This window comes from Oncorhynchus tshawytscha, linkage group LG21, assembly GCF_018296145.1.
Source record: "Oncorhynchus tshawytscha isolate Ot180627B linkage group LG21, Otsh_v2.0, whole genome shotgun sequence".
NCBI lineage: Eukaryota > Metazoa > Chordata > Actinopteri > Salmoniformes > Salmonidae > Oncorhynchus > Oncorhynchus tshawytscha.
The window spans coordinates 32,510,353-32,574,320 of NC_056449.1; the positions used below are offsets into that span (position 1 = coordinate 32,510,353).

Here is a 63,968-nt window from a genome sequence, read left to right on the forward strand (position 1 = left end):
ACCGTAAGGGATGGTGCCAGGTTTCCTCCAGACGTTATGCTTTGCATTCAGGACAAAGAGTTAAATCGTGGTTTCATCAGACCAGAGAATCTTGTTTCTCATGGTCTGAGAGTCTTTAGATGCCTTTTGGCAAACTCCAAATGGGCTGTCATGTGCCTTTTAGTGAGGTGAGGCTTCCGTCTGGACACTCGAAATGTTTAACAAATCCAGGCATTTATATATAAATTCCAGTCACACTTTATCAAATGCCTTTTCTAAATCCACTATGGTAGTGTTGTAGTTTGTACAGGGTTTGCCTCACCCCTAGAGAGAACTCTCACCCTCCCTCAAACCAAAAGGCCATTCTCTAGCTAGGGGTCATAAAAAGAAAATCAATTCATTACAATACAATTTATCTGAATGGAGTATGCCCCAATATGTTGGTATGTTCACCACATGATTTCTGTGACAATGGCTGACGTCATTGAATTCATTCATCATTGAATGTTTAACATCAAATTTAAGTAGCTGATTTGATTCTTCTGGGTGCTGAGATGATGTTGAGTTTAAAGCCAGATGTCTAAACGTATCATTATTCCTATTACGTCTGATGACTTGGTGATGAAAGTAGTTGGAATCTGAAAGGTGCCAGAAGTTCCAGTCAACAAACAGTTACCTATGTCTCCACACCATCAGTGTGAGGGCAGAGATGAGTGGGGAGGAACAGAACGTGGGGGAGGTGGAGGAGGGGGTATTTCTGATGGCAGATCGTGTGATGATTGGAAGCCATCCTTAGTTTTCTCATGACTCAGACAAGAGAGTTGTGAGTATGTCTCATCCTGTCCATCTCGTCTCTACTACAGAACTTTTCCACCAAACATCTTTGCTTGCATGCTAGTGTGTGTGTGTGTGTGTGTGTGTACCTACGTGTGTGTATCTGTAAGAAACGTGAAAGATGTCAGATTGTGTGATGATATGAGTCCTGCAACAGATTTCCACTTACAACCCATATTTCTTGAACCCATCACGTAATTATGTCTATCACACAGAGCTCACCATGAGATATATCCACTGATAGAGAAGATAGAGCCATGAGACGTGGATGGATAATACCACATCCCAGTGGGTGAAATTCCCAACCAATAGAAGGAGTTCACTTTGTTCACTTAGATCAATCCATCATTAGATATATCATTATTCCAAATACTTGGGAGATCAAAATGTTACCTGGAAACGCTGTCCCCTCCCCCATATACCCACCTGTTTTCCCCCTTCCCATGATGAGCATGCCGAGACAGAGGATACCTCCCAAATGACACCTATTTCATATACAGTGCACTAGTTTAGACCAGAGTGCTATGACTCCTGGTCAGAAGTAGTGTACTATATAGGAATAGGGTGCCATTAGAGATGTTTCAGACTTTACTGGTGACCTCTCACCTACATGTGCGTGCATGTGCATAGGAGGAATGAGTGATGCTAAATGTTTAGCAACTCCAGTGGTGTGGTCACACCTGAGCTAAATAAAGCCTATGAAGTGTGAAGGACATCTTAGGGGATTTTCAAACCAAAATGGTCACAGACCGAGTTTTAACCACAATGTAGTGCAATCCATTGATTGCGTACACTTCCTATGATGCACAACCTCCAACAGTTGAAAAGCTCATTTCCTCTGTGGCCAGTATAGGGCAGGACAGAATGTTGATCCCTCCACCACTGTATCAAATGTTGATCATTATTATTATGTGCAATTTATTTGTGTCTGTGTGGATGTTTGTCCTCATTGAGATGTGCAAAGGGAAGGGGGATCACTGTTTTTGCCTCGATTTCCAACCAAGGTGCATGAATTGAGGAGGAAACTGAAGAATCAGCAACACTTGGAAGTCAATGGAATTACATTTTTACAACGTCTTTATTACTAAAGGTAGAACCAGCGCGTTTTGGCTTAAAAAAAACATGATAAAGGCCAAAAGCCAAAACGTGCTGGTTCTACTTTTAGCAATAAATACACTTTTTATGTAATTCCATTGTCCTCCACGTGTTGCTGAATGTCCTCTTCTCATTATCTTGGATATCCAAAAGTCCCCCCACCTTTAACCATGCCTCTCTTAGCTAGAAGCACATTGGAGGTCTTAATGTTCTGGTGGACGTTTCTAGCTGGGTGCCGTGGTAACCTGTACAACTCACTCCATTATCATCCACTCTGGGAAATAGTCCCGTCTTTCTATCCTTGACCGTCATCCAGTGCCCCTCCATTGCAGTAGCCCATGACTATGTAGATTTTTTTTTTAATTTTTTAATTTTATTTTAATTTTACCAGGCAAGTCAGTTAAGAACAAATCTACATAGTAGACGGCCTAGGAACAGTGGGTTAACTGCCTGTTCAGGGGCAGAACGACAGATTTGTACCTTGTCAGCTCGGGGATTCAAACTTGCAACCTTTCGGTTACTAGTCCAACGCTCTAACCACTAGGCTACCCTGCCGATGCAGTGGTGTAAAGTACTTAAGTAGTACTTTGAAGTATTTTCACTTAAGTCGTTTTTGGGGGGTATCTGTACTTTACTTTTTATGTTTTTGTCAACTTAATTTTTACTTCACCACATTCCTAAAGAAACAAATGAATGATGGCATCTGGTTTGCTTAATATAATCTGATTTGCTTAATATAATCTGGTTTGCTTAATAAGGAATTTGAAACTATTTATACTTTTACTTGTGATACTTAAGTATATTTAAAACCAAATACTTTTAGAATTTCACTCAAGTAGTATTTGACTGGGTGACTTTCACTTTCACTTGAGTCATTTTCTATTAAGGTATGTATACTTTTACTCAAGTAGGACATTTGGGTACTTTTTCCAACACTGTGGAACCAGCTCTGTACCGGTACCTTTCTGCGTTGTGTTCTGGTAAGTTGTAGGTGGAAGACAAGGTTCTGGACACAATTATGCTGGTTGTCTGTCTTTGAATGACTGCATGGAATGGATACAAATACAAGGCAAAAGTTAATCCTGCCTTCTAGACTCCCATACAAGTATATTTGCCTGATAAAAGACAGCGCAGAATGCCCATGAGAAAATCATCATCAAACTCACGATGTCTGTACCTGAAAGATACCCTCTCCAGCAACAAGGCAAACGGTAGCCTTGCAAATTTGCACTCGAACATTATCCCCATTCACATGAATATATATTTCTATAAACAGTAATGCAACACTAATCAGTGACGATATAACCTTTGCTTGTCTTTTCTTGTGCATTTGTGAACATGGCAATTCAAAAGACCAGAGCACACATAACACATAGCTCCCCTCAGCACGCTCTGAGCAAACTGAGGAGGAAAAGCATGGCTCCCGTTGATGACGTCACAGCATTAACACCATTTAGAAAATAAATACAATAAAATAGTTCACTCTTGATAGTAATGTAAAACATCTAAAAAATAACCTTAACATATGAGGGATTTGTTTCTGCTTGTATTATTTTCACTGCATGCAAAACGGCTGTGCCCGTGCGCCATCGTGCATACATTTATTTTGTCCCCCTACAGCAAACGCAATCACGAAACGCAGGTTAAAATATCAAAACAAATTCAGAACCAATGATATTCATTTGGGGACAGGTCGAAAAGCATTAAACATGTATGGCAATTTAGCTAGTTAGCTTGCACTTGCTAGCTAATTTGTCCTATTTAGCTAGCTTGCTGTTGCTAGCTAATTTGTCCTATTTAGCTAGCTTGCTGTTGCTAGCTAATTTGTCCTGGGATAAACAGTGAGTTATAATTTTACCTGAACTGCACAAGGTCCTCTACTCCGACGATTAATCCATACATAAAACGGAATCGTTTCTGGTCATCTCTCCTCCTTCCAGGCCTTTTCATTGTTGAATTTATATGATGATCGCATCTAAACTTTAATACTATTACCACGACAACCGGCACAAACAGTTTGTCTTTCAATCACACACGTGGGTAGAACCAACGAGGAGATGGAACGTGGGCACTGTTGGAGCAAAAGCATGACATATAAATAGGTCTAGTTGCCAGGCTGAAGTAGCAAGGACATGCACATTAAGAGAATATGACACCCAGGTTATACTCTATTTTTGAAATAGTACATTAACCAAGACCATACTTACATTTATGACAGCTGGATGTACTATGGTCAGAAGGATACAGGAAGAAAGATGGAAACAAGATAACTGATGACAAACACACGAAACATAAGCATGCAATGCATACATTATTTTTAGGATGTGAAAAGGGTTCTATCATCATTATAACCTAACCAAAAGCAGACATAAGTGTTAGTGGACGTGAATAAGCGAGCTCTGAGATGAGAAGAAAATAATGGAGAAAGGTCAAGGGAAGTTATTTTCATATAGAGAGAGGGGACTCTATACGTTACGCAAAGACAGAATCCTATAAAAGACAGGACTCTTTAATATGAGAATTTAGTCTCTTTCCATGGAGAGGCTCAGCTCTGTTGTGTTTGTGATAGGGTCCTTCCATGGAAGCGCTCAGTTCTGTTACATTAGTGATAGGGTCCTTCCATGAATACATTTGAAAGAGGTCTGCTTGGGTGACATTCATGGTTACCGACCCAATAAAGAGGGGGTCTGCTCGGATGAATAGATAGAATGCAGAACATTTTCGGCCCGATTTGGCGAGGTTCAACCAATCAAATCCTGCGGATAAAACGCTCCGTCTAGCTAAACGGGGGTCTGTAAATCTGTAGGTCACGCCGAATTGGGTGGGTAAATAGGGTATGAGGAAAGACTGACCCGATTAGGCAGAATATCCCATCATACCATGAAAACCCTGTAGAATAAAGCCTGTTTATGTTGAGAAAGTGAATTAAGTCAGGACTAGAAAAATTATAGGTCGTCTTAGGTAAGACAAAGGGTGAGTTGAATGAGTGCAAATAAACGAGTGCAAATAAACGCTAATGTTAGATCGGGTTCAAGTCTGGGCTCTGGCTGGGGCACTCAAGGACATTCAGAGACTTGTCCCGAAGCCACTCCTGTATTGTCTTGGCTGTGTGCTTAGGGTTGTTGTCCTGCTGGAAGGTGAACCTTCACCCCAGTCTGAGGTCCTGAGCGCTCTGGAGCAGGTTTTCATCAAGGATCTCTGTACTTTGCTCCGTTCATCTTTCCCTCGATCCTGACCAGTCTCCCAGACCCTGCCGTTGAAAAACTTCTCCACAACATGATGCTGCATCATGCTTCACCGTAAGGGATGGTGCCAGGTTTCCTCCAGACGTTATGCTTTGCATTCAGGACAAAGAGTTAAATCGTGGTTTCATCAGACCAGAGAATCTTGTTTCTCATGGTCTGAGAGTCTTTAGATGCCTTTTGGCAAACTCCAAATGGGCTGTCATGTGCCTTTTAGTGAGGTGAGGCTTCCGTCTGGACACTCGAAATGTTTAACAAATCCAGGCATTTATATATAAATTCCAGTCACACTTTATCAAATGCCTTTTCTAAATCCACTATGGTAGTGTTGTAGTTTGTACAGGGTTTGCCTCACCCCTAGAGAGAACTCTCACCCTCCCTCAAACCAAAAGGCCATTCTCTAGCTAGGGGTCATAAAAAGAAAATCGATTCATTACAATACAATTTATCTGAATGGAGTATGCCCCAATATGTTGGTATGTTCACCACATGATTTCTGTGACAATGGCTGACGTTATTGAATTCATTCATCATTGAATGTTTAACATCAAATTTAAGTAGCTGATTTGATTCTTCTGGGTGCTGAGATGATGTTGAGTTTAAAGCCAGGTGTCTAAACATATCATTATTCCTATTACGTCTGATGACTTGGTGATGAAAGTCGTTGGAATCTGAAAGGTGCCATAAGTTCCAGTCAACAAACAGTTGCCTATGTCTCCACACCATCAGTGTGAGGGCAGAGATGAGTGGGGAGGAACAGAACGTGGGGGAGGTGGAGGAGGGGTTATTTCTGATGGCAGATCGTGTGATGATTGGAAGCCATCCTTAGTTTTCTCATGACTCAGACAAGAGAGTTGTGAGTATGTCTCATCCTGTCCATCTCGTCTCTACTACAGAACTTTTCCACCAAACTTCTTTGCTTGCATGCTAGTATGTGTGTGTGTGTGTGTGTGTGTGTGTGTGTGTGTGTACCTACGTGTGTATCTGTAAGAAACGTGAAAGATGTCAGATTGTGTGATGATATGAGTCCTGCAACAGATTTCCACTTACAACCCATATTTCTTGAACCCATCACGTAATTATGTCTATCACACAGAGCTCACCATGAGATATATCCACTGATAGAGAAGATAGAGCCATGAGACGTGGATGGATAATACCACATCCCAGTGGGTGAAATTCCCAACCAATAGAAGGAGTTCACTTTGTTCACTTAGATCAATCCATCATTAGATATATCATTATTCCAAATACTTGGGAGATCAAAATGTTACCTGGAAACGCCGTCCCCTCCCCCATATACCCACCTGTTTTCCCCCTTCCCATGATGAGCATGCCGAGACAGAGGATACCTCCCAAATGACACCCTATTTCATATACAGTGCACTAGTTTAGACCAGAGTGCTATGACTCCTGGTCAGAAGTAGTGTACTATATAGGGAATAGGGTGCCATTAGAGATGTTTCAGACTTTACTGGTGACCTCTCACCTACATGTGCGTGCATGTGCATAGGAGGAATGAGTGATGCTAAATGTTTAGCAACTCCAGTGGTGTGGTCACACCTGAGCTAAATAAAGCCTATGAAGTGTGAAGGACATCTTAGGGGATTTTCAAACCAAAATGGTCACAGACCGAGTTTTAACCACAATGTAGTGCAATCCATTGATTGCGTACACTTCCTATGATGCACAACCTCCAACAGTTGAAAAGCTCATTTCCTCTGTGGCCAGTATAGGGCAGGACAGAATGTTGATCCCTCCACCACTGTATCAAATGTTGATCATTATTATTATGTGCAATTTATTTGTGTCTGTGTGGATGTTTGTCCTCATTGAGATGTGCAAAGGGAAGGGGGATCACTGTTTTTGCCTCGATTTCCAACCAAGGTGCATGAATTGAGGAGGAAACTGAAGAATCAGCAACACTTGGAAGTCAATGGAATTACATTTTTTACAACGTCTTTATTACTAAAGGTAGAACCAGCGCGTTTTGGCTTAAAAAAAACATGATAAAGGCCAAAAGCCAAAACGTGCTGGTTCTACTTTTAGCAATAAATACACTTTTTATGTAATTCCATTGTCCTCCACGTGTTGCTGAATGTCCTCTTCTCATTATCTTGGATATCCAAAAGTCCCCCCACCTTTAACCATGCCTCTCTTAGCTAGAAGCACATTGGAGGTCTTAATGTTCTGGTGGACGTTTCTAGCTGGGTGCCGTGGTAACCTGTACAACTCACTCCATTATCATCCACTCTGGGAAATAGTCCCGTCTTTCTATCCTTGACCGTCATCCAGTGCCCCTCCATTGCAGTAGCCCATGACTATGTAGATTTTTTTAATTTTTTAATTTTATTTTAATTTTACCAGGCAAGTCAGTTAAGAACAAATCTACATAGTAGACGGCCTAGGAACAGTGGGTTAACTGCCTGTTCAGGGGCAGAACGACAGATTTGTACCTTGTCAGCTCGGGGATTCAAACTTGCAACCTTTCGGTTACTAGTCCAACGCTCTAACCACTAGGCTACCCTGCCGATGCAGTGGTGTAAAGTACTTAAGTAGTACTTTGAAGTATTTTCACTTAAGTCGTTTTTGGGGGTATCTGTACTTTACTTTTTATTTTTGTCAACTTAATTTTTACTTCACCACATTCCTAAAGAAACAAATGAATGATGGCATCTGGTTTGCTTAATATAATCTGATTTGCTTAATATAATCTGGTTTGCTTAATAAGGAATTTGAAACTATTTATACTTTTACTTGTGATACTTAAGTATATTTAAAACCAAATACTTTTAGAATTTCACTCAAGTAGTATTTGACTGGGTGACTTTCACTTTCACTTGAGTCATTTTCTATTAAGGTATGTATACTTTTACTCAAGTAGGACATTTGGGTACTTTTTCCAACACTGTGGAACCAGCTCTGTACCGGTACCTTTCTGCGTTGTGTTCTGGTAAGTTGTAGGTGGAAGACAAGGTTCTGGACACAATTATGCTGGTTGTCTGTCTTTGAATGACTGCATGGAATGGATACAAATACAAGGCAAAAGTTAATCCTGCCTTCTAGACTCCCATACAAGTATATTTGCCTGATAAAAGACAGCGCAGAATGCCCATGAGAAAATCATCATCAAACTCACGATGTCTGTACCTGAAAGATACCCTCTCCAGCAACAAGGCAAACGGTAGCCTTGCAAATTTGCACTCGAACATTATCCCCATTCACATGAATATATATTTCTATAAACAGTAATGCAACACTAATCAGTGACGATATAACCTTTGCTTGTCTTTTCTTGTGCATTTGTGAACATGGCAATTCAAAAGACCAGAGCACACATAACACATAGCTCCCCTCAGCACGCTCTGAGCAAACTGAGGAGGAAAAGCATGGCTCCCGTTGATGACGTCACAGCATTAACACCATTTAGAAAATAAATACAATAAAATAGTTCACTCTTGATAGTAATGTAAAACATCTAAAAAATAACCTTAACATATGAGGGATTTGTTTCTGCTTGTATTATTTTCACTGCATGCAAAACGGCTGTGCCCGTGCGCCATCGTGCATACATTTATTTTGTCCCCCTACAGCAAACGCAATCACGAAACGCAGGTTAAAATATCAAAACAAATTCAGAACCAATGATATTCATTTGGGGACAGGTCGAAAAGCATTAAACATGTATGGCAATTTAGCTAGTTAGCTTGCACTTGCTAGCTAATTTGTCCTATTTAGCTAGCTTGCTGTTGCTAGCTAATTTGTCCTATTTAGCTAGCTTGCTGTTGCTAGCTAATTTGTCCTGGGATAAACAGTGAGTTATAATTTTACCTGAACTGCACAAGGTCCTCTACTCCGACGATTAATCCATACATAAAACGGAATCGTTTCTGGTCATCTCTCCTCCTTCCAGGCCTTTTCATTGTTGAATTTATATGATGATCGCATCTAAACTTTAATACTATTACCACGACAACCGGCACAAACAGTTTGTCTTTCAATCACACACGTGGGTAGAACCAACGAGGAGATGGAACGTGGGCACTGTTGGAGCAAAAGCATGACATATAAATAGGTCTAGTTGCCAGGCTGAAGTAGCAAGGACATGCACATTAAGAGAATATGACACCCAGGTTATACTCTATTTTTGAAATAGTACATTAACCAAGACCATACTTACATTTATGACAGCTGGATGTACTATGGTCAGAAGGATACAGGAAGAAAGATGGAAACAAGATAACTGATGACAAACACACGAAACATAAGCATGCAATGCATACATTATTTTTAGGATGTGAAAAGGGTTCTATCATCATTATAACCTAACCAAAAGCAGACATAAGTGTTAGTGGACGTGAATAAGCGAGCTCTGAGATGAGAAGAAAATAATGGAGAAAGGTCAAGGGAAGTTATTTTCATATAGAGAGAGGGGACTCTATACGTTACGCAAAGACAGAATCCTATAAAAGACAGGACTCTTTAATATGAGAATTTAGTCTCTTTCCATGGAGAGGCTCAGCTCTGTTGTGTTTGTGATAGGGTCCTTCCATGGAAGCGCTCAGTTCTGTTACATTAGTGATAGGGTCCTTCCATGAATACATTTGAAAGAGGTCTGCTTGGGTGACATTCATGGTTACCGACCCAATAAAGAGGGGGTCTGCTCGGATGAATAGATAGAATGCAGAACATTTTCGGCCCGATTTGGCGAGGTTCAACCAATCAAATCCTGCGGATAAAACGCTCCGTCTAGCTAAACGGGGGTCTGTAAATCTGTAGGTCACGCCGGGTGGGTGGGTAAATAGGGTATGAGGAAAGACTGACCCGATTAGGCAGAATATCCCATCATACCATGAAAACCCTGTAGAATAAAGCCTGTTTATGTTGAGAAAGTGAATTAAGTCAGGACTAGAAAAATTATAGGTCGTCTTAGGTAAGACAAAGGGTGAGTTGAATGAGTGCAAATAAACGAGTGCAAATAAACGCTAATGTTAGATCGGGTTCAAGTCTGGGCTCTGGCTGGGGCACTCAAGGACATTCAGAGACTTGTCCCGAAGCCACTCCTGTATTGTCTTGGCTGTGTGCTTAGGGTTGTTGTCCTGCTGGAAGGTGAACCTTCACCCCAGTCTGAGGTCCTGAGCGCTCTGGAGCAGGTTTTCATCAAGGATCTCTGTACTTTGCTCCGTTCATCTTTCCCTCGATCCTGACCAGTCTCCCAGACCCTGCCGTTGAAAAACTTCTCCACAACATGATGCTGCATCATGCTTCACCGTAAGGGATGGTGCCAGATTTCCTCCAGACGTTATGCTTTGCATTCAGGACAAAGAGTTAAATCGTGGTTTCATCAGACCAGAGCATCTTGTTTCTCATGGTCTGAGAGTCTTTAGATGCCTTTTGGCAAACTCCAAATGGGCTGTCATGTGTCTTTTACTGAGGAGTGGCTTCCGTCTGGACACTCGAAATGTTTAACAAATCCAGGCATTTATATATAAATTCCAGTCACACTTTATCAAATGCCTTTTCTAAATCCACTATGGTAGTGTTGTAGTTTGTACAGGGTTTGCCTCACCCCTAGAGAGAACTCTCACCCTCCCTCAAACCAAAAGGCCATTCTCTAGCTAGGGGTCATAAAAAGAAAATCAATTCATTACAATACAATTTATCTGAATGGAGTATGCCCCAATATGTTGGTATGTTCACCACATGATTTCTGTGACAATGGCTGACGTCATTGAATTCATTCATCATTGAATCTTTAACATCAAATTTAAGTAGCTGATTTGATTCTTCTGGGTGCTGAGATGATGTTGAGTTTAAAGCCAGATGTCTAAACGTATCATTATTCCTATTACGTCTGATGACTTGGTGATGAAAGTCGTTGGAATCTGAAAGGTGCCAGAAGTTCCAGTCAACAAACAGTTACCTATGTCTCCACACCATCAGTGTGAGGGCAGAGATGAGTGGGGAGGAACAGAACGTGGGGGAGGTGGAGGAGGGGGTATTTCTGATGGCAGATCGTGTGATGATTGGAAGCCATCCTTAGTTTTCTCATGACTCAGACAAGAGAGTTGTGAGTATGTCTCATCCTGTCCATCTCGTCTCTACTACAGAACTTTTCCACCAAACATCTTTGCTTGCATGCTAGTGTACCTACGTGTGTGTATCTGTAAGAAACGTGAAAGATGTCAGATTGTGTGATGATATGAGTCCTGCAACAGATTTCCACTTACAACCCATATTTCTTGAACCCATCACGTAATTATGTCTATCACACAGAGCTCACCATGAGATATATCCACTGATAGAGAAGATAGAGCCATGAGACGTGGATGGATAATACCACATCCCAGTGGGTGAAATTCCCAACCAATAGAAGGAGTTCACTTTGTTCACTTCTTAGATCAATCCATCATTAGATATATCATTATTCCAAATACTTGGGAGATCAAAATGTTACCTGGAAACGCCGTCCCCTCCCCCATATACCCACCTGTTTTCCCCCTTCCCATGATGAGCATGCCGAGACAGAGGATACCTCCCAAATCAAATCAAATCAAATCAAATCAAATGTATTTATATAGCCCTTCGTACATCAGCTGATATCTCAAAGTGCTGTACAGAAACCCAGCCTAAAACCCCAAACAGCAAGCAATGCAGGTGTAGAAGCACGGTGGCTAGGAAAAACTCCCTAGAAAGGCCAAAACCTAGAAAGAAACCTAGAGAGGAACCAGGCTATGTGGGGTGGCCAGTCCTCTTCTGGCTGTGCCGGGTGGAGATTATAACAGAACATGGCCAAGATGTTCAAATGTTCATAAATGACCAGCATGGTCGAATAATAATAAGGCAGAACAGTTGAAACTGGAGCAGCATCACAGTCAGGTGGAAGTTGAAACTGGAGCAGCAGCATGGCCAGGTGGACTGGGGACAGCAAGGAGTCATCATGTCAGGTAGTCCTGGAGCTCAGGTCCTAGGGCTCAGGTCCTCCGAGAGAGAGAAAGAAAGAGAGAAGGAGAGAATTAGAGAACGCACACTTAGATTCACACAGGACACCGAATAGGACAGGAGAAGTACTCCAGATATAACAAACTGACCCTAGCCCCCCGACACATAAACTACTGCAGCATAAATACTGGAGGCTGAGACAGGAGGGGTCAGGAGCTGTACATAGTCTATCGGTAAATAGCCCACCCAATTTTACCTACCTCATCCCCATACTGTTTTTATTTATTTACTTTTCTGCTCTTTTGCACACCAATATCTCTACCTGTACATGATCATCTGATCATTTATCACTCCAGTGTTAATCTGCAAAATTGTAATTATTCGCCTACCTCCTCATGCCTTTTGCACACAATGTATATAGACTCTCTTTTTTTTCTACTGTGTTATTGACTTGTTAATTGTTTATTCCATGTGTAACTCTGTGTTGTCTGTTCACACTGCTATGCTTTATCTTGGCCAGGTCGCAGTTGCAAATGAGAACTTGTTCTCAACTAGCCTACCTGGTTAAATAAAGTTGAAATAAAAAAATTAAAAAAATAGTGATAGTCGGCCGCTTTAAAAGTAAAAGTATCTGGATAAGGCTATAATTGAGTTCCGGATAAGTGTGGCCAGTTCCTATGTGTTCTTGACCTATGGTTCACTAGTAGGTACACACCATATGAATATGCGTTAGTGGATTTATTTTGGAAGGGGTCTTTTCAATTCAGTTTCAAATTGGGTATGCAGAAAGATGGAACTGTTTTTGAAAATGTATTTAAGTTGTTTCTAAAGAAAAGGGAGTGGAAACATTTTAATGGTGTCAAATTCCCTGAATCCTAAGAATTGCCAGTTGGGAGTTATCGTGGAAGGTGACGTCAGAATGCTTAAATGCGTGGGAGAGATATTTTTACCACAACAGTGAAGCTCAAACCCACCCTAACCGGCTGAAGAGTGAAGGACAACTGTGTCTGATGACCTGTGAACGAAATCTGAAATAGACATGCTGGAATGATGTGTGTTGAATTGAGAAGGTCAAATTTGAGTTAAAGTAAGCACTAAGGACTGTTATCCTGAATTTGGGTTGGACAATTTATAAAACATTGTAGTTATGATTTGGATATAGAACTGTTTAAATTTACTAGGCCTAGGGAAGCTCTGGAAACTAATCCTGAGACAGGGAGGTTGACAGAATTGACAGAATATTAGATTAAAGGTTTTGTTTCTTTTGCTTTATGTCATTAGAATTTGAATGTTAAATTGTATTGATATAATTAATTGAATAAAAGGTTTATAGTCTGTTTTGCGATAACACCCAAGGATGGAGAAGAAAGAGACCAACATAATATGGGCATAGATGTAACGAATCTCCTCTTCGTCTGAGGAAGAGTAAGAAGGATCGAACCAATATGCAGCGTGGTAAGTGTCCGTCATAATTTATTGACTGAACGCACAAAATAAAATAAGTGAAATGGAAGAAATGAAACAGTTCTCTAAGGTGACATACACTAAACAGAAAACAACCACCCACAAACAAGAGTGGGAAAACAGGCTACCTAAGTATGGTTCTCAATCAGAGACAACGATTGACAGCTGCCTCTGATTGGGAACCATACCAGGCCAAACACATAGAAATACCAAACATAGAACAAAAAAGCATTGATTGCCAACCCCAAATCACGCCCTGACCAAACTAAAATAGAAACATACAAAAGGAACTAAGGTCAGGACGTGACAATAGAACTAAACGGATGGAAGTTTTCCCCAGGTTTAGTTACATTACAAGTAGTGGTAATTTATTGCAAATATGCAGTTATTATAATTAAATTTTCTCTTTTCTTGTTTGGTCAATTTAGTTTTTGTTTTGAGGAACATAAGTGTGTATACTTTTCCTGAGGAGTGACTGTTATAAATTGACTAAAATTGATTTGAGAATGTTTTAGTATGAATCAAACTATGGAACGAAATTAGGAGTAGTGACTTATGTATTATGGGAACTGCATTGGGGATCTGAGGGGGCTCATAAATGAAGGTTATGGTAGTGGAGGGGTGTTATTTCTAGAGACTATGTATATTATTAGAGGAGATAACTCACAGAAAAGGAAGGACAGCTGGCTGTGTAAATTATAGAAATATAAAATATAGGGACAATTTCAAAGTAAATTGAACATTACACATACCTAGATTATGGTAAAAGTGATAGGTGGTGGCATTTTGAACACGATAGTAAAAGTTTAAGAAACTTAGGACCTAGAGTTTTGTTAAGATTGGATATTCTTCCAACTGGAAGACTCTTGACTGATTACATGTTATTCTTACGGCAGTTGCTGTAGGGACCATCATTTGGCTATCAGTGTGTATAAATATATCTGTGGCAGGAGGCGAGGTATTTGAGACAGAATGTTTACATAGGCCTGTTATTTAAATATTACAAATTAGTGATCTTGCTATAAGAAGAAAGTCTGTTGTCAGGAAATAAGCCATGTGTTAGTTTGTATGTCCTCAGGAAAAAAGCAGCACATAAGAAGCCAGAAATAACCAAGGGTATGGGCTGACTTCTGGGGATTGAGTGTACATCAAGATACACCAGGCTGGGGGTATACTTCTTACAGCACCTGCAGTGGTAAAGATCGTCATGTCTCTCTTCGGTGGGTGAATAATTCTCACAAGAACTAAGGTCCAGCTGAATAATGGGTGAGCTTGAAAACACCATGACAGAGGATGCGGAACCAGAGAGAGAGAGAGAGAGAGACTAGATTCCACTGTAGACATACTGGGTTGGGTTTGGGAGCTACTTGTTCTATTTGTTAATGCAACATGTGAAAAAGGATAGATTTTAGGATAATTGTACTCTAAACAACACGTTGAAGGCATTGATGTGAAAGCATATACAGTGTTGAATTACTTCAAGAAGAGATTATGTTGAAATGGAGCAGATGGGAAACAAAGTGAAAATGACATGATTTGGGAACACCTCTCAGAACCTGGGGCCAAAAGGGGAAGACTGGGTGGAAGCGTGAGGAAGCTTATTAGGGTTTTTATTTTTGTGGAGTCCAGCAGAAAAGTATCCTGGAGGCATAGAGTTAGGTGAAGAGAGAGTAGGAATTGTCATGATCTCAGATTTCGGTATTCATGAAAATATTTATGCATAACATATCACATTGTCAATACTGTTATGTTTTGTTTTTGCTTTCCAAGTCTGATGCTAATGTAACGGATGTGAAACGGCTAGCTTAGTTAGCAGTGGTGCGCGCTAAATAGCGTTTCAATCGGTGACGTCAATTGCTCTGAGACCTTGAAGTAGTAGTTCCCCTTGCTCTGCAAGGGCTGCGGCTTTTGTGGAGCGATGGGAAACGATGCTTCATGGGTGACTGTTGTTGATGTGTGCAGAGGGTCCCTGGTTCGCGCCCGGGTATGGGTGAGGGGACGGTCTAAAGTTATACTGTTACACTAACATATCTCTCTTCGGGACCAGAAGGAGAGGGGGTCACCAGCTTCAGCTGGAATGTCAGTTTGTTGTGTGATGAGTGATGGAAGTAAGAGGGTGTATGGTGTAATCATAGAACAGAGGCCATAAGTCTCTAAGTTTGAATGCCTCACAGAAAGAAGGCAGAAACCTGAACCAGGACCAGAGGTTCCGCGTCTGGTGATCCAAGGTGACCAGGTCCTAGTGTTCCGGAAGAATGGAATGAGCCAAGGAGGGAGGGTCCCTACAAGGTGGCTCGAACAACGTCAACTGCTGTCCAGGTGAAAGGAAGCAACACATGGTACTATCTAAACCACTGTACCAAAGTCCAGTCGGAAAGGAAGAGACATCCACTAGGTCATGAAAACGCAGAGAAGGCTGATACATCAGGTGGGCGTCCAAAGGGAACGGGAACAGAGGAGAACGATGCGCCAGGCAGGGGCCAGGCAGGGGCCAGGCAGGAGCCAGGCAGGGGCCAGGCAGGGGCCAGGAAGAAACCAAAGGAGAAGTGGATCTTGGAGCATCTTCCAACAGCTAACAGACACTCTCTCCTGAATATCCAGAGAGTCCGGGGTTGGGGGAGAGTGACATGCCTGCTACCCCTAATGACATACCTGGTGTGGCAGACCTCCCTGATGGAAGCCCTCTGCAGTGGGACCCCGAAGTACCACCTACAGAATGGGAACGACTCTTCCCTGAAACCAATGCCTTTCCAGATGGAAGCCCAGTCCGGTCAGAGGAGGGAACCTCTGGGGAAGGAACAGAAGAGGAGACCCCACAAGGAGGAGGAGAAGGAGAAGTCTCGCAGGCTAAAGAAGAGGGGGATTTCCCCACAATTGACTTTTCACAAGTACACCAACTAAGACAATAACAAGACCACAAGAAAGTGGGTTGATGCAGAAAATCTGGACATCTGTTAACTGGGGTAGCCATAATGAAGAAACTCCCCCAGAATCAAACATTGACCAAAAATGTAGAAAAGCAGTAAAGAATGACTTGTATAAGTGGGCTAAGTACACAACAGCTAAACATAGGATGGACAATTGCATTTTGTGTAGTAAATCACCTTTGTCTGATCTTTTAATAGTACCTGAACTTGCATAATTTGAAGAATGTGTTAAATGTTCAATGTATTCAGAGAAAATACTACATTCCTTTGTGTAACAGAATGCAGGTTGGCATTAGGTAACATTAAAGGCAGAAGTGAATTAAATACAAATGTGTTGGGAGAACATGAATGTGCAATATATGACATAAGAACTGAATTGAATTGTCCTCCTCATAATGATAAGTTTACTATTGTAAAAAGTAAATATGAATGTTTCTACAGCTATGGAGATAGTGGGATAGATGTGGGAAACACTACAGTTAATTGTTAAACTATTTGGGTGTTAGAAACTGCAGGAGTTAGTAAATTTGATGAAGGAATGATTGTGAATCACAAAGCTAAATGTGGTAATATAACTCAAGTAACATTATCTGTTGAAATGTTAAAGAATCAGGACTAAGGTTTAGCTGATAGTTTCTGGATGTGTGGGCATACTACATGCTCATTGCTTCTTCACAGTAAGAATTTTCTTTTTGTTTCTGACTGGATCTTTTACTCCTATCTGTGTTATTGATTGGTGATGTTTGGTTCAGTTGGGTTGTGTGCCTTATTCACATTCCTTTCATCTTCTATTTGTATGTATATAGTTGATGTTCATTTTGCCTCCATCTTCTTGGTGTTTTTTTGAGTGTTTTTGTGTGAGACTGTTTAGTCTCAGAGTCACCATACCTTCAGGCAACAGTAGCTGACATACAGTCAAAATGTGAAATATGTGCGCAAAATATCATATGCAAAGAATTATTGGGTCAACCTACAGGGACATTGGGTCTCATCCTGCGAAAGGAATTTTGCCGGCATGCTGGGAACATGAGTGAAGACAAAACGCAAGCTTTGGGTGGGTGGGTAATACCCAGGCGAAGGAGATGGCACTAAACTCCCACTATGGAAGGGAGTTTAGTCCAACGGTAGATATTCCTGTAAATCCACCATGGCTACTCCCGCCTCCTGTAGTTGATCTAGAAGTATTGGAGAGACTACAGAAAGATAGGGAGGGTGTTGATCCATCTGATTTGTTAATAGACGTCTGGATACTGTGTATCAGGATTTTGTGGCCATTTACACAGATGGTTCAAAAGATCCAAGGATGTACTGGGTCAGCATCTGTAGTGCAGGAATGTGGGGTGGCAGTCAGGAAACATATTACAGATCATCTGGCTGTATATACAGGGGAGCTGATGGCCATACTGTTGGCCTTGCAGTGGGTGGAGGAAGTCAAGCCAGACAGAGTAGTTATTTGATCTGATTCATGTGCAGTGTTGATGAGTCTCCAGTCCTTTAGGTCATGTAGCAGAGACCTGCATTATGAGGTGTTACAAACCCATGGCAGTATTAGACAGATGGGTTACAGATACGATTTACTTGGGTCCCAGCCCATGTTGGGGTGGAGGGGAATGAGGCAGTTGATGTACTGGCTAAACAAGCACTTAGTAGTGGGGATGTTGATGTGGTAGTTTCAATGAGCAAGGCAGAGGCAAAAAGCCTGATATAGACACTGATGGTGCAGAGATGGCAGGAGCAGTGGAATAGAGATACTAAGGGCAGGCATTTATTTCAAGTACAGAGGAAAGTCGGGGAGGACGGCAGGAAGGGACAGAAGAGAGGAGGCTATTTTTTACTATATTAAGGATGGAACACATCAGGTTGAATAAGACCTTAAATGTGATAGGAATGCATCCAACAGGAAAGTGTGATTGTTGCCAGGAAAGAGAGACCGTGGAGCATGTATTTCTACAGTGTGGGCAGTATCAGAGATCTGGTATGAGGGAGAAGGGGATACAGGAAATTAGTTTACAGAGTATATTGAGTAGAACACGCTTGTTTTCCTTATTTGTAAAAAAAATATATATATATATATATATTGATTATTAAAACTTGCAGTGAAGCTGCTCAACATCTACATCACATTAATCATCGAACAGTCTCCCACCCAGAGAGACCCACTGAAGCACACATTCCTATTTATGCTATTTGTATTCCTCCACAAGTTTTGATCCTATATATCAGGCAGACAGACCAGATCCCTACCTCCTCCCACTGCCACCTACCTCCTCTATGTTTGTGTTAATGCTGTTGTCATTTGGTTGTAATCTTGGATTGAGCAGACTTTCCGTCATTAGATATAGTCTAAAATATTGTATATTTTTTAAGAGCAACCGGGCTGGCAGGTAGAAGTTAGCATATCCGTGTCTCTGGCCCACACTCCAGTACAGTAGGTGGCGGTAATGCTCCATATCGTTGGATATCAACCGCCGATAATCCCCACCGAAGAAAAAGACAAGCTTGCCTTGTGGTAGCTGGCTAGCTGGAAGATCTCTTTCCTGTTGTCCAATTCATTTTCAGTTAAGGGTATTTTCAAGAATGCCACCTAAGGGGAAAGGTGGCAAGGAGGCAGGGAAAGGTGGCAAGGGAGGGAAAGGTCTGTTTATTCTTCATTAAATCGACAAAGCATGTTGGATTGAGAACATGCTAACTAGCTAGCCAACTGAAATACACATCCTGTGTGCAGTTCAGTGGCAGTTAGTTAGCAGCTAGGAAACGTTAGTTATCTCCATGTAAGTCATGTTATTATGTTGAATGTTATCATTCAGGTGGAGCTGCTGCGGGGGGTGGTGACAAAGAAAAAAAGGAAGAGAAGACGATTAAAGGAGGCACTTCTGTTAAGGTGGATAGCTATGTTAGTTACTCTATGCAATGCTACATTCTAGCTACACTGTATGTGTTCTTATGTAAGTATAGACAGCTAGCTAAATTGACTGACTACTGTTTTAACTTATTCCCCAGGTCAGACATATCCTGTGTGAAAAACATGGTAAATGTATGGAGGCGATGGAGAAACTGAAGGCTGGGGTTCGCTTCAGTGAAGTGGCCTCACAGTACAGTGAAGACAAAGCCAGACAAGGGGTAAGAGAGCAGTTCCCATGCACCAACTAACATACATGAACCTATTGGTTTATCATGTATAGGTATAGGGCGCTGTCTGCTAGTACCTAAAAGGTCCACTGGATGGCATCCTCTGTCTTGCTGTCTAGTTTTTCAATATTGTTGTTAGGGTGAGAGAACTGGGGGGAATATTCGTTTGTCACAGACTGTTGGAACATTTTGGTCTGTTGCAAAACTTTTTGCAACGGAAACCATTTACTCTGGGAACAAGACAGACGTAAAAGCAATGAAATGGGAGAGACCTACCCGAATCTGTCCAATAGAACCGAATTTCCCATTTTGGAGTGAATCGTTTCCATTGCAAAACATTTTGCAACAGTGTCTGACTTATGAATACACCCGTTTTAGCCTTGTGTGACTGTGGCAATATTGACTGTAGTGTTATCCTGGTGGTGACAGGGTGATCTGGGCTGGATGATAAGAGGGTCTATGACCGGACCCTTCCAGGACGCTGCCTTCGCCCTACCCAACAGCACCATGGACAAACCCATTTACACAGACCCCCCCGTCAAGACCAAGTTTGGTTACCACATCATCATGGTGGAAGGGAAGAAATGACCCGAAGGCTGGTGGCGGTAATGACCCATTAACAACCGCCATTAAACCCCATCGAAGAAGAAGAATGACCCGAAGGAAATATCCACTACTCTTCATGTTGACATTGGGACACTCTGCTTTCTCTCAGAGGAGATGGCACAATCAAAAACATTTTTGATTATTTTTTTCTTCCATAATGTTTTTCATGTCCTGGTAATGGCACAACAAAAGCTAAAAATTAAATGCTCTGTAAAGAGACACAGGCTATTAAGATGTATGTACTCCTGTCTGTAGCTAATAAAAAGTGGTGTAATTTTTTTACACTGGTGGTCAATTAAACAAACATTGTCAAATGTATGTGAATGAATGCCCATTGAGTTTGTTGCAGAAACATACTTCGGATACAAAGTTGTCCACTGCTTTCAGAACAAGCATGATACAATTAATGTTTGATATTACCTTGCTTTTCAATCATGCAATCAACGGTATACCACTTACATCCCAAGTAATTGAATGACCTAAAGTTAGATACATTCTATAATGAACCTAAAAGTAGGAATCCCGCTTCGACAGCTCATTGGCCCAGAAATATGGAATCAGATGACGTATTGTTTCCGGGTTCCCTTTCTGGCGGAGTTCACAAAAGGTAACTTTCGGTCAATTCGTTCCGGCAAGAGGGATCGACTGATCGGGTTTGGCTGCTGAAGGTAAGAATGTTGTAAGCGTGCCAGGTAAATGGGTGTCAATTGCTAGCTGGTTGCTGTAATCTTATCAACAATGTAATCCGTATGTAGATAATTGAGGCTAATTTAAATGGCTAATATAAATATCTGCATTCATCTCTAACAGTCGACTGCTAAAATGAAAGCACGTAGAATGTCTATTTTGAAGATCAAAATATGTTTACGTGTAACGTCAGTGAACTGAAACTTGTTATTGTAATGCGCGTGGCCCTCTGGGCTGTCTGTCAAATTGGGACATTTGAGGAACACTAAGCAGTGTCACTTTCAGTCGTTTTAAAGTGTTATCGGTTTACCAACAGCCTGGCCTACTCGCAGTAAGCAGCGTTGAATTGCACCTGGGTGTAGAGCAAAGTTGTGTTCTCTGTTGATGTGCAAATTTGACTGCAATCAGGTGGAAACAAAATTATGTTTGTGGGTGGGTATAATTTGTGGAACGTTCCAACAGGAAACTGTTCCATAAACATAAGGTTGCCATCAAACAACGCACACAAAGTTGTAGAGTAGCAGAATAAGATACCGGGTAGGGAGTGGGCTTATTTTAATTACATTTTTCACTCGCCACGTTTATTCCTGAAAAATGTCTGTCCTCACTCTGGTAGACTATGGACAAACATTAAGAATAAGCTACGCGGTGATTTGATGCCTATTCGGCAGCTAGTTAGGTCAATTGATCATGCTACTGTGTATGCGTTGTTTGTTGGCAAAATTGTTCTTAAGTTTTTGGAACAGATTCCTGTTCGAACGTTACACAAATTATACCCCCGTTGCCTGCTGTATGATGGATGCGTCACATGATATAATCACGAGCCATATAAATAGATCGCCTAGTCTCATGCCTAGTCTGGATTCATAAAATGAAAGAAAATAATCTTGTCCACATTTAGATCATGCCTTCTGTGTATGGCAACAACACGGTGACTTCCGCTCTGTGTCTCTCCGGTCCACTTGTCAGTGTGTAGTCCAATCAAAGGATGCTATCCAGGTTTGATGTTTAAGCCAGTTATGATGGCTTAAAGAGCAGTCAGCGTGACCAGGAGTACCCTAGTACTCTGACCCTGATCAGCTCATCATGGGGTGAGCTGGGAAGATATCATTGGTTGTGGCTGTCTCCATCTTCAGTTGGCTGAACTGTGGACATTGGTCAGTGAGTCAACTGGCTACTGGGGCTGGGTCTCAACACTGTCGTGGCTTCTTCTCCTCATGTCCTTCAGGAGAGTATACTGGGTGTGTTCCCACAACTTTGCTACCACCTTTCCTGCCCTACTCTGCCAGATCCGTGATCGTGGAGAGGACCCAAGGAAAGGAAGCTAGTTATTAAGACACAGCCTGAGTAGCCTATATGAGGACCCAGAGCACAGTAGACGGGGTTGGTAGTTGTTCACAGGGAGAGGTAATTCAGGCATCGGAGGAGTGAAGGCAAAGTTCATTTCCACACTCTGGCTGCACCCTGTCCTCACATAGGAAGGCTAACCTAGGGAGCAAGAGGCCAGCACTGGGAGAGAGGTGCCGTGTGTCTATACACATTTGACCGTACTTGTGAGTACCAAAAGTCAGCGCAAAACCGTAAGTCAACCAAAATTGAGACATTTAGCTAGTGCTCACTTGTAAAAAGGCTATTTTAGGCTTAAGAGTTAGGGTTAGAGTAAGGGGTTCAGGGAAAATATGAGGTTGACTGGGAATCCATTCCCTTGTTAATGATGCCTCAGGCATGTGACATACTGTACTCTAAACTACCATTCGGTATAGAAACCCTCTTGTCAAATTAACAAGTGGTCTAGAACAGGTAGACGAGAGAATCCTAACCTAATGATGTTATTGATAGATCCAACCTGACCATCACTCTGTCTGTTTTCACTTACCATTTTCTCATAGATATTAATACCTTTTTATTTTGTGTTCCAACAATAGGCTTACTCTGTTTGGATTGAGTGGACTTAAAACCAGACGGCATCAGCCTAAAATAAGCCCCTACTTGTCTCTGGATCCTTGGCATCGATAAGGCTCATCTCCTCTCGGGTTTTACCTGACATTTAAACCCCCCCCCCAATCCAATATGGGTCTCCACCAATCAGAGCTCCACTCCTTGCTCCTCCTCCCCCTCCACCTCGTGGTGTGGCTGTACTCCCTCCTTTCCTTCTTGCCCTGGTACTACTTCACCGGGGCTGGGGAGAAGAGAACCCGGGCCACGCGGGTCAAGGCTCGCTCCACCTCCGGGCGCACCGAGGGGCCGTACCGCTGTGTAGACCGCTTCCAGAGCTTGGCCACGGAAGACTTCCCTGGGAAAGACACGCTGGACAAACTGTTCCAGCAAGCCGTACAGCGCTTTGGGGACTCTGACTGTCTAGGGACAAGAGAGGTACTGAGTGAGGAGAATGAGCCCCAGCCCAGCGGAAAGGTCTTTAAGAAGGTAACCTACATGAATACGCCTGTTATAGGGCTCCTGTAAGTTGCTCTGGATAAGAGCATCTGCTAAATGACTAAAATGTAAAGGTCGTAATGCTACATACGCCTGTCGTAATGCTACATACGCCTGTCGTAATGCCGCGTTTACGTGCTCATCTGAACTCTGAAACGTTTCGATGTGCTAACTGGTTGAACCTGGCACGTGTATAACTACAACCAGTTAGAAATGTCAGTTTCTTAGTTCCGACTAGCATTTGAACTTTTTTATTTTTATTTTACCTTTATTTAACTAGGCAAGTCAGTTAAGAACAAATTCTTATTTTCAATGACGGCCTAGGAACAGTGGGTTAACTGCCTGTTCAGGGGCAGAACGACAGATTTGTACCTTGTCAGCTCGGGGGTTTGAACTTGCAACCTTCCGGTTACTAGTCCAATGCTCTAACCACCAGGCTACGCTGTCGCCCCGAACGAGGCGTTAATGCTACGCACGTTTTAATGCCACGCGCCCGGCAGTGCTGCACAGTGCCACAAATGCCTATTGTTGTGCTCAGTTCAAATGAAGCTGCATATGTCTCCGTAAAGCTGTCTCTCTTCGCCACATTATCTTCACCCAGCTCTAGCTGACCCAAAATTAACAAGGAAGCACACTCTTCCTCTATTCAAATAGGAGAAGAGCGCCAAATTACAAAAATTCAAATCGACTAACAGGTGACAGTCTCCTCTCTTGCAGCTGATTCTGGGGGAGTACTGCTGGCTGTCCTACCAGCAGGTAGACTCTGTAGTGAGTTACATGGGCAGCGGGTTGGCAGCACTGGGCCAGCAGTCTAAGAGTATGGTTGCCATCTTCTGTGAGACGAGAGCTGAGTGGATGATCTCTGCTCAGGCCTGCTTCAGATACAACTTCCCATGTGAGTACTGTACCCTGGGGCTTCTTCCCAAATGGCACTCTATTCCCTACCTACGTAGTGCACTACTTTATTTATACCTAAAGTAGTGCACTACATAAGGAATAGGGTGTGTTCTGGGAGGAGATGGAAAGCTCAACATGATTAGATGTAGCCAACTAAACAACAACAGGGCTTTTCTTTCCAGAAAGTTTGATTAATCATAGTCATGTTGGCCTGGTGTTGGGATATCGATAACATATAAAGATATCTTTAAATAGAGGTAAATTGTATTAGATTAGAATGCCTTTTGTACACTAACATTGGAATACATTTTGTTCAGGTCAGCACATAACAAATGCGTTCGTACCCCGTCATGTACCCCGTCATGTACCCCGTCATGTACCCCGTCATGTACCCCGTCATGTACCCTGTACCCCGTCATGTACCCCGTCCAGTTCAGTACCCCGGCCAGTTCAGTACCCCGGCCAGTTCAGTACCCCGGCCAGTTCAGTACCCCGGCCCGTTCAGTACCCTGTCATGTACCCAATTAACAGAATTAGGATGTACATAATTCAAGAATGTGCCTTATTCCCAATCAGTCTGGGAAGTATTGTGCAAGAATAAGAGGTAGAAAATGACCCTAACACAAAGTGCATTGACATTGCTCTGTGTTTACACAGTGGTGACGTTCTATGCGACACTGGGAGAGGAGGCGGTGGCGTTTGGACTGAACGAGACAGGAGTCACACACCTCATCACCAGCACAGAACTACTGGAGACCAAACTGAAGGTGAGCTGGAATCACCTGACCTAGAACATAGAACCCTAGAATGGCTCAGTTGAGTTGAAACATGGTAGTGCAGCAGAGTTGAGGGTTTGACCGAATGGACAGAATATACACTGAGTTTACAAAACATGTTTTTTCCATGACATAGACTGAACAGGTGAATCCAGGTGAAAGCTATGATCCCTTATTGATGTCGCTTGTTAAATCCACTTCAATCAGTGTAGATGAAGGGGAGGAGACCGGTTAAAAAATGATTTTTAAGCCTTGAGACAATTGAGACATGGATTGTGTATGTGCCATTCAAAGGGTGAATGGGCAAGACAAAAGATGTAAGTGCCTTTGAAACCGGTATGGTAGTAGGTGCCAGGCGCACCAGTTTGTGTAAAGAACTGCAACGCTGCTGGGTTTTTCCACACAACAGTTTCTCGTGTGTGTCAAGAATGGTCCACCACCCAAAGGACATCCAGCCAACTTGACACAACTGTGGGAAGCATTGGAGTCAACATGGGGCAGCATCCCTGCGGAACGCTTTCGACACGTTGTAGAGTCCATGCCCTGACGAATTGAGGCTGTTCTGAGGGCAAAGGGGAGGATGCAACTCAACATTAGGAAAGTGTTCCAAATGTTTGTACACTCCGTAGTAAACGCATGTGCCAACTAGCTTCAATTTTCAGTCTTTCACGTGTTGCAATTGTCTGAGACTATTTGCCAACCGTAGCTAAGTCTCGTGTCTGAATTGGAAATAGTTGTTTTTTTTTTTTTGCATATCCAAACTTTCCCAGAGACGCCCTTGGAGAGTGGGGTCACGGACAGGGATGCATTTCTACTAGCTAATTGAACTTTTCTCCCCCCTCTATTCTTCATAGGGTGTTCTCTCTCAGATCCCCAAGCTGAAACACATCATCTCTGTAGACCAGAGGAGGGTCAGTACAGAGGGATACCCGCCTGGTCTCGCCATCCACAGCATGGCATCAGTACAGGAGCTGGGGTCACAGCCTGACAACTGTGAGTAACACCAGAGTACTGCATGAGAAACGCTATGAAAATTACACAAGTAATGTTAGAGCATGGTTTTGGTCCATACCAGCACTAAAACACTTGATTCAACTAATTATCAAATTTATTTGTCACATACACATGGTTAGCAGATGTTAATGCGAGTGTAGCGAAATGCTTGTGCTTCTAGTTCTGACAATGCAGTAATACCCAACGAGTAATCTAACCTAACAATTTCACAATAGCTACCTTATACACACAGGTGTAAAGGAATGAAGAATATGTACATAAAGATATATGAATGAGTGATGGTACAGAACGGCATAGGCAAGATGCCTTAGATGGTATCGAGTACAGTATATACATATGAGATGAGTAATGTATGGTATGTAAACATTATATTAAGTGTCATTGTTTAAAGTGGCTAGTGATACATTACATAAAGATGGCAATATGCAGTAGATGGTATAGAGTACAGAATATACATATGAGATGAGTAATGTAGGGTATGTAAACATTATATTAAGTGTCATTGTTTAAAGTGACTAGTGATACATTTTTAACATGTATGGCAGCAGCCCCTCAATGTTAGTGGTGGCTGTTTAACAGTCTGATGGCCTTGAGATAGAAGCTGTTTTTCAGTCTCTCGGTCCCTGCTTTGATGCACCTGTACTGACCTCGCCTTCTGGATGATAGCAGGGTGAACAGGCAGTGGCTCGGGTGGTTGTTGTCCTTGATGATCTTTATGGCCTTCCTGTGACATCGGGTGGTGTAGGTGTCCTGGGGGGCAGGTAGTTTTCCCCCGGTGATGCGGTGTGCAGACCTTACTACCCTCTGGAGAGCCTTACGGTTGTGGGCGGAGCAGTTGCCGTACCAGGCGGTGATACAGCCCGACAGGATGCTCTCGATTGTGCATCTGTAAAAGTTTGTGTGCTTTTGGTGATGAGCCAAATTTCTTCAGCCTCCTGAGGTTGAAGAGGCGCTGTTGCACCTTCTTCACCACTCTGTCTGTGTGGGTGGACCAATTCAGTTTGTCTGTGATGTGTACGCAGAGGAACTTTATACCCTCTCCACTACTGTCCCGTGGATGTGGATAGGCGGGTGCTCCCTCTGCTGTTTCCTGAAGTCCACAATCATCTACTTTGTTTTGTTGACGTTGCGTGTGAGGTTATTTTCCTGACACCACACTCCGAGAGCACTCACCTCCTCCCTGTAGGCCGTCTCGTCGTTGTTGGTAATCAAGCTTGATGATTGAGTTGGGGGTGTGCATGGCCAACGCAGTCATGGGTGAACAGGGAGTACAGGAGAGGGCTCAGAACACACCCTTGTGGGGCCCCAGTGTTGAGGATCAGTGGGGTGGGGATGTTGTTACCTACCCATACAACCTGGGGGCGGCCTGTCAGGACGTCCAATTATCAATATCTTAATTGGCCAAATCGGGTGTGTAAGAACTGTTGAACCAATGGCAGTCTGTTACAGTGAAGTGAGACCTGTTAAACCAACCAATGTCTCTGTTACAGTGGCTAGGCCGGTGGTGAGTCCTCAGCCATCAGACCTGGCTGTAGTGATGTACACCAGTGGTTCTACAGGCAGACCCAAAGGAGTCATGGTCATCCACAGCAACCTCACCGCTGGAATGACCGGACAGTGTGAACGCATCCCTGGCCTGGGGTGAGTGACAGTTGGGTTTAGTAGTTTTACATGGGGGAGAATAGGCTCTCTCCCTCCCTGCCTCCCGAGGCACCCCCTTAACCCATACCCATAACTCGGGGGTTCTCAAACTTTTTTGATAGCATATTTATCAGGGACCCCCTCATAATCACAACACAACTCAAGTGAGATGAAACAATAGCATACAAGGAGTTTTACCACGATATCGGCAGTGCATGGCCGAAGGAACATATTTAAGGTGCGCCTCTTGGAATTGGAGAGAACATTTTGCCGTTTTCAAGCGTATTTCCTCTCATTCTATAGATTTTGTCATGGGACAGAGATATTGTGTTGCAGCTTTAAAGCTAATATCCTGCAATTCTACACATTTTTTTCATGAGGCAGAGAACTTTGCAGTTTTTAAAATTACACTGCACTTATGGGGGGAATACAAGAAGTATTGATTTGAAAATATTTAATTGGTGGAGTACTGTGGATACCAATATCCCTGTGAGCCTCCCAGGCCCTGTTGTCCGGACCTCTGGCGGTGTCTATGGGGGTGCCACAGGGTTAAATTCTCAGGCCGACTCTCTTCTCTGTATACATCAATGATGTCGCTTTTGCTGCTTGTGATTCTCTGATCCACCTCTACGCAGACGACAACATTTTTTTCAATATTAAAAAAAATATATATATGTGGACAACTACAAATACCTAGGTGCCCTTTTTTCTCCCCAATTTCGTGGTATCCAATTGTTTAGTAGCTACTATCTTGTCTCATCACTAAAAATCCCGTATGGGCTCAGGAGAGACGAAGGTTGAAAGTCATGCATCCTCCGATACACAACCCAACCAAGCCGTACTGCTTCTTAACACAGCGCCATCCAACCCGGAAGCCAGCCGCACCAATGTGTCGGAGGAAACACCGTGCACCTGGCAACCTTGGTTAGCGCGCCCTGCGCCCGGCCCGCCACAGGAGTCGCTGGTGCGCGATGAGACAAGGATTTCACTACCGGCCAAACCCTCCCTAACCCGGACGACGCTAGGCCAATTGTGCGTAGCCCCACGGACCTCCCGGTCACGGCCAGTTACGACAGAGCCTTGGCGCGAACCCAGAGTCTCTGGTGGCACAGCTGGCGCTGCAGTACATTCTGTATACTTCTGGCCCTTCTTTGGACACTGTGCTAACTAACCTCCAGATGAGCTTCAATGCCATACAACTCTCCTTCTGTGGCCTCCAACTGCTCTTAAATGCAAGTAAAACTAAATGCATGCTCTTCAACCGATCGCTGCCCACGCCTTCCCGTCCAGCATCATCACTACAGTTCTGACCTAGAATATGTGGACAACTACAAATACCTAGGTGTCTGGTTAGACTGTAAACTCTCCTTTCAGACCCACATTAAGCATCTCCAATCCAAAATTAAATCTAGAATCGGCTTCCTATTTTGCAACAAAGCGTCCTTCACTCAAGCTACCAAAAGAAAACCCTTGTGAAACTGACAATCCTATTGATCCTCGATTCCGGCGATGTCATTTACAAAATAGCCTCCAATACCCTACTCAATAAATTGGATGCAGTCTATCACAGTGCCATCCGTTTTGTCACCAAAGCCCCATAAACTACCCACCACTGCGACCTGTACGCTCTCGTTGGCTGGCCATTGCTTCATACTCGTCGCCAAACCGACTGGCTCCAGGTCATCTACAAGACCCTGCTGGGTAAAGTCCCCCCTTATCTCAGCTCGCTGGTCACCATAGCAGCACCCACCTGTAGCACGCGCTACAGCAGGTATATTTCACTAGTCACCCCCAAAGCCAATTCCTCCTTTGGCCACCTTTCCTTCCAGTTCTCTGCTGCCAATGACTGGAACGAACTGCAAAAATCGCTGAAGCTGGAGATTCCCATTTCCCTCACTAGCTTCAAGCACCAGCTTGCTTGAGAATCACACACATATTAATGTTCAAAGTCTGCTGCCACAGTTTGTATGATGGCAATTTGCATATACTCCAGAATGTTCTGAAGTCCCTCTTTGCCATGCAAATTAACTGAATCCCCCAAAAAACATTTCCACTGCATTTCAGCCCTGCCACAAAAGGACCAGTTGACATCATGTCAGTGACTCTCTCGTTAACACAGGTGTGAGTGTTGATGAGGACCAAGCTGGAGATCACTCTGTCATGCTGATTGAGTTCAAAAAACAGACTGGAAGCTTTAAAAGGAGGGTGGTGCTTGAAATCATTGTTCTTCCTCTGTCAATCACTGTTACCTGCAAGAAAACATGTGCTCTCATCATTGCTTTGCACAGAAAGGGCTTCACAGGCAAGGATATTGCTGCCAGTAAGATTGCACCTAAATCAACCATTTATCGGATCATCAAGAACTTCAAGGAGAGCTGTTCAATTGTTGTGAAGAAGGCTTCAGGGCCCCCAAGAAAGTCCAGCAAGCGCCAGGACCGTCTCCTAAAGTTGATTCAGCTGCGGGATCGGGGCACCACCAGTACAGAGCTTGCTCAGGAATGGCAGCAGGCAGGTGTGAGTCCATCTGCACGCACAGTGAGGCGAAGACTTTTGGAGGATGGCCTGGTGTCAAGAAGGGCAGCAAAGAAGCCACTTCTCTCCAGGAAAAACATCAGGGACAGACTGATATTCTGCAAAAGGTACAGGGATTGGACTGCTGAGGACTGGGGTAAAGTCATTTTCTCTGATGAATCCCTTTTCTGATTGTTTGGGGCATCTGGAAAAAAGCTTGTCCGGAGAAGACAAGGTGAGAGCTACCATCAGTCCTGTGTCATGCCAACAGTAAAGCATCCTGAGACCATTCATGTGTGGGGTTGCTTCTCAGCCAAGGGAGTGGGCTCACTCACAATTTTGTCAAGAACACAGCCATGAATAAAGAATGGTATCAACACATCCTCCGAGAGCAACTTCTCCCGACCATCCAGGAACAGTTTGGTGACAAACAATGCCTTTTCCAGCATGAGGGAGCACCTTGACATAAGGCAAAAGTGATAACTAAGTGGCTCGGGGAACAAAACATTGATATTTTGGGTCCATGGCCAGGAAACTCCCCAGACCTTAATCCCATTGAGAACTTGTGGTCAATTCTCAAGAGGCGGGTGGAGAAACAAAACCCCACAAATTCTGACCAACTCCAAGCATTGATTATGCAAGAATTGGCTGCCATCAGTCAGGATGTGGCCCAGAAGTTAATTGACAGCATGCCAGGGCAGATTGCAGAGGTCTTGAAAAAGAAGGGTCATCACTGCAAATATTGACTCTTTGCATCAACTTCATGTAATTGTCAATAAAAGCCTTTGACACTTATGAAATGCTTGTAATTATACTTCAGTATTCTATTCTGACAAAAATATCTAAAGACACTGAAACGGCTAACTTTGGAAGTTAATATTTGTCATTCTCAACTTTTGGCCACGACTGTACATAGTCCATCCAACTACCTCATCCCCATACTGTATATATTTATTTTGCTCCTTTGCACCCCAGTATCTCTACTTGCACATCTCTCACACCAGTGTTTAATTGCTATATCGTAATTACCTGGCCTATTTTATTGCCCTACCTCCCTTAACTTACCTCATTTGCACACACTGTATGTGTGTGTGTGTGTATATATATATATATATATATATACACACACACAGTGTGTGCAAATGAGGTAAGTTAAGGGAGGTAGGGCAATATATATTATATCCATATATATTATATCCATATATATTATACACTTTTTTTCTACTGTATTATTGACTGTTTGTTTATTCCATGTGTAACTCTGTGTTGCACTGCTTTGCATTTTCTAGGCCAGGTCGCAGTTGTAAATGAGAACTTGTTCTCAACTAGCCTACCTGGTTAAATAAAGGTGAAATAAATAAGTAAAATATGCTGCATTGACCATGCAGAGTGAATGCAAGTGTCGCTTGGTTGAGGAACCTCAAATGCGCTCCTTGAGTTAGGGGGCGTGACTAGGGGCATAGAGCGAGTGGAGAGAGATGACTCAAGTAGCAAAGTAAACTATAAAATGGACTTGACACATTGCGCATCACATTTTAACATGCCAAACATTCAAATACCGATTTATAAAGGTAAAGTAAATCCCCAAACCGGTCCGTGCATCAATACCGGTATATCGCAAAAAAAACGGTATACGCCCAGCCCTAGTCCCACTAAGGGCTAACCTGATGGTATGGTATATTGCTGCAGAATGTTGTGGTAGCCATGATGGTTAAGTGTGTGTTGAATTCTAAATAAATCACCAACTATCTCACCAGCAAAGCACCATCGCACCTCCTCCTCCATGCTTCACGGTGGGAACTACACATGCGGAGATCATCCGTTCACCTACTCTGCGTCTCACAAAGAAACAGGATTTGGTACCAAAAATCTAAAATTTGGACTCAACAGAACAAAGGACAGATTTCCACCGTTCTAATGTTCATTGTTCGTGATTCTTGGCCCAAGCAAATCTCTTCTTATTGGTGTCCTTTAGTAGTGGTTTCTTTGCAGCAATTCAACCATGAAGGCCTGATTTCACGCAGTCTCCTCTGAACAGTTGATGTTGATGTGCCTGTTACTTGAACTCTGGAGCATTTATTTGGGATTGCAGTTAACTCTAATGAAGTTATCCTCTGCAGCAGAGGTGACTCTGGGTCTTCCTTTCCTGTGGTGTTCCTCATGAGAGCCAGTTTCATCATAGCTCTTGATGGTTTTTGCAACTCCACTTTAAGAAACTTTCAAAGTTCTTGAAATGTTCCAGATTGACTGACCTTCGTCTTTAAAGTAATGATGGAATGTTGTTTCTCTTTGCTTATCTGAGCTGTTCTTGCTATAATATGGACTTAGCCCTATTTGGTAAAATACCATCTTCTGTATACCACGCCGACCTTGTCACAACACAACTGATTGGCTCAAACGCATTAAGAAGGAAAGAAATTACACAAAGGAACTTTTAATAAGGCACATCTGTTAATTGAAATGGATTCCAGGTGACTTACCTCGTGAAGCTGGTTGAGAGAATGCCAAGTGTGCAAAGCTGTCAAGGCAAATGGTGGCTACTTTCAAGAATCTCAAATATAAAATATTTTGCTTTGTTTCAAAAAAAAAAATGTTGGTTACTACATGATTCCATATGCAATTTCATAGTTTTGATGTCTTCACTATTATTCTAAAAACCTTACTCTAACCCCTGACCCCATGCAGTATTATAATGTATCTGTTCTCTGTCCAAAATACTCTGTCTAAATAGCATACCTGCCCTTAAACCTCTGACCCTAATGCTAACCATGTTCTCTCTCTCAGGCCTAAAGACACCTACATAGCCTACCTGCCTCTGGCCCATGTTTTGGAAATGACAGCAGAAATCTCTTGCATGGCATATGGCTGTCCCATCGGTTACTCCTCCCCTCAGACACTCTCTGACCAGGTAATGAACACTTGTTCATTCTGTCTGCATACTGACACTGAAGATAACTAAGGCCTCTTCATCCAGTCCTACGTTGATGCCCTCTCTTCTCCTCTCCCTCTCCAGTCCACTAAGATAAAGAGAGGAAGTAGAGGAGACAGTTCTGTGCTGAAACCAACTCTAATGGCTGCTGTACCGGTAAGACAACTGTCGTGGAAATTCAGTACTGAGAGACTTGGTCGTTTCTTTTGAACAATCATCTTTATTTAATATCGATTTAATTATTGCAATAATGAAACCGTCAGCCTAAAAGTCTTCTCTTTGCTTATCTGAGCTGTTCTTGCTATAATATGGACTTAGCCCTATTTGGTAAAATACCATCTTCTGTATACCACGCCGACCTTGGCACAACACAACTGATTGGCTCAAACGCATTAAGAAGGAAAGAAATTACACAAAGGAACCTTTAACAGGGCACACCTGTTAATTGAAATGGATTCCAGGTGACTTACCTCGTGAAGCTGGTTGAGAGACTGAAAGCCTAACTAATAATGAAAAAAATGAATGAAAAAAACATACTAGATTACTAAAATGCTTAGTCATGCTGATCAAGGGGCTCATCCTGTCTTTATCTGCACTTGGTGTTATCTTTTTATTTTACCTTTTATTTAACTAGGCAAGTTGGTTAAGAACAAATTCTTATTTTCAATGACGGCCTAGGAACAGTGGGTTAACTGCCTGTTCAGGGGCAGAATGACAGATTTGTACCTTGTCAGCTCGGTGATTTGAACTTGCAACCTTCCGGTTACTAGTCCAACGCTCTAACCACTAGGCTACCCTGCCGCCCCCATCTTAACCCCTGGCCTAATTTCCCAGATGCCAGAATGTCTAAGAACCATTGTGGCCTTTCTTCTACTCCTCTCTATCCCAGTTACAACCACTCCACATCCTGTCTGGAATGCCAGCTGTAGGTTTTATCACCCAGTCAATCAATTGTCAGCTCAAATCCCACAGGCCCACAGGCCCAACTCAAACCACAGACACAGATTTGAGGGTACTCATCAACCCTAATTTGATGCATAAACTGTATTATAACAATCTTGTCATTTTTTTTCTATCACACAACACATCTGTCTGGTCTTCTGCACCGGTAAGACATGTATTGCTCTGTGGTCTACTGTACCATTTATTTGTTTGAACAGGAAATTCTGGACCACATCAATAAGAATGTGATGAGGAAGGTTGGGGAGATGAGTTGCATTCAGAGGACGCTGTTCAACCTGGGATACAACTACAAACTGGAGCAGGTCAAGAGGGGTTACGATGCTCCTCTCTGCAATGTGTAACAACTCTTTATACCTCGCTAACATGTGATATCTAGTAGTAGGAAAATGTGTTTTCTGACGATCCCATTAAACCAGAGAATTATTATTATTCACATGTTAAATGATTCAGTGTAAATCACCTAGAATAACAACACATGTATCCAGTAGGGAATCGTACATTAAACAAAGTCATTTAAATTAGGGTTTTAGTGTGTGTTCACAGTTCTGTGTGTGTCTAGGCTGCTGTTCAGTAAGGTGCGCAGGTTGCTGGGCGGCAGGGTGAGGCTGATGTTGTCTGGAGGGGCTCCGCTTTCCTCCGCCACACAGAGGTTTATGAACATATGTTTCTGCTGTCCTGTGGGCCAGGGGTACGGACTGACTGAAACCTGTGGAGCTGGCACCATCACCGAGGGTAAGGGAAAGAGGGATACCTAGTCAGTTGTCCAACTGGATGTATTCAACTGAAATGTGTCTTCCGCATTTAACCCAACCCCTCTGAATCAGAGAGGTGCAGGGGGCTTCCTTAATCAACATCCACGTCTTCGGTGCCCTGGGGGGGTCTGGAGTGAGGAGGGCGGGTAGGTTGGAAAGCCTTTGCTTTACCTGAATAACTAAAGGTTGTGCTTCCTCTATTCCCCCTGTCCAGTGGCAGATAACAGCACGGGTAGAGTTGGCGCTCCTGTCATCTGCTGTGAGGTCCGACTCAGGGACTGGCTGGAGGGAGGCTACACCAATCAGGACAAACCTCACCCCCGAGGGGAGATTCTGATTGGAGGGCCTAACATCACTATGGGTTACTATAGGAACGAGAGTAACTGCCAGGACTACTTTGTGGATGAGAAGGGTCAGAGGTGGTTCTGTACAGGAGACATAGGAGAGATCCACCCTGACGGATGTCTGCAGATAGTGGGTGTGTAACGTATGTGTGTATCGTGGAACGGGTGTGTGTTGGAGGATTTTCTCGTTGTCCATCATAGGCATATACATTCTAATCTAGTGTGTAAATGAATTTAAAGCAATATCTTGCTATCTTGCATTGTGGCGTGTGTTATTGCTCGTTAGATCGTAAGAAGGACCTAGTGAAGCTCCAGGCTGGGGAATACGTCTCTCTGGGGAAAGTAGAAGCTGCTCTGAAGAACTGCTCCCTCATCGACAACATCTGTGCTTACGCTAACAGGTGAGCCCTAGCCCAGTTTTATCTCTCAGCCCCTAGTGGTAGAGGTTTCCATTTGCAGAGTGTGAACTGGTCTTAGATCTGTGCTTACTGGCAACATGTAACTTCAGTTATCCCAGCCTATATGGGTGCTTCTAACCCATGAACTCTGACATTGGATCCATTCTTACCTCTAACCCCTGCAGTGAGCAGAACTATGTGATCAGTGTTGTGGTACCCAACCAGAAGATGTTGACTGAGCTGGCTAGACAGAGGGGAGTGAAAGGGAGCTGGGAGGAGGTGTGCACCCACCCTGCCATGGAGGAGGTGGTGCTGAAGGAGATCAAAGAGGTGGCCACTTCAAGTAAGAACCCCTGGGTCCTATTCATTAGAGCGTACCGTACGTAGGAAAACGTTTGGCAACATAAACAAGGGTTTCTTATTGGGAAAGTTTTCAGTCTGTTTTCTTACGTTTGGTCTAGTGAATACAACCCTGATGTCCATTGGATTGATTTCATCTCACTGGGCAGGTTTCCATCGACCCAGGTTCATGCGACAATTTCAAAAAATGATTGCGGCATATAATGTAAATAGAAAACGTAGGATACATTTTCTAAAGAACTAATACATTTATGTTTTACAGGCAGATTTTTCTATTGTCGAACTAGTTTTATTGCGAGAAATAAACCGTTTTTCTAATAAATTATGATGGCCAGATATTATTGAACGTATGCCATTTGAGGCTGCTCAGAGGAGGAAGGGGGGAACCATCCTCAGTGAATTGCATAAAAATGAAAATTGTAAAACATTTAACGTTACCCTTTTTAGATAAAACTATACTAAATATAATCACGTCACCAAACAATTGATTTAAAATACACATAAATACACATTTGAAGGTATACAAGTAGCATCAACAGTGCTCTGTAGGGTAGCACCATGGTTTAGCTGGAGGACAGCTAGCTTCCGTCCTCCTCTGGGTACATTGACTTCAATACAAAACCTAGGAGTCTCATGGTTCTCTCCCCATTCCATAGACTTACACATTATGACAACTTCCGAAGGATGTCCTCCAGCCTATCAGAGCACTGGCAGCATGAACTGACATGTTGTCCACCCAATCAAAGGATCAGAGAATGAAATACTGAAAGCATAAGCTTCTTCCACTTAGCTAGCAAATGCAGCTAGCTAGTTTAGCCTACTGAAACACCCTGCTCAGACAGAGGGGATGATATGTTAGCTAGCTGTCTATGACTAACGAACACAACACTGGAACTCTTCCAAGTCGAGGTAAGGCTTTTAGTAATACCAATCTATTGCCCCCGGTGTAACCGCTTACTGACTATACACTAACGTTACTGCATGATTGTAGTGGATTTACTAATGTGTTAGTTCTATTAGCTGACTATGATGTTACTTTAGCAATTTTTTTAATTTTACCAGGTAAGTTGACTGAACACATTCTCATTAACAGCAATTACCTGGGGAATAGTTACAGGGGAGAGGAAGGGGATGAATGAGCCAATTGTAAACTGGGGAAGATTAGATGACCGTGATGGTATGAGGGCCAGATTGGGAATTCAGTCAGGACAGCAGGGTTAACACCCCTACTCCTCTTACGATAAATGCCATCTTTAGTGACCACAGAGAGGCAGGACACCCGGTTAAAGTCCCATCCGAAAGACTGCACACTACACAGGGCAATGCCCCCAATCACTGCATTGAGATACTTTTTTTTGACCAGAGGAAAGGGTGCCTCCAACTCCACTTAAGCAACATGCACGTTGTCAACAATACTATGGTGACAACGATGTAGGTTGTGTGCAGCGGTTTGGCTTGGAAAGTTTTTTTTCACAGCTGCTGTGCATTGAAGTCAAGTGAAGGGGTAGAAGGAGGAGAGCGCATAGAAGGAATACAACGTGCCTGCTATGAAAGTGAACTGCATTTGAGTGATCAAGGGTGTATTCATTCCGCCGATTTTATATTAAGACTTTTCATAAAAGGAAGCAAAACGGGGAGAAACATGACCTGAATTTGTCCAATAACTCTTGTTTGCAACTGCTGGACTAATAATTACATCCTATATCAGATGCAGGCAAGCGTGTGCAATGTGATATTGAATGTCACTGTCTGTTGCCTCAAATTTCTCTTGACCTGTGTGCAGGGTGGTTATAAGGAAAATAAGAGTATCATGTAGTAGCCTAAACCTATCACTGTTACATGGCACTGGGTGAATGGAATTTGAATGAGTCATCCAATATGCTGTAACAGAAATAAGGCCATGCTCATGAAAGTGTCCTCCATCATCATAAATGATTGTTTAAAGCACAACTAATTTCATTCTAAATGCCTACTGCTTGAGAAATCCATTTATTCAACGATGTGTTTCTTGACTTTCAAGAATGCCTGAATTGCTTCACATTGCAATTTCACCATCAAATTGTTTCAGACCAGCTAGGCCAAGTTATCGCCACGGTGTAAGTAGGCACATGAGAATTACTGTATTTAGAATATGGCAAATATTAGTCCATTCTTGCATTCTATCCAAACTGGGTTTTTTCAGGGTCCCTGAGATGTTAAAGAAAGATAGGTTGGCAGGGCATCAAGTACCACAGTATGAGTCATAATACCCATAAAACCTAGCGGTCAAACGGAAATGGTTCCAATTGTTTTTCCACTTTTTTTTTTTCTTCCCATAAGGGGATTTTAGAATCAGTTAAAACAAGGGCTGTGTTTTGTGTAGGCTTACCCTGGGAGGACATTTTGAGAACTGAATCTCTCTAGGACATGGTGACTTGGCAATATAGTAGCCTGTAAAATGCTAATGTGGCCATCATAAAGAATATAGTCGTTACATTTAATTTTCTCTTTAAATACTACTTGCAGGGAAGCCACTTGGGCTTAAGACTGTTGAAATGTTATGGAACTGAAGTGAATTTTGATGACCTTGTCCGAGAGAGCGTTACCCAGGTGTGACGTTTCGATAACTGTGGAAACACAACACAGCCCTGAAGTGTTTCTGAAATCCCCTTTGGGAAAAATTAAGGGTTGAAAAACAATTGGTACCATTTCACTGTTTGACTGCTAGGTTTGGTGGGGGCTCTACCCAGGATGTTGCCACTTTATGAATGGCAATTTGCCTAATAATAGAATAATTCTAACACTTTAACCACTTTTTTTTTTTTCAACAAGTGTTTATATAGGTGTGATGTTCAAGAGAAATGCATCATGGCAATTTTTGCAACAAATTTCTATGCAAACTTCAAAAATGTCAACAAAAAAATAAATGGAACAAAGATTTTGTCATGACCTTCCACTCTCTTTACTCTAATCTAATCTCACCTTCCTTCTCCCTTCTAGTTAAACTCCAGAGGTTTGAGATCCCAGTCAAGGTCCACCTCAGCCCAGAGCCCTGGACCCCTGAGACAGGACTGGTGACTGATGCCTTCAAGCTGAAGAGAAAAGAGTTAAAGAACCACTATCTCCAACACATAGAGAGGATGTATGGGAGACCATAATGTAATGACCTAGAACTTCACCTAATGCCCATAGACCTCTGGTCAAAAGTAGTGCACTATATTGGGAGTAGGGTTCCAGGCCTTGAAAGGTGCAGGCTTTCGCTCAGCCCTGCTGTAACTCATTTGACTTCAGCTAATCAAGGTCTTGGTTACAAGCAGCCAATTTGGTGTTTTGAGTAGGGCTTGAACAAAAGCATGCATCCACACTGTGTAGCTGTTCAGGAGCAGGGTTGGCTACTCCTAACCTAAGCCAAAGTCACCAACAGTATGCTGTTAGTTTATGTAGCCTCAGTCGGTGCCAGTCACGTTTCTGCTTCAGCTGACTTTGTCATCTTGTGGCACCCTATTCCCTACTGCTTCTGACCAAAAGTAGAGCACTCAAGGGAATAGGGTGTAATTTGGGATTCGGCTGTAGTGTTGTTCAACAAACTGTTTGATACCCAGGCTACTGTTAGTGTGTGTGAAGAATATCCCTATTGGACAATTTATTTGTGCTAATAATGTACTTGTAAAAAAAACATTGCACTCAAGCACGTCCAGTTCTGCCCTCAATTGTTGTCATTAGAAAGAGTGAACTGTAGATGGTAAATTATTTATTTGGAAATCAAACTTGAAGCTGATCCAGCATTTATAGAAATGTATGTTTATAGAAAAGTCCTACTTTCACCAACAAACAAATGGAGCATTGAGGAAAGGGAAACATTCCAGTCAACGCTTACCTGCCATTCCAGCCTAAACTCTCTACCCGTTTTGTAACGGATGTATTTTTGAATGTCTGTATTTCTCGCAGTGTGTTCTGTAAATACTTGATTCCTCATGTTATGTAGTTGAGTTCTGCTGCCCTCTAATGGTAAGATAGCAGTATCGACATTTACTGTGCCTTTCCCTGCGTCTGTTAAATTTGGTTATTTATTTAGAAGTATGTTAAAATATACCTTGGCTTTTCTAAAGCAATGGATGGCTAAGACTAAAATAAGCATTGACTAACAATTCGGTTTATTCAATTTTGTATTATTTTGCTTTTGTTGCACCAAACGTCACTCAGGAAATTTGATACTTGGCTAGGAGGATAGACTGCATGGGCTTTCTGTTTTTACCTGAATACTCAAAGCAATGTTATGAAAATATTAGTATCCTTGTTATAACAAATGTCTAACATTTAAGAGTCCATTTCTTTCTCCAACTACTGTGTGAAAAATGGTTACTTCAGTTCTGGGGATCACATGCTTTAAAGGACATTGAATAAAAATGTTTTGTATTGGACTACTTTGCCTTGTCTTTTGTAATAAAAGTACATTTATTAACACACACAGTAACTTTGAAGAAAGTGGGCTGTAGCAGATTTACCAACTATAAAACAGTACATAACTGGTATACTTTTAAAGAAATCTTAAAGCAGGGTTGTCATTGTACCCTGTTGCAATTTGTTTTGCTACTGTGAGCCCAAATTAATGACCCTGAAAGCAGCCCTCAGCTACTCCAGTCCTGGAAGCGGAAACAGTCACTGGCGATCTTCCAGACAGGCTGGTCACTGGTGGGTGAGGCCTGGGCTGTGAGGAGGAAGTTCTGATTGAAGTAGCGCTGCTTCTGACCGTCAAACTTCACCTGTCCTGCCGTCACCACCAGCAGCGTGGTCTGGCCCTGGGTTGCCTGCTCTGTATGGGAATATAAGGATGGGAAAATGGTGTTGGCCTCTTTCCACAAACCTGATCACATTCTGTTTATTGTGTGATCAGGATGGTGGAAGGAAGCAAAAGTTGGACTGTATATTTTGGGTTGCAAATGTCTGTATTATACATTTTTAGGCAGCAAGGTGAATTTTTACCATCAAAAAACAGGATTACAGGTTAATTGCCAAATGGTGGCTGAGTCAGAAGCATTTCTAAATGAGGATAACCTATAGAAAAGTGCATGCTGTTTAGTGTCAACAATATAATTGACTTAATATTTTGGGTCTATTTCTCCCCCATGTTTTAATTGAATGTGCAATATGAGTCAATCATTGTTTACATTGAAACTGAAAAAATCCCAGTTTTGAAAATGATAATTGTGGGAAAGAATCACCATGTACTGGCTGACAGTCCAGAGTCTGGATACTGAACTCGCTGGAGGGAAGTGACTCAAAGAAGTCTCCAAGGGCAGCCTGCCCTGACACAGCATTCCCGTTCCAAACCAGGGTCGCTTTGTCCAGGTAGAGCCGCATCAAGTTCTGGGGAAAGATCAACAGTAGGGAGTTGGCCATCTACAGATTAAGGAACTCAGTGTTTTCCAAAGTAGGGATACCAAGGGAGGTGTTTGGACCTGTGTAACCAGTATGGTTCAGTGCCTACCCTTCTTTTCTTGTCCATGCAGTCATAATATATGTTGGTGAACTCCTCTGAATACCTGCATGACGCGTCAACGTGGGTCCTGAAATCCTAGAGAAGGGACAAGAGGTGTGATTGAATGACAGCCATTGACAACTTGGTCAACATAGATGTGCCTTACATTTTTTTTGGGGGGGGGAATAGTCAGAATAACATTTCAGAAATAATTTACTTCAATGGAATCTGAGTCAGACCACAGCGATCCTGCCGCTGTGTTACAAGGGCAAAATTCAGCCAGTGAGCCCATTGAATCTGTCCGGGATGGGGGGGTTTAGGTAAATAACACTCCAGGCCACTCTTGAATGTCTAAATGTCAGATAGACAGTATAGAAGTTACAATGGGACTTTTTTTGGCCCACAAATTGATTGACTCTCCGCTGAATTTTGAAATCACTTGATGGTTAAGTTACAGGGAGACGAGTCGTCCTCAGGTCTAATTAAAATGGCACAGGTGGTAATCGTGTGCTTGCGCTGTAAGGCTGTCAGTTCACCACGATGAAGGCCTGTAGGTAGGTGGGTGTCAGTTCACCACGATGAAGGCCTGTAGGTAGGTGGGTGTCAGTTCACCACGATGAAGGCCTGTAGGTAGGTGGGTGTCAGTTCACCACGATGAAGGCCTGTAGGTAGGTGGGTGTCAATTCACCACGATGAAGGCCTGTAGGTAGGTGGGTGGCAGTTCACCACGATGAAGGCCTGTAGGTAGGTGGGTGGCAGTTCGATGAAGGCCCAGTTCACCACGATGAAGGCCTGTAGGTAGGTGGGTGGCAGTTCAGTTCACCACGATGAAGGCCTGTAGGTAGGTGGGTGGCAGTTCACCACGATGAAGGCCTGTAGGTAGGTGGGTGGCAGTTCACCACGATGAAGGCCTGTAGGTAGGTGGGTGGCAGTTCACCACGATGAGGCCTGTAGGTAGGTGGGTGGCAGTTCACCACGATGAAGGCCTGTAGGTAGGTGGGTGGCAGTTCACCACGATGAAGGCCTGTAGGTAGGTGGGTGGCAGTTCACCACGATGAAGGCCTGTAGGTAGGTGGGTGGCAGTTCACCACGATGAAGGCCTGTAGGTAGGTGGGTGGCAGTTCACCACGATGAAGGCCTGTAGGTAGTGAGGTAGCAGTTCACCACCACGATGAAGGCCTGTAGGTAGGTGGGTAGCAGTTCACCATGATGAAGGCCTGTAGGTAGGTAGCAGGATGGCCTGTAGGTAGCAGTTCACCATGATGATAGGTAAGCAGCCTGATGAAGGGTAGGTAGTGAGGTAGCAGTTCACCACGATGAAGGCCTGTAGGTAGTGAGGTAGCAGTTCACCATGATGAAGGCCTGTAGGGTAGGTGGGTAGCAGTTCACCATGATGAAGGCCTGTAGGTAGGTGGGTAGCAGTTCACCATGATGAAGGCCTGTAGGTAGTGAGGTAGCAGTTCATCAAGATGAAGGCCTGTAGGTAGTGAGGTAGCACTTCCAGTGCCTGTACGTCTTCACCACGTGAAACTGCAGCCTTGCCTGGCATGAATGTATTAACTGTTGTGCGGGGAGGGAGGGGGGTGTACGCTGTGTCAACTGATTCTATGAATTTATGTGGAAGCAGCAACACTATTATCCAAGTCAAATTACCCCTCAGGGACAATAAAGTATATCATAACTGACAGTGTTGCTGGTTCTAACCAATGGTGTATATATAAATCATTGGTTCAAACCCAGCTTCACTGTCCAATCTCGTTGGCTGCATTGGTGGCCCCGGTGGCTTTTGTGAACAGTACACCGCTGTTCACATGTAGGGTTTGTAGTGTAGCTAGGCGTCTACAAATAACGTTATATAACCCAACAACTAAAAACGTAACTACAATAAAGAACACATGAGGTTAGCTTATTGTAGTTAGATAGCTAGAAGATAAACTTACAACTGTTGCAGCCATCGCTGAAGACTTTTTGTTGTCTTTCCTCGTCGTCAAACGGACAGGCAATTTCTACATTTGAGGAATATCAAAATACCACAGCATTCAAATTCAAAAGCACGATGAAAATGTGTGACTCAAAATTATTATTTTTTTTGTCGACGAGCGTGTGATGTAAATTACTTCCGCTGGTCATAGATAATGTTTCTTCAAAATAAAAGTTATTTGCGATTAACGTTACTTTAATTTAACGTTTGCTGGGGGGAGGTTCTTCTTCTTCTTTGGGATTGGGTTGGAAGATCGCGCCCAAAGTGTATCCAGCGCCCCCTACAGTATTGGAGTGTGAGGCCAGACACAGCCTACCTTCATTAAATTCTCTTCATTAGTCCAGTTCCTCTAAGAAAGTGAAATAGAGCCCTGAAATCCACTTCCCTCCCTCCACTACACCACCCAAACCCTGTGCAGCTGTTCTAACCCTTTCACACAATCTCTCCCTATCTACTTCATACAGTTCACATGCTCCACTCATCACACAGACCTATTTCATGTCTCCCTATCATCCACAACATAGCTTTCGAATCTGCGTGCCAAACCGTAATCTACTACACCCAACTTCCTCTCTCCTACTTCCCATATTCCCCACTTCTTCCTTTACTGATTGGTGCACGCAATATAATTCCCCCCCTTACTGCTAGCATCCCACTTCCTTGGCCAAAGATCAAGCCTTTTTTCCTGGATCAAGGACCCCTCTCAGCACTCTTAGCCACCACATCGGCCTTCTCATTACCCTCCACACCCACATGGGTGGGAACCCAGCCAAAGCTTACCACCCCTCCCACCCTCTCCAATCCCATTAACAACACCATCATCTCCACAAACAAGTCTCCCCTATCTGACCTACCTGTCTTCACACTACTCAACACTGCAGCCAAATCAGAGCAGACCTCCACTCTGAGTGGTTTCACCTCCTCCAACCATCTCAAACCTAGGATCATGGCCATCAACTCGGCAGCATACACTGACACATAATCAGTCAACCGCTTACATGCTCTAACATTGAAATCTGGGATATACATCCCTGTCCCCACCCTACCACTGACTGGATCCTTTCAACCATCTGTATATATAAAAATTATGATTATCTATATATCTCTCACGTCCTCAACCCCCATTCTTTTCTGCCCTCAATCATGTCCAGGTGTACACTTGGTTTCGGAAAAAGCAACAGAGGAACGTTCCCCAATGCTATTGCCGACCCTATCTCTCTCTCCCCCAGTCCATATTCAACCATCTTCTGCCCAATTGTCCACCTGTACGCCCTCTGCTTAACCCCACTCCTCACTCCCAGCATTCCCCAGTTGCCATGACCACAGGATGTCCTTCTGAACTCCATTTCAACCTCACCCAGTACACTAAACCAAGTTAGTCCCACCTTATTCTCAGTGGCAGTTCCCCACTATCCACCTGCAATGCCACAACGGGTGTTGTCCTGAAGACACCAACACACAATCTCAGGGCCCTTGACTGTATCTATCCAGGAACTGTAATATCCTTTTGACTGCCGATCCATATACAAAACACCCATAATTCAAAGATGACCTGATCAATGCCTGGTACATATACAACAGTGTTAGTCTATCTGACCCCCTATCCTGCCACTGCCCTCAATATCCTGCCACTGCCCTCAATATCCTGCCACCGCCCTCAATATCCTGCCACCGCCCTCAATATCCTGCCACCGCCCTCAATATCCTGCCACCGCCCTCAATATCCTGCCACCGCCCTCAATATCCTGCCACCGCCCTCAATATCCTGCCACCGCCCTCAATATCCTGCCACCGCCCTCAATATCCTGCCACCGCCCTCAATATCCTGCGACCGCCCTCAATATCCTGCCACCGCCCTCAATATCCTGCGACCGCCCTCAATATCCTGCCACCGCCCTCAATATCCTGCCACCGCCCTCAATATCCTGCCACCGCCCTCAATATCCTGCCACCGCCCTGAATATCCTGCCACTGCCCTCAATATCCTGCCACCGCCCTCAATATCCTGCCACTGCCCTCAATATCCTGCCACCGCCCTCAATATCCTGCCACCGCCCTCATGAGGTTCAGCACCTTCCTCCACTTCATTTCAATATGTTCAACATGTCTCTTCCACGTAAGCCTCTTATCGAAACCAAATACCTTTATACCTCAACTCAAACTTCCTACCTATATCCTGACCTTATATTTGCAGCCCAACATCTGCTTTATGGTGTATTCCTCCTAGAATACACCATAAAGCAGGACTTGGCCACAGACATCCTAAGCCCCCATGTTAGACCAATCTTCCACAACTCCGACAGCTTCTTGCATCTTCCTCTTCACATATTTGACATCTCCACCTCTCCATACAGCCAGATCATTGAATTACAAGGCCACACCCACTTCCTGTCCCACCTCCTTAAATTTGTAATCTGTCATCAGGGTGAACAACACCGGACCAACCACACTTTCCTGAATAGTCATCTACAAAATTGCTTCCAACACTCTACTCAGCAAACTGGATGGAGTTTATCACAGTGCCATCCGTTTTGTCACTAAAGCACCTTATTCCACCCACCACTGCGACTTGTATGCTCTAGTCGGCTGGCCCTCGCTACATATTCGTCGCCAGACCCACTGGCTCCAGGTCATCTACAAGTCCATGCTAGGTAAAGCTCCGCCTTATCTCAGTTCATTGGTCACGATGGCAACACCCATCCGTAGCACGCGCTCCAGCAGGTGTATCTCACTGATCATGCCTAAAGCCAACACCTCATTTGGTCGCCTTTCGTTCCAGTTCTCTGCTGCCTGTGACTGGAACGAATTGCAAAAATCGCTGAAGTTGGAGACTTTTATCTCCCTCACCAACTTCAAACATCTGCTATCTGAGCAGTTAACCGATCGCTGCAGCTGTACATAGTCTATCGGTAAATAGCCCACCCATTTTTACCTACCTCATCCCCATACTGTTTTTATTTATTTACTTTTCTGCTCTCTTGCACACCATTATCTCTACCTGTACATGACCATCTGATCATTTATCACTCCAGTGTTATTAATCTGCAAAATTGTAATTATTCACCTACCTCCCTCATGCCTTTTGCACACTATGTTTATATACTCCCCTTTTTTTTCTACTGTGTTATTGACTTGTTAATTGTTTACTCCATGTGTAACTCTGTGTTGTCTGTTCACACTGCTATGCTTTATCTTGGCCAGGTCGCAGTTGCAAATGAGAACTTGTTCTCAACTAGCCTACCTGGTTAAATAAAGGTGAAATAAAAATAAATAAAAATAAAAAATACCATTGTCCACGTCAAACTCCATTTACAGTTCTGAGTCCACCCGTAGGACTCGATCGAACAGGAAGTCCATGATCCAGTTATACAGACGTCCCCCAATGCACTCAATTTGACCAACAACCCTTCCTTACACTTGGCATCTGAAGCTTTCTCAATGTCAAAATACACAACACTCATCACCTCTTTTATTGTCAGGGCTTTGGTTATCTCTGTACTAACTGTCACCAGGGAATCCATGACAGACCTCCGTCTCCTGAACCCACTCTGACTATGCTCATCAAACCCCTGACTTCCAAGAGATACATCATTCTACACACTATCACCTTTTCCATAAATTAACACATGTTGGATGTCAGAGCGATAGGCCTATAACTGCCCGCCCTAGCAGGATCTTTACCTGGCTTTAAAAACGGTAACACCAACCACACATGTCCACCCAGCAGGAATCATCCCAGTCCTCCACAGCACCTTTTGGGGTGGCAGGTAGCCTAGTGGATAGAGCATTGGACTAGTAACTGAAAGGTTGCCAGATCAAATCCCTAGCTGACAAGGTAAAAATATGTTGTTCTGCCCCTGAACAAGGCAGTTAACCCACTGTTCCTAGGCCATCATTGAAAATAAGAATTTGTTCTTAACTGACTTGCCTAGTTAAATCATTTAAAAAAAAATACAACCCTAACACTGCTTCCAACACGCTGTCTGGTGTGTGCTTAAACATCACAGAACACACACTATCTTCTCCAGGGTTAGTCTGCCCGCAGCCCTCCAACGCCCTTTTCATCTCAAACATAAAGAACTCTACATCCATAGCTTCTCTGGACTCTCCATACTCATTTAACTTTTCCCTGTCTCCTCTTACTCTGATCACACAGGTGTCTACATCTATGAACCACTGTAAATGCACCACCTAGGACATGTGCATTTTCTTTACTTGATACAGCTGTGACGTTTCCTTTAAAACATTAACAATCCCTCTACCAATAATGGAGCAAAATTCCCGCGATGCTGCTGTGGGAGCTTTTATTCTGAAAGCTCAATTTGCGCGCACTTACACCGGAACTAGAACCTAGGTAAATTTCCTGAGTCATGTTGATGTTTATTTCAGTCCAATTTACCGCTTAGTGAGTTGAGCTAGCTATCGTTCATGATGGAGCAAACTGTTTCAAATGTGGAAGTCTGTAATTTAGCCTTCACTGGTGAATTTGACAAATTAAAGAAATGTATTTTAACAGATAAATCGCTCGCTTGCAAAACGGACCAGGTAAATAATCATCACTTGAAATACATTACCAGAGCTAGCTGCTTCAGGCACCAGTCAGTCAATTAGCTAGCTAGCTACATTTGCTGATACATCCACATGTCCCCTCCTTATTCATCTGGTCTCCTGTGCTCTTCCCCTCTCCCAGGACCAAAGGACCGCTCTCCACTGGGCCTGCTCGGCTGGACACGTCAAGATCGTTGAGTTTCTGTTGGATTTGGGGGTGGAAGTCAACCTACAAGATGATGTAAATATTGAGAAGTCATTGTCTGCAAAATTGTACAGTTATATTGACTTGCTGTGTTGCAATAATCTGATCTTAAATCGATCTGGTAAGTACTGTAGATGTTTCAGCTATTGACGTCACTATAGTGTATTTGTACAGATGAACAGGGGAATTGGTTATAAGTGTCTTTGGTAGTATTTTCCCCAACACACATCTATTTCTATGGGCTCTGTCAAGAGGTCTGGAGACACTGGACCTGTATGTTACAGGAGACACACGTACTCTAACCACTGAGCCTCTGGTTCATACCTGCTCAGTTACTCCCTCTATCACTACATGACTATCCTAGAAGAAGAAGAAGAATAAGTTACCGTCCATCTGAGAGTGATGTCTCATCTCTTGTCCTTGTCCCCAGGCCGGTTGGACTCCCCTCCACATAGCAGCATCTGCAGGCAGGGAGGAGATAGTGAAGTCACTGATTAACAAAGGAGCCCAGCTGAACTCAGTCAACCAGAATGGCTGCACCCCTCTGCACTATGCTGCCTCCAAGGACAGATTTGAGGTACACCAACGCTGGGTCCACAATGTTAGACAGCTACTGTTCTGAAGTAGTCTGGTTTACTCAATAGCAAGTGGGTTGGTTAGTTGGCACAGGGGCCATTAGCTCCGTCTTGGGATTGAGTGTTGCTAGTTCAATCCCTGCCAGAACCAACTATGTTCCCCTGGCTTCGCTACAATAGTTCTGCAGCTATTGAAGCAGAAAATAAGAACTGTATAACGTTATATTGATTGATCATGCAAATGGTTGTTCTTCTTCACAGATCGCCCTCCTGTTGCTGGAGAGTGGAGCGAACCCTAATGTCACAGATAAACTGGAGTCTACTCCCCTACACAGAGCTTCAACCAAGGGCAACTGCCGTCTGATCCAGCTGCTGCTCAAACAGCGCGCTTCTACCAACATACAGGACTCTGAGGGAAACACTGCACTGTAAGCACTGGAGTGTGTGTGTGTGTGTGTGTGTGTGTGTATTGAAGTTGTGTTCTAGATGCTGTGTGTTTTAATGTGCTTAATGTTTGTGTCTGTGTGATGATGCTCTTTTCTACACTTTTAACACCATGCTAAATATTTGTCTCCCCCAGCCACCTGGCGTGTGACGAGGAGCGTGTGGAGGCAGCTAAACTCCTGGTGGAGAACGGAGCCAGCATCTACATAGAGAACAAGGAGGAGAAGACGCCATTACAGATCTCTAAAGGTGGTCTGGCCACTCTGCTGCGGAGGATCGTAGGAGGAAACGTCTGATCCATCTGACTACACACTGAAGCAGCGAGAAGATCCAGTCGACGTGGTCTAAATGGGCTTCCTCATCTCATCTCACCTCATCCATCCTTTCTCCTCATCCATCCTTTCTCCTCATCTCTCCTTTATCTGCACTGATTTGAGGAAACAGAATAAACTCTTCCATATTGCGTTGACCTATCCTCTATATTCCAGTCCGGGGGGAGGGTACTTCCACCAGGCCAGTAACAGTTCAGTGGAGATGAGGGAGAGGCGATGAGGAGGCCACTGGACTATTGAGATGCAGTCTGTATGGCAGCATTTTGGTTGGAGGAAAGAGATTTTCTGACTGGATGTATCTCAGAGACTGACCATGATAATACCCTACAGCTACTTACCAGAGAAACCTATGTTGTAAGTTTGAAACTGTTCTAGAAATTCAGCTTCTTAAAACTTGTTTAAAAAAAAGATGTAATAAGTTGGTGTCTTAACAACTTGATTAAATGAATCACCTCAGCTATATATGTTAATATCCAGGCCTATTTAAAACATGTTTCACTGTCTGGATGTGTAATGTGATTTGGTAGTAAGTTCATTGCATTCATTTGATTCCAATTAAATTGATCATCTGTAACAAGTTACATTAAATTCCTATTTTGGTTGTGAATCTGAATGTGTCAGTGTTTGATAATGAACAGTAGTGATTGAGGAGGAGCAGGAACCGTGCTTGAACCAATAACTGTGCAGTATGGGGTGAGTGCACTATCCTGTGCCATAAAGGTTCAGACCTCTTGGCAGAGGCCATAGCACTAACCTCACATACAGCACATACTTTTACCAAAAAAAAGTCCCTTAGCCAATGTCATGTCAACCTAGTGGTTAGAGTGTTGGACCAGTAACCGAAAGGTTGCTGGATTGAATCCCCGAGCTGTCAAGGTAAAAATCTGTTCTCCCCCTGAGCAAGGCAGTTCCCCAGATGTCGATTAAGGCAGCCCCCCCACACCTCTCTGATTCAGAAGGGTTGGGTTAAATGCGAACCTCTGTTGTCAATGTCCCCCTAATGCTCTACCCAGCACCAATTGTATTGTGGACTTTGCTGAACTGGTACTAACCTCCATCTATTTTCTCCTCAGGGGAGACTTCTTTCTCCAGACCAAAGGGACAGCGATGGGGACCACTATGGCTCCTAATCATGATAACCTATATCTAGGAATGTTTGAAAAACAGGTGGTGCTGAATCCAGACTTTAACCCTTTTCTCTCCAATATTCTCCTAATTCTGAGATATTTGGTGACATTTTCGTGATCTATACAGACACCCAGGAAGAACTTTTGGAATGCCATGCTTATCTAAACTCTATGAATGAACACCTTCATTTCAGCATTAACTATGACCTATAACAAATCCGTTTTTTGTTGATGTGATGGTTATTAAGAACAAACCTCCCTCTCTACAGTTCTCTATAGGAAACCTATGAACAGGAATACCCTCCTTAGAGGTGACGGCTTTCATCTACGTCCACTTATTAAATCAAATCAAATCAAATTTTATTTGTCACATACACATGGTTATACAGTACAGAGACAAAGTAGAATCTCAATTCAACGGCTCAAAGTCTCCTTATAAGTCAATTCAGTCGTGGCAGAAGAATATGCATCTCTGATGCTGGTCTGAAACAGACCACGGACCTCACACAAAGATTTTTAAGGAAAGGGGGTACAAAGATAATTGGGTAAAATGCTAATGTTCGTTTTGAAGGACTAACACAGCTGGAAAGCCTAAAACCAAAAGTCAAAGTCAAAGCAGAACATGCCCCATCATGCTTTACCCAATACTCACCATTGGGGAAGGCATTGAAGGACATTATCAGGAAGCACTGGGATATTATTGATACTGGCCCACAACTGAAACCCATATGTAAATATTCCCCTCGTATGGCTATTAAAAGACCTCCAAAGGTAAGCGATATTGTGGTTAAATCTGATTACCCACCAGAGAAAAGGGACACTTCCGGAGGGTAATTACAGATGTGGCCAACGTGCTCAATGCATCTTCACATACAAATGCAACTCATTTACCCTCCCCCACACAGGACAAAGATTTAACATCGAGGGCCTGATTACCTGCATGTCCACCAATGTTATTTACATGTTGAAATGTCCTTGTGGTCTGTCTTGAATAGGGAAAACCTGTAGAAGCCTTAAGACACGGCTCAGTGAGCCCCGCAGAAATATACAGACAGGTGAGACAAAAACATCAGGTTGTACAAGCTGGACATCCTATTAGTTCTCTGAGATACATTGGAATAGAAATGGTCAAGATGTCACGCAGGGGAGGAGACATTGAGAGGAAACTTCTTCATGTTTACTCCATGTGTAACTCTGTGTTGTCTGTTCACACTGCTATGCTTTATCTTGGCCAGGTCGCAGTTGCAAATGAGAACTTGTTCTCAACTAGCCTACCTGGTTAAATAAAGGTGAAATAAAAAAGGGAATCTTTCTGGATCCACAGGCTGAACACGCCTTTCCTCTTGACCTTAATGAGGAGTTTGACTTGAAACTGTTTTTATAGTTTCAATAATTCAAATTATTATAATTTTAAAAAAAATCCTATTTGAATATTGTATGTATATTACTATACATATTGATCACATTCTCTGTGCATGATCACATATTTTGATACATTTAATGTTAATATTGTGAAACTATGTTATACATTTTTTTACCTCCTGTTTCAGGAAGTGATGTCACAGAGTACTGCCTCTTTATATAGGACCTTCCACCCCCACCTGGGATATGGATGCCTGATGAAGACCTACGGGTCATAACGTTGTAAATAAATGTCACCTGAGAGAATGAGAAGCACTGTGCTGCGTTTTCCTTTCTGTTTTCCATGAGTTTGTCTACAACTCCAGCAGAAAGTACCTGGATGTGCAGATGTTCTTCAGCTTTTGCGCTAACGTAGGCTAATGTGATTAGTATGAGGTTGGAAGTAACAAAACAAATCCCAGGACATAGATGTATCTGATATGGGCAGAAAGCTTCATTTCTTGTTAATCTAACTGCACTGTCCAATTTACAGTAGTTATTACAGTGAAACAATACCATGCTATTGTTTGAGGAGAGTGCACAAGTATCAACTTGAAAATGTATTAATAAACCAATTAGGCACATTTTGGCAGTCTTGATACATTTTGAACAGAAATAAAATGGTTCATTGGATCAGTTTAAATTTTGCACATACACTACTGCCATCTAGCGGCCTAAATCTAGAATAATACATTATGGTCTTTCTCTTACATTTTAAAGATGGTACCAAAAAACAACAATGTTTTTTTCCTTTATATTATCTTTTACCAGATCTAATGTGTTATCTCCTACATTAATTTCAAATTTCCACAAACTTGTGAAACAAAGTGTTTCCTTTCAAATGGTGTCAAGAAATGGATATCCTTGCTTCAGGTCCTGAGCCTCAGGCAGTTAGATTTGGTATGTCATTTTAGGCGAAAATTTAAAAAAGGTTCAGATCCTTGAGGTTTAAATGCGGAAGACACATTTCAGTTGAAGGCTTTCAGTTGTACAACTGACTAGATATCAGTTTTCTGGCACACAGAGCTGCTGAGGCACCACCCAAGTGGCTGATACACAGAGTGGAAGAGGAGAAGTTCAGTGGCTATAAGAGCTGTGCTTTCTTGGGCAGGAGCTTACTGGAGCTGAGTAACTGCACTGCAAATGTCCTACTGCTTGAGCTCCTGTTCCTCTTGTAGAATATTAGCTCAAACGTATTGTTGAGTTCCTGCACCTAAACTGTAAACAGTACCGACACCCAAAATGAGTTCCTGCACCTAAACTGTAAACAGTACCGACACCCAAAATGAGTTCCTGCACCTAAACTGTAAACAGTACCGACACCCAAAATGAGTACCGGCACCTAAACTGTAAACAGTACCGACACCCAAAATGAGTTCCTGCACCTAAACTGTAAACAGTACCGACACCCAAAATGAGTTCCTGCACCTAAACTGTAAACAGTACCGACACCCAAAATGAGTTCCTGCACCTAAACTGTAAACAGTACCGACACCCAAAATGAGTTCCTGCACCTAAACTGTAAACAGTACCGACACCCAAAATGAGTACCGGCACCTAAACTGTAAACAGTACCGACACCCAAAATGAGTACCGGCACCTATTTCAGTCCAAGTCGAGCGCTGTATAAGAGTCAGGCTGGTTCCCAGACTTGCTCTCTACAAGATCATCAGCAGACTCCATCATCTACCATCCTCTGACCAGCTGTCTCCACTCAAGCCATAAATAAACTGACCCTCTCTTCTGAGGATGCAGCTTTCAAAGACTTGGCCTCTATTGGTTGACCTGTCATGATATATTGCTTGTTTGTTTTTTGCTCTTGAAGCGCTTTGAGATTCTATGAAAATCACTGTAGAAATGTAATAAATTATTATTATTATTATAGGCTATTTGTTCATTGAATCGGTCATAAAAATACATTTTAGGTAGGAGGATGTTTGGATTAATGAACAACTCCAAATATGGAAATAAATGACAGCATCACATTTCCGATGTCACATAGGCCTAATGTGTAAACTTCACAGAAAGTCTGGGGTGGTTTTAGAAAGAAGGATCTGTGCTGTTTCACCTTTAAAACCATGGAAATGCCCATATTCTTCCCATATCACTTTTGTTTTGGTCAGGGTTTACAAGATCTCTCTCTCGCTTTGTGTGTGTAGACTTGGGAGAAACAAATGGTGGATAATTGGTTTGAACATATAACATAAAAAGCAGGCCCTTTTGCCTCCCTTGTTGAAAGTCAATGTATAGCCAAAGACTATCTATTATGTTGACAAGATTGTCGAGTGACTGCTCTAACAATGGAAATACATGTCCTCAAACATGGAAGGGAGGCGAGGTGTGACCATTCTAGCCAATGAGAGGGCAAATAGGTGTGAACAACAGGCACAACTCCAATAATATATATATATATATATATATATATATATATATATATATATATTATTATTTTTCAAAGTTTCCCGAGATGCCACGAACATCCACTTATATCTGTGCAGTCTTAACAACCTAGCCATGACGAAACGTATATTCTATCAAATAAGCCTCACCTAGCAAATTAGCAATGACATTTTTTTGTTGACCAAATTCGACACTCATTGATCTTCATACAAAAGTTCCTCACTTTGTGGCATTATTTTCGTGGACAGGATTTGGTTAGAGTAAACCCTATCGCTTCGCCTCTTCCTCTCTGGTATAGCCTACATCTCTGTCCATACATCCACTTTCATCAAAACAGCCTATTACTCATTTCTCATTTATAATTTTTATTTATTTCACCTTTATTTAACAAGGTAGGCCAGTTGAGAACAAGTTCTCATTTCCAACTGCGACCTGGCCAAGATAACGCAAAGCAGAGCGACAAAAACAACAGAGTTACACATAAACAAACGTACAGTCAATAACACAATAGAAAAATATATGTACAATGTGTGCAAATGTAGAAGAGTAGGGAGGAAAGGCAATAAATAGGCCTTAGAGGCGAAATAATTACAATTTAGCATTAACACTGGAGTGATAATGTGCAGAGGATGATGTGCAAGTAGAGATACTGTGGTGCAAAAGAGAAAGCAGGTAAGTAATAATATGGGGATGAGGTAGTTGGGTGTGCTATTTACAGATTGGCTGTGTACAGGTACAGTGATCGGTAAGCTGCTCTGACAGCTGATGCTTAAAGTTAAAGGGAGATATAAGACTCCAGCTTCAGAGATTTTTGCAATTCGTTCCAGTTATTGGCAGCAGAGAACTGGAAGGAAAGGCGGCCAAAGGTAGTGTTGGCTTTGGGAATGACCAGTGCAATACACGTGCTGGAGCGCGTGCTGTTGCTTTGGTGACCAGTGAGCTGAGATAAGGCGGGGCTTTACCTAGCAAAGACTTATAGATGACCTGGAGCCAGTGGGTTTGGCGATGGGTATGTAGTGAGGGCCAGCCAATGAGAGCATACAGATCACAGTGGTGGGTTTCGACCCCAATGTAATGTAAATGCTGCGTTCAAATACTAGTCGGAACTAGGACTTGCCTATTCAGGGGTGTCAAACTCATTCCATGGAGGGCCGAGTGTCTGCAGGTTTTTCATTTCAATTAAGCTCTAGACATCCAGGTGTGGTGAGTTCCTTGCTAATTAGTGACCTTAATTCATCAATCAAGTACAAGGGAGGAGCAAAACCCTGCAGACACTGTCCTCTGTGGAATAAGTTTGACAGTTAAGTTTGGTTGTAGATATAGACGTGCTCCGTTCAACCATTTAGCAAGTCAGAAATGTCAGTTTCCTAGTTCTGATTTGAACTTGAACACAGCAAAACTACGCACTAATCCCCCCATACTTCCCCCTTTCCGTCCTACGTCATAAACTATCTATTTCCACAATGGTGGTCAGGTGGCCTGCGCCTTTACTGGTGAGCAGAACAACACCAACGCTGAATTTACTTCCCCAAACCATGGTTAAATAGTCTGGTCAAAAAATACTGGCCATCTATCTTATTTGGAAAGGAGACAGTCAGCATTCAATACCTCAGAGGCACTAGATGACATCCAAGATTTTCCAAGGTATGTGTATTGGGTATGTCTTTGCATGCATTTTCAACTATTACGGTTGACAGCTCTTCGGTCGTGCTACGTTACTGTCTATGGCGAAACAGCTTAATATCGACTGATCAAAGTGCATTTAACGTTGGTTTGTTTGTTTTCGTTATTAGACAACGTTGTTTTTGTTTTATTTAACTATGTCCTAAATATCATTGGAAGAGTGCGTAATCCCTGACCGCGCGCATCCATGCCCAGCAGAGTACTCAACTGTCAAACAGGACAATCTGCAGCACATTGCGATCCGCGTCAACCTATATTTATGTTTGGCGCTTTTGTCTGACTATAGACACAAACAAGAGCCTGTGAACTTTCCAGAATGTACGTGGCCGTCCATCAGTGAGTCGGAGTGGAGTTTGAACCAATGACACGGCGATAGTGTGCGGAAAAGGTCATCCAGACCCCTTGGCATGCACTTTGCACACATATGGTCAGCCTATTGCTGTCATTCGACCAAGTGGCGCCACATCCATCCATCCATTCATCCATCCATCCATCCATCCATATCTATCCTCCCTGTGCATTGAGATTAAGGTTCAGCTCTGGTCAGTAACAGACGGGCCACACAAAAGTACTAAACTGTAGTTATAGTTATACAATCATGAAAAGATAGCCAGTTCATAGTCAAGAATATGTTATGCTCAGGGCCCTGTTTATGATGATGCCATCCACATGATGCCTTTTGGAGCTGTCAGGGAGAGCATGGGATGAGTGGATACAGCACATTTTCCTAGGACATCATCACATATTTACTCATCTGTTTTCACAGCAATGTGGCAGGTTCATATTAGTGTGAGAGTGCTGCCTGTCAAACCATGACAACCTCCAGTCTAACTGCATTTTTAAGTCTGAAGCTTGCCTTGCTTGCTGCGATGGGGATGGCAGGTATACAAAAGATTAAAACCAGCATGACCAATATTGATTGGTTGATTGGTAGCATTGACAGTAGCCAATTTCTATTCTAGAAATGATTGTTCTATGTTTGGTAGCCTGGGTGCCTGTCTGTTGCTGCTTTAACAAACTTATCTAACCTAACGCAAGGCAGCGATGTACTATATGTAATTGATTGCATTACTGTTGATCGCAGGAACAGTGGTGGGATTGGATCATATTTGATTGGAGAATACAGCCAGAGGTGAAATATCTGACTGTTCTAACTGACAATGGTTCCTGATCCTCCCTGTTGGTGGAGGTGTGTTAGGTGTGAAAGTAGCATAACACCTAGCCTACAGTAGCCCAGCATTGATAAGGCTGGGTATTGATCGTGTTGCAACACACTACTCAAAGAGGGCTGATTGATTCACTTCAAAGTAAGCGTTATGTAACTCATTTTCTACGAAATGCTGAGCTTTGTTGATCGTAGGAACGAATGGAAAACTGAGGCCAGTGCTCACTTAAAATAATAGTTACATTTGGCTGTGTGTGTCATTGTGTGCTCGCTGTGTGTGTTATGGTCTATGTATTCCTGTGGTGAGCAGGGCGGCCTAGTAGTGTGAGAACATATCCTAGAGCCTGTTCCTGCCTCCCCACCCCTCACATGTAACAGCCAACGCCTCCATGTGACCATAGCAATGTGCACATTGCCATCTAGTGGTACTCTAGCAAATACAATGCTCTCTCTTGTCAAACTTATGCATTTACATGGTGTCTGTCCAGATTCCTGATAGCTTGTTCACTAGCGCCTCTAGAAATGACTTAATATATATATTTTTCAGCTCATTCATCCTAGGCAGCCCAGCCCTGTGTCGTGATGTCAGGCCCCGGGAGAGACAGTGATCTGGAGTCAGACCACGCAGTAGACTGGTCCATGATGGACATGCGGCTGGACTCGTTCCGGGGTTCCCCCCTGGCCCAGCAGGTGTCAGCGGAGAGGCTGGCCCGCGCTGGGTTCTACTTCACGGGACAGGCCGACAAGGTGCGCTGCTTCAGTTGCCACAAGACTGTAGAGAACTGGTGTGGAGGTGACGCACCCGTGGAGAGGCACGCGGAGGTGAGGGTGAAAAGGGGATGACGATGATGTGCAAAACTTTTTGGTATTTATTTTGTATTTTTCCATTATCTCATGTTTCTGCCAAATTATCATACTACTGTTGCAATGTTTCAGGTCTCCCCCAGCTGTAAGTTCCTGAGCTGCACCCATCGATCCAGGGTTAACTCTCTTCAAGGTGCCATGCTGACCAATGAAACCTCCTACAACGAAGACGCTGAGGACATGGAGTTCCGCCTGAGGACTGGAGAGGTGGTAGACGATACCACTTACCCCATGGCCCCGCACATGGCCAGCGAAGACTCCCGGTTCAACACCTTCGGCCCGTGGCCCTCCACATCCCCGGTCCGACCTAGAGAGCTGGCCCAGGCGGGGCTCTTCTATCTGGGGGAGGGAGACCAGGTGCAGTGCTTCTGCTGTGGAAGGATGCTGAAGGGCTGGGAGGCTGGGGACACGGCGTGGGGAGAGCACTCCAAACACTACCCCTACTGCTTCTTCATCCTGGGGCATGATGTGGGGAACCTCCCCTCTCAGAGGGGGAGGGAGGTGGAGGAGACCAGGCCATGCCAGGGTCCTCGGGTCCCCATGCAGAGCTTTGAGGAGAGGCTAGGCAGCTTTGCAGGAATCCAGCACCACCCTATTGACCACGAGAGGCTGGCCAGAGCAGGCTTCTACAGCACAGGTGAGACCTGGGAGTGGGGTAGACAAGAGCTTTGGCTGTGAGAAAAGTCATTAACAAATACAATTCCTGCTTACCATTACTTGCTACAGTAAAAGGGCCAGGGTGGAGTTGATATAGAAAGTACTGGGTATATTTTCTAATGTGTGTTGGTGCAGGTGCACCAGACCATGTGGGGTGTTTCTGCTGTGGTGGAGGTCTGAAGGGCTGGCAGCAGGATGAGGATCCCTGGGAGGAGCACGCCAAACACTATCCTGGGTAAAAACACACTCACAAGTAGAAAGTAAACAACCATATGCATGGTTCTTCTCCCTGTCACTAACATTGCGTGTCATGTTTTAATCCAGGTGCAGTTTTCTACTGGCAGAGAAAGGACAGGAGTTCGTCAGCAGCGTTCAGCTACAAGGTCCTGGCCGGAACAATGCTGTAAGTCTCCAAGACTTCATCCTCCTAACCCTGACCTCTAACCCCTAAACCTGTGGTCAAACATATTAAACTGCACCCATCCTTGCATGACTCCTACCATATCAAATTCATTCCTTCTATTGATTTCCCAGGCTTCAAGTCACCTAAATGGATGTTCAAGTCATGAGACGGGTAAAACCATTTTTTGATGTAACATAAACATTTTTGTAAAGTTGTACCCCTTTCACTTTTGTTTTGGAACTTTAGCTAAAGGTATTGTTAGATTATATATATGCAGTACCTGTCAAAAGTTGGCACACCTACTCATTCAAGGGTTTTTCTTCACTTTTACTATTTTCTACATTGTAAAATAATTGTGAAGACATAAAAATGAAGAAATAACACATATGGAATCATGTAGTAACCAAAAAAGTATTAAACAAATCAAAATATGTTTGAGATACTTGATGACAGCGTTGCACAATCTTGGCATTCTCTCAACCAGCTTCACCTGGAATGCTTTTCCAAAAGTCTTGAAGGAGTTCCCACATATACTGAGCACTTGTTGGCTGCTTTTCCTTCACTCTGCGGTCAAACTCATCTCAAACCATCTCAATTGGGTTGAGGTTGAGTGATTGGTCAAATAGCCCTTACACAGCCTGGAGGTGTGTTTTGGGTCATTGTCCTGTTGAAAAACAAATTATAGTCCCACTAAGCGCAAATCAGATGAGATGGTGTATTGCTGCAGAATTCTGTGGTAGCCAGGCTGGTTAAGTGTGCCTTGAATTCTAAATGAATCACTAACAGTGTCACCAGCAAAGCACCATCACACCTCCTACTCTATGCGTCATGGTGGGAACCACACTTGTGGTCATCAGTTCACCTACTCTGCGTCTCACAAAGACACTGCGGTTGGAACCAAAAATCTCAAATTTGGACAGCTTTCCACCGGTCTAATGTCCAATACTCATGTTTCTTGGCCAAAGCAAGTCTCTTCTTATTATTGGTGTCCTTTAGTAGTGGTTTCTTTGCAGCAATTTGACCATGAAGGCCTGGTTCATGCAGTCTCTTCTGAAGAGTTGATGTATCTGTTACTTGAACTCTGTAAAGCATTTATTTAGGCTGCAATTTCAGAGGCTGGTAACTCTAATGAACTTATCCTCTGCAGAGGTATCTCTGGGTCTTCCTTTCCTGTGGCTGTCCTCATGAGAGCCAGTTTCATCATAGCGCTTGATGGCTTTTGCGACTGCACTTAACCTTCAAAGTTCCTGATTGACTGACCTTCATATTTTAAAGTAATGATGGACTGTCGTTTCTCTTTGCTTATTTAAGCTGTTCCTGCCATAATATGGACTTTGTCTTTTACCAAATAGGGCGATCTTCTGTATACCACCCCTACCTTGTCACAACACAACTGATTGGCTCAAACGCATAATAAGGAAAGAAATTCCACAAATGAACTTTTAACAAGGCACACCTGTTAATTGAAATGCATTCCAGGTGACTACCTAATGAAGCTGGCTAAGAGACTGCCGAGTGTGTGCAAAGCTGTTATCAAGGCAAAGGGTGGCTTCTTTCAAGAATCTCAAATATAAAATATATTTTGATTTAACACTTTTTGTTGTTGGATACTACATGATTCCATATGTTATGTCATAGTTTTGATGTCTTCACTATTCTACAATGTAGAAAATAGCAAAAAAAAGAAAAACCTTTGAATGAGTTGGTGTGTCCTAATGTTTGACTGGTACTGTGTATATATATATATCTCACAGGGTGCTATTTCCAACACCTACTAGTACATGCTCAGTCTCCTCCCTCTCTCTACAGAGGTGCTGCAGTCAGCCAATGCCCAGAAGGCGGTGGAGATGGGTCTGGAGCCTGCCTTGGTAGAGAGGACTATACAGGAGAGGATACGCAGGGATGGGACAGGCTACTCCACCCTGGAAACTCTGCTGCAGGACTGCTTTAACAGAGACCCTGACAGCGACGCAGAGAACCATGGTATGTGTCTCATAAGGGGGAACACTGTTAACATTGCTTGGTAGTATCATTATATCCGGGCACTGTTCTATTAAAACTGGTATTGAGGTTTACAGTGTAAGTCAAATAAATTCCTGAATTTATTCCACAGGATTTTGCAGTTTGACCTAGTTGATCCAGTAACAGTGCTATTCACACTGTAGGCCTACATGAGGCTTGGCTATAGAAGGAACATAAAAAATATATATTATAATAATATTTAACATTCATTTAGGCAAGTCAGTTGAGAACAAATTCTTATTTACAATGTCAACCTTGGAACAGGGGGATAACTGCCTTGTTCAGGGGACTCGATCTAGCAACCTTTCGGGTTACTGGCCCAACGCTAATAACCACTAGGCTACCTGCCGCCCCCCAAAACCTGATCGAGTTGTGTTGGTCAGTATTCTAACTACTTCACTGTGCTCGGTTACCAACTGCTGTTTCTCCCCTATTTCAGACGAGGGTCCCCTTGAGAAGCTACGGAAGCTGCAGAGGGAGAAACAGTGCAAAGTGTGTATGGACAGAGACATCTGCATCGTCTTCATTCCCTGTGGGCACCTGGTCGTCTGCAAGGAGTGTTCCGAGGCCCTTGACAAGTGTCCCATCTGCTGTTGTGCCATCACACAAAAGATCAAGACATACATCTCCTAACATGCAACCTGGTGCCAGGGATTGTCGTCTCAGAATAGGAGTGCTGACCTAGGGCCAGGTCCCGCCTCTAACTCATTATGTTTTAAAAAGCAAAAGTGGTCCTAGATCAGCACCTAATATGAGATGCTTAAATAATGTGGGCCCAAGAGGATGAGACTCTTTAAATGGCAATGTTGCTTTACCTTCTCAATTATTTTATTAACACAAGCTTTCCTACTACAAATGTACATAAATATATATTATATTTGAGGAGGACCACTGTAAATATGAATAAGAGAATCATGAGAAGTGTGGGGATTTTTTTTTTTCAATGATTGTTTTAAAGATAATGACAGACACTTCCTTGTTATGTGATGTAGTGTTCGCTCACTGATACAATACCCAAGAGGCAATGGGCCTCAATCTTCAAACCAAGATGAGAAACTAAGGTTGAGACTAGATGGAGTACAGCTACGGACAGAAGGGACTTTACGTAGCAGGTTAGCAGAACTAATGAAGGTGAGCCAAACAGGCAACTTCTTGTCCATGGCTGTACTCCATATACTTCTGCTGTACAGAACCATGATCTACCATTGCAGTTATCAACAGTGCCTTTTCAAATAGTTTAATTTACTTATTGTGTGTATTTTCTTTATTTGGACTATTATGCCATTTCCATGGTTTGTCATATTTCTCTTAATATTATGAAGTTGTTGACTGGGCTTTCCTTATTGGTTTACAAATCATGTGTTTCTCGTTAGTTTGCAAATGATAGGTTTCTGAAATAGAAGTCCTGAGGGTTCCCAAACGTATGATTCATTGTGTGCTCTGAATAAATGGATGAATTGTATACTTGTATCAATTTCCATTATTTAGGTATAACGGCATAACTGATGTTATTCTGAAATTAATCTTTCCTTTGCACTTCAGTGCAACTCCTGTTTGACTAAAAGTGGAAAATAAATCATGTTTTTAAAAATATCTGTACTTTCATGTATGCTGCTAACACAAATGCTACTAACACTACTTACACTGCTAACACTAATGCTACTAACACTACTTACACTGCTAACACTAATGCTACTAACACTACTTACACTGCTATTACTAACACTACCTACGCTGCTATTACTATTGCTACAAATATTACTAATGCTGCTAACATTAATAGCTCTGCTATTACTAACACTAATGTTGCTAACTGCTATTACTAATGCTATCATTACTAATGCTACTAACACTGCTAGCATTACTAACAAGAACACTAACATTACTAACATTATTGTAACCCTGGACAAGCACACCTGATTAAATTTATCATTAAGCCCTCAATGAGTTGAATGAGGTGTGTTTGTCAAACTACAATGAAACTGTGTACTGTTGGGTGTAAGACAGTGTTTGGAAACACTGTCTTACACTATGAGTCTTCAGAATCTGAAACGGTTCTAATAAAGGAGAGAAGGAAGGAGGAAGATTATTCCTCCCACAATGGGATAATCTCGATTAGATTTCCTTGATTCCAGATGTCCTCCCCTCTGACCTTCTCCTCCAATGGATTTTGAGGAGGTGAGAAGAGAGGACATGGGGCGTCAAGGAAATGCAATTGAGATTCACTTAGTATTGAGATGCGGCCACCCCATTGACTGCAGGGCCAAAGATAGTACAGTATGAAGATAGGCAGAAACTGCTTCTCCAATAGAAATCCGTATGTATAGACGATGTCATGGCGACATTGGTAAACTAAACTGATGCACAAAAACCCGTCATCGGGTCTAACGTTCGTTTCGCGCCTTACTGCGTAAGTGCAGGCCGTCAAATCAAAGGCATTCCTTCGATTTAACTTTTTTTTTTTTTTACGAAAATGAAAACGTGTCAGTTTGTCACTTTCACGAGGCTGGAGTAATAACATGTTCCTCTACTCAAAACATTGGCTCAAATCTAGGTTGTGGCTTTAGATTTCGAGAAAATGAACAACTAAGGAAGATTTGTTCACTTCTCAAACCAAGGGCGCCACTTTGGTTTTAGAAGTGGAGGGGGCATATCCTGGTGTGGGTTCTGAGGGTCCTCCCCCAGAATTTTTTGGGGGCATCTAAAGTTTATTTCCTTAATTTTTACACAATCCAATATGCCGTCTCTATGTAGAACAAAAAGTAAGCAAAAATGCCCAC

The 63,968-nt window shown here is 43.1% G+C and overlaps 5 protein-coding genes across 7 annotated transcripts; 4 read left to right on the forward strand and 1 right to left on the reverse strand.

Moving 5' to 3' along the window:
- Nucleotides 1-18,952: 18,952 nt before the first annotated feature.
- pin4 (protein (peptidylprolyl cis/trans isomerase) NIMA-interacting, 4 (parvulin)) lies at nt 18,953-20,536 on the forward strand. Its single transcript, XM_024405177.2, has 4 exons — nt 18,953-19,118; nt 19,291-19,364; nt 19,484-19,603; nt 20,042-20,536. Exons 1-4 carry the CDS (start codon nt 19,061-19,063, stop codon nt 20,198-20,200), a joined length of 411 nt encoding a protein of 136 aa, XP_024260945.1. The 5' UTR covers nt 18,953-19,060; the 3' UTR covers nt 20,201-20,536.
- A 247-nt stretch (nt 20,537-20,783) lies between these two features.
- LOC112236577 (long-chain-fatty-acid--CoA ligase 4) lies at nt 20,784-40,323 on the forward strand. 3 transcript variants are annotated; one of them, XM_024405171.1, is made up of 14 exons: nt 20,784-20,886; nt 22,831-23,329; nt 24,056-24,233; nt 24,893-25,002; nt 25,866-26,004; nt 27,516-27,666; nt 32,962-33,085; nt 33,191-33,262; nt 34,267-34,406; nt 34,629-34,801; nt 35,036-35,299; nt 35,452-35,566; nt 35,749-35,906; nt 38,903-40,323. In XM_024405171.1, the coding sequence occupies exons 2-14, from the start codon at nt 22,976-22,978 to the stop codon at nt 39,058-39,060; spliced, it is 2,136 nt and encodes a 711-aa protein (XP_024260939.1). In that variant the 5' UTR covers nt 20,784-20,886; nt 22,831-22,975; the 3' UTR covers nt 39,061-40,323. The 3 variants fall into 3 exon arrangements, with proteins under 3 accessions (XP_024260939.1, XP_024260941.1, XP_024260942.1); XM_024405173.2 differs by lacking the exon at nt 20,784-20,886 and adding an exon at nt 22,162-22,485; XM_024405174.2 differs by lacking the exon at nt 20,784-20,886 and adding an exon at nt 22,162-22,458.
- nxt2 (nuclear transport factor 2-like export factor 2) lies at nt 39,632-43,530 on the reverse strand. Its single transcript, XM_024405175.2, has 4 exons — nt 43,322-43,530; nt 41,391-41,477; nt 41,125-41,269; nt 39,632-40,715 (listed from the first exon to the last, which is right to left on the reverse strand). Exons 1-4 carry the CDS (start codon nt 43,334-43,336, stop codon nt 40,531-40,533), a joined length of 432 nt encoding a protein of 143 aa, XP_024260943.1. The 5' UTR covers nt 43,337-43,530; the 3' UTR covers nt 39,632-40,530.
- A 4,175-nt stretch (nt 43,531-47,705) lies between these two features.
- Nucleotides 47,706-50,073, forward strand: psmd10 (proteasome 26S subunit, non-ATPase 10). The gene is made up of 5 exons (XM_024405170.2): nt 47,706-47,907; nt 48,053-48,151; nt 48,546-48,692; nt 48,952-49,118; nt 49,271-50,073. The coding sequence occupies exons 1-5, from the start codon at nt 47,791-47,793 to the stop codon at nt 49,428-49,430; spliced, it is 690 nt and encodes a 229-aa protein (XP_024260938.1). The 5' UTR covers nt 47,706-47,790; the 3' UTR covers nt 49,431-50,073.
- A 5,754-nt stretch (nt 50,074-55,827) lies between these two features.
- Nucleotides 55,828-62,650, forward strand: xiap (X-linked inhibitor of apoptosis). Its single transcript, XM_024405178.2, has 8 exons — nt 55,828-56,038; nt 57,790-58,064; nt 58,179-58,743; nt 58,899-58,998; nt 59,088-59,166; nt 59,298-59,337; nt 60,976-61,149; nt 61,628-62,650. Exons 2-8 carry the CDS (start codon nt 57,825-57,827, stop codon nt 61,819-61,821), a joined length of 1,392 nt encoding a protein of 463 aa, XP_024260946.1. The 5' UTR covers nt 55,828-56,038; nt 57,790-57,824; the 3' UTR covers nt 61,822-62,650.
- Nucleotides 62,651-63,968: the final 1,318 nt, after the last annotated feature.

Bases quoted from the DNA above. Each gene is read 5' to 3' on its own strand.
- pin4 (XM_024405177.2), top strand. From the start codon at position 19,061: ATGCCACCTAAGGGGAAAGGTGGCAAGGAGGCAGGGAAAGGTGGCAAG. The intron at 19,119-19,290 runs GTCTGTTTATTC...GTTATCATTCAG, and splicing joins AGGTGGCAAGGGAGGGAAAG to GTGGAGCTGCTGCGGGGGGT. The intron at 19,604-20,041 runs GTAAGAGAGCAG...TGGTGGTGACAG, and splicing joins AAGACAAAGCCAGACAAGGG to GGTGATCTGGGCTGGATGAT.
- xiap (XM_024405178.2), top strand. From the start codon at position 57,825: ATGTCAGGCCCCGGGAGAGACAGTGATCTGGAGTCAGACCACGCAGTA. The intron at 58,999-59,087 runs GTAAAAACACAC...GTTTTAATCCAG, and splicing joins CACGCCAAACACTATCCTGG to GTGCAGTTTTCTACTGGCAG. The intron at 61,150-61,627 runs GTATGTGTCTCA...CCCCTATTTCAG, and splicing joins CAGCGACGCAGAGAACCATG to ACGAGGGTCCCCTTGAGAAG.
- psmd10 (XM_024405170.2), top strand. From the start codon at position 47,791: ATGATGGAGCAAACTGTTTCAAATGTGGAAGTCTGTAATTTAGCCTTC. The intron at 47,908-48,052 runs GTAAATAATCAT...CCCCTCTCCCAG, and splicing joins TCGCTTGCAAAACGGACCAG to GACCAAAGGACCGCTCTCCA. The intron at 48,152-48,545 runs GTAAATATTGAG...CCTTGTCCCCAG, and splicing joins AAGTCAACCTACAAGATGAT to GCCGGTTGGACTCCCCTCCA.
- nxt2 (XM_024405175.2), bottom strand. The intron at 41,270-41,390 runs GTAGGCACTGAA...ATCTTTCCCCAG, and splicing joins GCATGGACAAGAAAAGAAGG to AACTTGATGCGGCTCTACCT. The intron at 40,716-41,124 runs GTGATTCTTTCC...ATTCCCATACAG, and splicing joins GGACTGTCAGCCAGTACATG to AGCAGGCAACCCAGGGCCAG.
- LOC112236577 (XM_024405171.1), top strand. From the start codon at position 22,976: ATGGGTCTCCACCAATCAGAGCTCCACTCCTTGCTCCTCCTCCCCCTC. The intron at 26,005-27,515 runs GTGAGTAACACC...TCTCTGTTACAG, and splicing joins GGGGTCACAGCCTGACAACT to TGGCTAGGCCGGTGGTGAGT. The intron at 34,407-34,628 runs GTAACAACTCTT...GTGTGTGTCTAG, and splicing joins GATGCTCCTCTCTGCAATGT to GCTGCTGTTCAGTAAGGTGC.